Below are 72,089 nucleotides of genomic sequence, written 5' to 3' on the forward strand. Positions count from 1 at the left end.
ACTGTAAATACCGAGATGACCATTATATGCTTTTATCCAAGCAAATATAATTACAATAAAGCTTCAGTTATAAATTAGGTACAGTAAGACAATTATAACAGTAACTAATAAAAATAGAAAAATTGTAACAATATACTGTAAAAAAAAGTAATGTGAAATGGATGTGGAAATGCATACCTGTAATTCCAGGAAACAGATGCCTAGGCAGGAAAATAATCAAAGATATCTACAGTGAAACTTTAGCTCCTAAAGAACCAAAAAAACAAAATAAAGGTATTTTGTGAATGTGGTCTCTTTCAAATTATGAGATGTTTTTCCATTAATCTTTTCAGAGCACAGTTGAGCACAGGTAAATTTTTGGGTCTTTGTCCATCCCAGGAAACAAGAAAGACAGAGGGGTCTGATCAAAGTTAAGTGCGGTGCTTGCCCATTCTCCAGCCTCCCTCAGCCGAGGAGACAATCAGACACAGCGAGGAGCCAAGTCAAGTAGCAAGAAAACTCATTCATTAACAGAGAGCAGCCCTTTTTAAAGCCAAAAAAAGCGGGTGGCATGGCAGGGGAGGAAGAGGAACCAATCACTGTCAAGGTCACACCCTATCATGCACTTCAGCTTTCACTGGCTGGTTAAGCACTGAAAGTAAGGTAAATTGTGCTCTGCCAACACAACTCCCTCTCAGCATCATCTTTGCTACCAAGGTGCTCTGCAGTAACTAACTACAGAAGGGGAAATTACAGTGAAGGGGACTACTGTATAATTGTTTTGTGAAGAGGAAAACGTATCTTATTAAAAGGTTATTTTCTGAAAAGAAAAACCATGCACAATTCTTTTGCCTTTTTCTGAAATTCTAAGACATTTCTCCCCTCCCAACTAACCATCTTCCCTCCTGGGTGCTGGAAAGGACAAGCACTCCCAAACTATCTTAGCTGTACCATCAAGTCTTTCCATGGCAACAATGTTTGATAAGAAATGTATTCATTACCTTTCTCAGGTAATTGTAACCTCTCTGTATGGTATTTTCACAATTAAAAAGAAAAAGCAGAAGTACAAACATGATTTATTCCTGAACAATCAAGCTTCCTGTAGACTGTTTCACTCTTCCTATTTTGCTCCCAGATGCCCAGGAGACCTTGGTTTGAAGACATATTCTGTATTGTCAGGTGTGTGAGATAAATGACTTCCTTAGAAGAAAATGTGAATTTGAAGATTGAAATTGAGAAGGGAAATCAAACTCTTCTATCCGAAGACATATTCTGTATTGTCAGGTGTGTGAGATAAATGACTTCCTTAGAAGAAAATGTGAATTTGAAGATTGAAATTGAGAAGGGAAATCAAACTCTTCTATCTTTTTACAAAGGACCAGAAAACAATGATAATGTGCTCACTTGCTGAGTAAGCAACTTTTGCCACCTGTGGTAATGAATTTCATTTTGATGCTGTTGTGAAATGTATCTGACATGTGTCCTGAACCCTAATTCTTTATTTTCTGAAAGCACCACCTACTCAGAAATTCTGATTTGTGCTGTGAATATTTATTTCCAGTAAAATGTAGTTGCTTGGATATTTTGATTTTGAGAAATCTTGGTTAGTTTGATATTATTCTCTCATTTAAATTATAAGCAAGTAAAAATCAATTGAACCTGATTAAATGAAGTACTTTCTTCCCATTTACTCTGGTACAGATTTCTCTGATTTAGGAAATCTACATTTTAAGTCATTCTGGATGCCTAACTAGGTCTGTGTATGTGGATGAGTCAATAAGAATTGCAGACTTTGCCACATTGATTTTGGAGCAAAACCTTATAGCTGGTAACTGGGCAATGATTCAAAAGACAGCTGAGTCTGAAGCCATGAGGACTCCTGCCTGCGTTCAGCTCCAAATCTCTTCTACCACACCCCTCACTTCCCAAGCAGTGGTTTCTTTTGCTATCCAAAAAGGTTTCTGGAGCTTCATCTTAAGCTGGCCTCCTAGTATGCCAACATGAAGGAGGTCAAAGCAAGCAAGGCAGATGTGGCAGAGGCATTTTTTTTCATCAGTTGTGGGGCCTGAACTCTGGGACTGGGCACTTTCCCTCAGCTCTTCAGCTCAAGTCTAAAACCGCTGATCTAAACAGCTGCATATATCAACTAGATTTAACAGACATCTATTGAATATTTCACCCAGCAGCATCAGAACACACGTTTTTCTCTGCAGCACATAGAACATTTTCCAAAATAGACCACATTTATGTCACACAGCAATCTTGTGCAAATTCAGAAACATTGAAGTTATACCATGCATTCGCTCACACCACAAGGGAATAAAATTAGAACTCAACACCAAAAACCACCAAAGAAAGTCCTGTAACACATGGAGGCTGAACAAGACACTGTTGAATCACCAATGGGTCAGGGAAGAGATTAGAATGGAAATTCAAATGTTCATGATATTCAACAAAAATGAGCACACAAATTACCAGCCCTTCTAGGACAAAGCAAAGGCAGTAGTTAGAGGCGAGTTTATAGCTTTGAGTTACTAATTGGAGATATCTAAAACCAACAATTTAATGAGACATCTGAACCTCCTTGAAAAAGAGCAGCAAGATAAACCCTAATCCAGGAGATGGAAATAAATAATTAAAATTAAATCAGAATTAAACTAATTAGAATGGAAGAAAACCATAGAAAGAACCAACAAAAGAAAGAGTTGGTTCTTCAACAAAATTAACAAAATTGACAGACCCTTAGCAAATCTTATCAAGAAAAGAAGAAAACTCACCCAAATAAATAAACTCAGAGATGAAAATGGAAACATCACCAGAGAAACATCCAAGATTCAGAACATTAAAAGAGAATACTTATCAAAAATATGCTAATAAGATTGAGAAATTGGCTGAAATGGACTTTTTAATAGCAAATATTGACATGCCAAAACTAAACCAAGATGGGTTAAAACATTTTAACAGGACCATATCAAACATTGAGATAGAAACAGCAATAAGAGAAGTCCAATCTAAGAAAAGCCCAGGACCAGAAAGATTTGCAGCAGAATTCTACAAGGCCTTTAAAGCAGACCTCACACCAGTAGCTCTTCAATGAAATTGAAAGGGAAAGTTCACTACTGAACTCATTCTATGAAGACATCATAACCCTTAACCCAAAACCAGTCAGGGACTCATCAAAAAAAGAGAACTATAGACTCTTTTCTTTGATGAACATCGATACTAAATTTTGGCCAATCAACTTCAACAATTCATGCAAAAAAAAATCAATCACCACGATCAAACAGTATTCATTTCCGAGATGCAAAGCTGGGTCAATATATGCAAATCAATTAATAAAATTCATCACATCAGCAAGACCAAGGATAAGAACCACATGTTTATCTCAATAGATGCAGAAAAGGCATTTGGCAAGATTCAACACCCATTGATAATGAAAACTCTGGAAAAACTAGGAATCCAGGGAACATTCCTCAATACAAAAAGGCTGTATATGACAATCCTACAGCCAACATTATACTTAATGATGAAAAGCTAAAGCCATTTCCTCTTAAATCAGGAACGAGACAAGGATGACCATTCTCACCATTCCTCTTCAATCTAGTATTAGAATGCCTATGTACAGCAATAAGACAAGATGCAAACATAAAATTGATCCAAATAGGGAAAGATGATGAAAAACTCTCCCTCTTTGCAGATGGCATGATCTTGTATTTCAAGAATCCCACTGACTCCACTCCCAAATTATTCAAGCTTATTCAGACTTGGACAAAGTAACAGGGTATAAAGTTAACCCTCAAAAATCAATGGATTTTCGGTATGCCAACAATGAGAAAAGTGTGGCTGAAATCAGGAAAGCAACTCCATTCCTAAGAGCTCCACAAAATTAAACTACCTAGGAATTAACTTAACCAAAGAAGTGAAGGACCTCTATGATGAAAACTTTAAAAACCTGAAAAAGAAAATCAAAATAGAACACACAAAGTGGCAAAAACTCCCATGCTCCTGCATTGGAAAGATCAACATCATGAAAATGGCAATACTTCCCAAGGCTATCTACAAATTCAATGCAATACCTATCAATAGCCCAAATTCATTCTTCAAGGAATAGAAGAGACAATCCAAAAATTCATATGGAACAATAAAAGACCAAGGATAGCATAAAAGATCATTAACAGAAAGAAAAGTGCTGGAGGAATATCAATACCAAATTTCAAACTCTACTACAACACCATTGTAATCAAAACAACTTGGTAATGGCACAAGAACAGACCTCAGGACCAATGGAATAGAATTGAACCTACAGATATATATCTATCTAATCTTCGATAAGGAAGCTAAATAATTAGAATGGAAGAAGGACAGCCTCTTCAGTAAATGGTGCTGGCAAAATTGGTTAATCACTTGTAGAAAACTAAAGCTAGACTCTTATAAATCACCCTGCACAAGAATCAACTCCAAATGGATGAAAGACCCCGGAGTCAAAGCAGACACTCTGGAAACATTACAGGTCTCCTTGGCACAGGCCAAAATTTTCTTAAATAGAGACCCAGAAACACAACAAATCAAAGAATATTTGGACAAATGGGATTGCATGAAATTGCAGAACTTCTGCAAGGCAAAGAACATAGCTATGAAGATCTATAGAAAGCCCACGGATTGGGAGATGATCTTCAGTAGCCATACAATGGACAAAGGTCTCATATCTAAAATATACCTGGAACTCAAAAAATTAAATCCCCCACCAACAAATCCTCAGAGAAACAACTGCCAAATAAATAAGTGGCCTAAAGACTTAAAGAGAAACTTCTCTAAAGAAGAAAGAAGGATGGCCAATAGACACATGAAGAAATGCTCAACCTCCCTAGCCATAAAAGAAATGCAAATCCATACAACATTGAGATACCACCTCAGCCCAGTTAGAATAGCTATAATCAAGAACTCTAATAACAACAGATACTGGAGGAGATGGGGTCAGAAGGGAATCTTACTGCATAGTTGGTGGGAGGTTCCTCCAAAAGACTCCAGATAGAGCTCCCCTATTTCCCAGCAATCCCACTATTGGGCATTTACCCAAATGATCACAAACAAGATCATACTAAAGCTACCAGCACAACTATTTTTATTGCAATATTATTTACCATAGGTAAGTTATGGAACCAACCCAAATGCCCCTCATTATATGAATGGATGTAGAAAATGTGGTATATATACCCAATGCAATTCTATGCCTCTATCAGAAATAATGTAATTGCCCCATTTGTTAGGAAATGGAAAGACTTGGAAAAAATTAAGTGAAGTAAGCCAGGCCCCAAAATATAGGTCCTATGATTTCCCTTATTTGCAATAACTAGTGTATTTTTGAGACAAGCAGAAAAGGTAAGATAAGTTCATGTTAGGTGAAATGAACCCCAAGATAAGTATTGAAATGTTTTTTTTTTCTTTCTTGCAATTGTTTCTAACATATTTATAAGATTATTTCTTTGTTGCTTTGTATGTCCCTCCCCCATGGTATAACCCCTGCTTCCATTTTATTTGATATTGGAATAATTTGTGAAGGGAATGGGCAAAACCAACCTTTAAATAGGGATACGTCGGACCCATTGCAACAATGAGCTATACAAGTCATTATGTCCAATAACGAACTTTACAACTTTTGCCAGGGGCAGGGTGTTGGGGGCTTGGAGAGAGGAGATCGGAAAGGATGAGAAGTGGAAACAGGAGGAGGCAACAACGCTTGATAAGAAATTTACTCATTACCTTACCCATGTAATTGTAACCCCTCTGTATGGCATTTTGCGAAAAAAAAATTTAAAAAACGTTTGGCAGAATAATGTCAAAAAGGTTTTGACAGAATAATCATTAGTGTATCACCTAGAATCTGGATATGGTTAGTAACTCTAGAGGATTTTCTCATACTTTCAGAATTTTTGTAAACATACATAATAAGTCAAATGAGGTGTTTTATACCTATAATCCTAGCTACTCTGAAAATGGAAATGTCGACAGTTGCAGTTCAAGGTCAAGCTACAAGAGACCTCCAGCTCAATCAATAAAAGCTGGGTGTGACAATGTGTGGCTGTCATCCTACATATGTTGGACTAAAACTAGGAAGTTCACTATCCAGGTAGCCTAGGAATAAACAAATACAAGATTCTATCTCAAACACACACAAAGCAAAAATTGCTGGATATGGCATGGTTCAAGTGATCAGATGCCTGCCTGGCAAATCCAAGGCTCTGAATTTGAATCCAAGTACTTACCTCAAAATATTAAAAATAAATAATATGAATTAATTCTCTAAATCACTTCTCAGTGCAATTATCTTATGTATACTTCAAATAATCTTTTAGTGATGGCAGAGAATTGATTAAACCAGATCAATATGATAGGTGAAATGAACCCAAGAATAAGTATTGAAATGTTTTATTTTCTTGCTTACAATTGTTTCTAACATATTTATAAGATTATTTCTTTGTACTGGGAATGCCTAGTTTCTTCATGGCTCACAGGCTGGTGTGCTCATGTGGACCCATTCACCAATTATGCCTGCTATGCCCCGAGTTCAGATCCCAGCCCTGCCAAAAGATTCATCTTGATGTCAGAAGCAAATCGTTGCCCTGTCTTCCTTTCCTGTGCAACTGCTTGGTGTCAGTTAGGATGGAGAATGCATGGGCCACCCTGTGGTCATGGGAATAAGTTGTTATACATGTCAGCCGAGTTATACATGTCATCATACACTCAAGAAAATACACAATACATCCATGAATAGCATACAAAATAAAGACCACAACTACACTTAATATACGATGCAGTCCACACACGGATGTGAATATATATCCCATGTTTCAATGATGCATTGAGGACTATTTTGGCCTCCCTGGGGCTCAATTTCAGTTCCTGGGAACAGCCCAGCTCCTTACTAGCTCACAGTCTGGTGTGATCACTTGGACCCAATGGGCAGTTGGGCTTCCTAGGACTCGAGTTCAAATCCCAGCACTGCCCAAATTCACCCTGATGTGAGAAGCCAGTCATTGCACTTGTTTTCATGTGCTGTGCAAATTCTGGGTCTCAGCTAGGATAGAGAAGGTATAGGCAACTCTACATTCATGGGAATAGGTTGTCATCCAGTTCACCACAGTTATATCTGTCAACCTATACTTAAGAAAATATACAATACATCAATGTCTAAGACACAAAATAAAGAGAATGAGTACACCAAATGCAAGATGTCGCCCTCTCATGTTTGGAAATATAGATCCTTTGTTTAATTATGAATTTATGACTATATTGGCCCCCACCAGGACTACATCACAGGTCCCAGGAATGGCCTACCTCCTTAGTGGTTCACAGGCTGGTGTGCTCACCATGACCCATTCACCAGTTGGGCCTGCTAGGCCTTGAATTCAAATTCCAGCATTGCCAAAAGATTCATTCTAATGTGAAAAGCCTAAGGTTGCTCATGTTTTCCTGTTCTGTGAATGTCTTGACTCTCATTGAGGATGGAAAATGCTATATAAGCAAATCAGTAGCCATTGGAATAGGTTGTCATCCATGTAAACACAGTTATATCTGTCACCATATTCAATAAAATGCACAATACATCCATGAATAAGATAAATAAAAAATGAATAAAAAGTGTAACTACAGTGAATGCAAGATGCATACCACACCTGTAGGTAAAGAGAGATCCTATGTTTAAAAAAGGTGGGCTTGCTATTTTGTCCAGTGCTGGGGCTTCAAATCAGGCCCTAAACCAGGCCTGACATTCTAGTCTTCAAGGATGGTGATCTTCCCCTTCCCGCTCAGTGCAACAGAGCTATCCAAACCTGAATTCATATCCCAGCGCTCACAAATGATCCATCCTGATGTCAGAAGCCACTTGTTGCACACCTTTTCCTCTCCTGTGAAAGTCCTGAGTCTCAACCAAGAAGAGGAATTCATAAGCAACCCTATAACCATAGGAACAGGTTGTCATCCATGTCAGCAAAGTTATACCTGTCACCATATTTAGTAAAATACAGAATACCTCCATGAATAGAGATAAAATAAGAAGAAGTTCACCGAACACAAGATGCTGAACAAACATGTATGTCAATATAGATCGTATGTTTAAATTATGAATTCATGACTATAGTGGATCACCCTGGCAATCAATGTCAGATCCTGGGAATGGCCTAGCTCGTTAGTTGCTCACAGGTTAGTGTGTTCACCTTGACTTATTGGCCACTTGGTCCTACTAGGACCTGAGTTAAGATCTCAGCACTACCAACAAGTGGATCATGGAGTAAGAATCCAAGTGTGAAACTTATTTTCCTTTTCTCTGAATATCCTGGGTGATCCTGAGAATCCTGGCATGATGGACAACATTTCTATAAATCTAGATGCTCTGTGATAGGATGTCATCAATGTAATAAATTTAAGGTGTTTCATCTTAGTACAATCAATGGTAAATAAATGAATAAAATAAAAAATACAAGAACAACCACACCAAACATGTATGGACTGAACATCTATAGGTAAGTATAAATCCTATCTTTACAATGTATATAAATAGTATGTTTCCAGAGCTAGGGCTTGAATACAGGACTAGTGAACAGGCCTAACTTTCTTATCTTCAAATATGGTGATCTTCCCCTTCATGCACATTGCTCCAGATTTACCCAGATCCTGAGTTCAAATCCAAAGCCTGGAAGAATAAACAGCGTGAATTGCAAGCCAGGGAGCTAAATTTTTTTATTTTACTTTTCTCAATATGGCTGCTGATCTCAGGTCGTGGCAACTCTGCCTCAGCTTTGATCACCCTAGTCTGGGTTGCAGCCACTAGATCTACAGCTCCACCTGGGAACCTAGACCCTCAGGCCTTGCAAGGAAAGCAATGCACAGAAAAAATATGGCCATTTTATGTTTTCTTCCTTTGCATGGTGACCCTCATGGGTCTGAATGACACTGTTGCAAAGGGTACTTCATCTTGCATTGCTGAAGGCTGCCAGACTATCAGGGATGCCATAGGCCCACGTGGCAACATAGGCTCTGATTTCGAATCCCTGTCCTGACACCAACCAATGGCAGGAGCTACTAAGAAAATGGTTCCCATCCATAGGATTAACAATGGAATGTTGTCAATGTCACGGTTGAATGAATTGATCATGAATGATTCTCCTATAAAATTAGACAGCATCATTTCAGGAGGTTGATGCATTTTATTTAATATTTATGAAGCATTGAAAGAATATTATTACGTAAAGGAAGCAATAATTTCAGGACACTGATTTCATTAATAGTTTAAGGATGAAAACAATTAATTACATTACATTAATTACATGGAGGCATAATTAATACCCAGGGATTGGAAGGAATGTAGTCTATATAACTGAATACTGTATAGACTTCTCTGACACTCTATAAAGATATATATTTATTAGCGTACTGCCATCTGCATGTCAATCTTCTCTTATTTTGGTCACCCCTGGGGCATGATCTGAAGTCCTGGGAACAACCTGTCAGCTCAATTTGCCCCAGGATGGCATGCTAACACTCACACATTCATGAATTGGGCCTTGTAGGCTTGGAGGTCTTGAGTTCAGATGCCAGCACTCCCAAAAATGAATCATGTAGTAAGAAGATGATGTGACAAGTTTTCCTGTTCTGTGAAAGTCCTGGGTGTCAGGTATGAAATGGAATACATATGCAGACCTATATCCTGTGTAATCAATGTGATCAATGTTTTATGTTCCATAATAGTCAATAAAATAAATGGTCAATACATGAATTAAACAACAAAATAAAATAAATACACTGAATGCAATATGGAGTCAACATATGTATATAAATATAAATCATATATGTAAATTGTACATGAATAGATAGGATGTTTTCTAGTGTTGGAGATCTATTTTAGGCATAAGGAACAGACCTGAATTTCTTGACTTTAAGTAGGCCAGCTTCCCATTCCCACACAGTGCAACAGAGTTACCAAGACATTGAGTTTCAATCCCAGTCCTGGCAGAAAAATGGTACCTTTGCAGTATGTGAGGCCCAATTCTTAAGCATTTCATTATGCCTCCATTTTATGAATGTGATTGTTTAACTGCTTAATAAAGAATTAACAAAAATCGATCAATATCCTATAATATAATTGCGTATAATTTTATCCTAGAATCATTCAAGAACTGCCCAACATGACATATATCACATTCCATTGGTATTCCTATGGATAGAAATGAGTTCCTTAGGATCTCCAGCCATTTGGAGGTGGCAGGACCAGGATTCCAACTGTGAGCTCCAGCTCCCACCACTTCAACCTGGGGATAGGGTACTCACCGGGCTGTCCAAGAATATCAGCAAGACCAATGATTAGACAGGCACCAGTGGCTCTCAGCAGTCCTCCTTGATACTTACAAGGCTGTGATGGGAGGATCATGGTCAAAGTCATCCTAGTCAGGAAAGTCCTTGAGACCTCTGTCCAACTTCAGTGCCAACAAAGCCAGAAGCCCAGGGCTCCAGTGTGGAGGGCGAGCCTTGAGCAAAACAGTGTACAGACTGTGCCCAGATCCTGAGTTCAAGGTCCGGGTCTGGCAACAAACAGACATACAGAACAATCTGTGCAGCCATCCAGCTAAAGCAGGTCACCATCTCATCTCCAACTGAATTAGACATTGTTCCTTGGGAAAAGATCTGGGGGAGCTGCTATCTTCTTGACTCCGCCCATGCTGCTCGCATCACAGAATTCTGGCCACACCCCCATTCTTTCATGGTTATTTCTGACCAATGGGATACAAGAATGGTGATCACGCCCACATTCCATGCTGCCTAGTAGCACCTGGGATTCCCTCTGTTAGTTTACAACACTACCAGCAGTTGAGGAAAGTAGAGGTGGCTGAGTGGTGAGGAAGAGACTCAAGCAACTTTGGACTATAGTAGGAAATTGAGATGCCTGCCCGCACCCTCGCTCCCTCCTCAACTTTCCAAGTTGCAGGATTTCAAACCTCAGGCAATGGTGCACTGCCAGCCTGCCTAAAGCCCTTACCTGGTCCCTGGTCTTGGTTCTCTGCTCTTGGCCCATGTGTTTGCAATGCCGCTGCCATTGCTGCTTGCCCCACCTGGAGCAGCCCCCAGCAGCTTTTCTCAGCAGCACAGGTGAGTGGCTGCCCCCAAATCACCACTACCTGGGCTCAGACACCCCTCTGGGGGCACCATGATCCCATGCTTGTTTCCTCATCCTGGCTCTGCGGAGCCACCTTTCTGTCTTGGGCATTTCTGAAATAGAAACTCAATATATGCTTTATTTGGACTGGATCGAGGTCCTCCTATCTGGGACAGGTATGCTCCACCAGGCCTGGTCCTCTGTAGTTGGGATAGTAAACATGTAGCCCCATACTCAGTCATCGATTTAGATGGATTATCCCAAACTTTTAGTCCACAGCAGCCGATTCTTGACCACAGGTGAAGCTCTGGGTAGGGCCACAACCATCAGACCTCATTTTCCTCACAGGACAGTTTTGAGGAAAAAAGGGATTTATAGAGAGGGAATCTCTGGAGCATGGCTTGGCATGGTGGGAGTGGCATTCAGAGAAGGTTCTCTGCAATTCTGTGAGCAAATGACAGGAAGATACCCACAAAGAGCACAGGTGGGGCCAGTTATTAATCATGCAACAGCTGAGGATTTTGAAAAAAAAACATGGCTCTTTTAAATCATTACCCTATACCCATGAGGAAGGGGATCCTTCACTGTGTTGAACTTTGCATCTGGGGAAACCGAAGCACAGAGAAGTCAGGTGACCTCCTTATGATTTCAACTTCACAGGACGCTCGGCCTGACTTCACTACCATGCTCCCTAGGACAATGGGTGCTATTCAATACCACTTCTTGTAGTAGGAAGTCTACTTCTTGTCAGTTGTGGGGTTTGAACCCTAGGCATGGGCACTGATCTTGAGCTCCTCAGCAAAAGGCTAGTGCTCTATCACTTGAGCCCACAGCACCACTTCTGGTTTTCTGGTGGTTCTTTGGAAATAAAAGTCTCAAAGACGTTCCTGCGGGGGCTGGCTATGAACCATGATCCTCATATGTCAACATCCAGTGTAGTTAGGATTAGAGTTCTGAGCCACCGACACAACTTAATTTTAATTCTGACTTCTCTCTCTCTCTCTTTTACAAAAACTGGTTGAATAGGTGCTGGAGGAGGCGGTCCAGCATCCCCATGTGGCTGGAATCCAAGGTGACCCTCTCATTATGGAGGTGAGCTGTGGGTCAGGAGCTGTCCCGCTCAGCCTGTTGAAACAGCTCCCTGAGGTAAGCCCCACTATTCCCTAGCTAGACCATGAAATTCATTGTCCATCCAGCCTTACTGGACTTATTGAATTGTATTGTTTTCTACATCATTTTCTATCACCTGACCAAACTTATGATACAGAGTTACGGAGTGAAAATGTAATGCCTTCTTAAGAAAGTCATTTAGGGCTCTGGGAATGTGGCTTCATGGTATGGTGATTGCCTAGCATGCATGAAACCCTGGGTTCAATTCCACAGTAACACAGAAAAAAGAAAAACACTAGAAGGAATGCTGTGCCTCAAGTGGAAGAGTGCTAGCCTTGAGAAAAAAAAAGCTCAGGAATAATTCCCTACCCCTGAGTTTAAGCCCCAGGACCGGCAAAACAATAAGTAAATGGAAAATAAAGAACCCATACTTGAAATATATAATTGTTACTTCCATACTGACACCTGATAATAGCCTCTAATTCATGTATTTTACTTAGGATACTGTGTTGAAAAAAGTTTTGTTCATTAAGTCACAGCAATTAATGCCAGGAATGTGCTTAGATGTCAGCTGAAGATTAATTCTGGAAATTCAAGGATACAAGGATTTTGGATCATCACTGCTAATCACAAAGTGAAAAGTAGTCTAAGTGTGATTTTGAAATCTTTTTGATCAGTTTTGGCATCAAAAATGCAGAAGGTAATTAATAGTTGTGACAGAAAATAAGGAGTAACTCCAGATGTAAGGAAAAAATGATAGTAAATAAGGTATACCAGAAACTGGTCTAGAGAACCATTTTTGGTTATTGACGAACTAGTTGTCAACTAGGCTTTTGCTCATTGCCTTTATCATTCTAAATCTCTTAGGCTAGTTCTTATTCTCTGCGTGATAAATGTTTCTCCTTTTTTTTTTTACTTCTGTGCCTTTTTTCCTCTTTTTTCTTTTTTAATTTTTTTTATTTTTTTTAATTTTAATTTTAATTTTTTGTGAACATACTGTACAGAAGGGTTACAATTACTGGACAAGATAATGAGTACATTTATCAATCATTGCAGCCTCCTCCATTGTTGACCTTTCACATCCCTTCCCATCCTCTCCCCAACCCTGAACCCGAACTCCTCCACTCTGCACCAAAGTTGTAAAGTTCGTTTTTGTCATGAAAACTTGTACTTCTCATAGTTGCATCGGGTCCAGCTGTATCCTTAAATGACTTGTTTTTCCACATCTCCTCCACAAATTATAACGACATCAAATATAATGAAAGCAGTGGTTGTACTGTGGGGGAGGGACATACAAAGCAGCAAAGATAAACTTATAAGTGAGTTAGAAACAAATGCATGAAAAAAACATTTAAATACATATCAAGGGTTCATTTTCCTAAGATCACATTATCTGACCTTTACTGCTTGACTCATACATATATTAGATATTGCAAATAAGGGAAATCATGGGACCTATGTTTCTTTGGGCTTGGCTTACTTCACTTAATACAATTTTTTCCAAGCCTTTCCATTTCCTAACAAATGGGACAATGTCATTCTTTCTGATGGAGGAATAGAATTCCATTGTGTATATATACCACATTTTCTTGATCCATTCATCTACTGAGGGGCATCTGGGTTGGTTCCATATCTTAGCTATAGTAAATAATGCTACAATAAACATAGTTGTACTGTTAGCTTTAGTGTGGACTTGTTTGTGAACATTTGGGTAAATGCCCAAAAGTGGGATTGCTGGGTCATAGCAGAGCTCTATGTGAAGTCTTCAGGAACCTCCATACTGCTTTACAAAGAGGTTGAACAAGTTTACACTCCCACCAACAATGAAGTAAGGTTCCCTTCTGTCCACATCCCCTCCAGCATCTGTTGTTGTTGGAGTTCTTGATTATAGCCATTCTAACTGGTGTGAGGTGGTATCTCAATGTTGTTTTGATTTGCATTTCTTTTATGGCTAGGGAGGTTGAGCATTTCCTCATGTGCCTATTGGCCATCCTTCTTTCTTCTTCAGAGAAATTTCTTTTTAAATCTTTAGGCCACTTATTTATTGGGCAGTTGTTTCTTTGAGGATATGTTGTTGGGGGATTTAACTTTTTGAGTTCCAAGTATATTTGAGATATGAGACCCTTGTCCATTGTATGGCTAGTGAAGATCTTCTCACAATCCATGGGCTTTATATTGATCTTGCTAGCTAGGTCCTTTGCGAGGCAGAAGCTCTGCAACTTCCTGCAATCACATTTGTCCAACCTTTCTTTGATTTGTTGTGTTTCCTGGTCTCTATTAAGAAAATTTCGGCCTGAGCCAAGGAGGCCTAGGATTTCTCCTATTCCATCCTGTAATGTTTTCAGAGTGTCTGCATTGACTCGGAGTTCTTTGATCCATTTGGAGTTTATTCTGGTGTAGGGTGTTATATAAGGATCTAGTTTTAATTTTCTACAAGTAGTTAACCAATTTTGCCAGCACCATTTACGGAAGAGACTGTCTTTCTTCAATCCTATTATTTTAGCACCCTTATCGAAGATTAATTGGGTATAGGTCTATAGGTTCATTTCTGGGTTTTCAATTCTATTCCATTGGTCCTGAGGTCTGTTCTTATGCCAGTAACAAGCTCTTTTGGTTACTATGGCTTTATAGTAAAGTTTGAAATTTGGTATTGTTATTCCACCAGCAGTGTTCTTTCCGTTGAGGAGTGTTTTTGCTATTTGTGGTCTTTTATTGTTCCATATGAATTTTTGGATTGCCTCTTTTATTTCCTTGAAGAATGAGGTTGGAATTTTGATCGGTATCGCATTGAATTTGTAGATACCCTTGGGAAGTATTGCCATTTTCATGATGTTAATCTTTCCAATCCAGGATCATGGGAGGTTTTGCCATTTTCTAAGTTCTGTTTTGATTTCCTTCTTCAAGATTTTAAAGTTTTCATCATAGAGTTCCTTAACTTCTTTGGTTAAGTTAATTCCTAGGTATTTTATTTTTTGAGGTGCTATTACAAATGGAGTTACTTTCCTAATTTCATCCACACTTTTCTCATTGTTGGCATACAGAAAAGACATTGATTTTTGGGGGTTAAATTTATGCCCTACTATCTTGCCAAAGTTTTGAATCAGCTTGAGTAATTTGGGAGTGGAGTCCATGGGATTCTTTAAATACAAGATCATGTCATCTGCAAAGAGCGAGAGTTTTATTTCTTCTTTCACTATTTGGATCCCCTTTATGTTTTTGATCTTGTCTTATTGCTGTAGCTAGGCATTCTAATACTAGATTGAAGAGAATTGGAGAGAGTGGACATCCTTGTCTTGTTCCTGAGTTAAGAGGAAATGGGTTTAGTTTTTGACCATTAAGTGTAATGCTGGCTGTAGGTTTGTCATACAGAGCCTTTATTATATTGAGTAATGTTCCATGGATTCCTAATTTTTCCAAAACCTTCATCATAATCGGGTGTTGGGGCGCGCGCGCGGGGCCGCGCCAGCTTCCCTCCCCCCCACTTCCTCCCATGTCTCCCTTCCCCCTCTCCCACTTCCCATGGGTCAGGCTGCTGGCTCCACAATGGGAGCCGCCGCCGCCCCCACTGCTGCCGCTGCCGCTTGATAGTTTTTCGCGCTCCTCCTTTTTCTCCTCCTCCTCCGCCTATTCCTCTTTCTCCTCCTCTTTTAGGGCTCCAGTCAGGCCGAGCTGGCTCCGCTCACGAAAATTCAGACATGGCAGAACTTTTTATGGAATGTGAAGAAGAGCTAGAGCCATGGCAGAAGAAAATAAAAGAAGTTGAGGAGGATGACAATGATGAACCAATCTTTGTTGGAGAGATAGCAAGTTCAAAACCAGCAATTTCAAATATTTTGAACAGAGTTAAACCAGCTCATATTCAAGGGGAATAAAGAATGGTGTGCTCAGTCGAGGTATTTCTGCTGCATTCAAGTCTACAAGTCAACACAATACGAACCCATCAAATCCAGTTGCTGCCTCGCCAGTAAATTTTCATCCTGAATCTAGATCTTCAGATAGTTCTGTTATTGTACAGCCTTTTTCTAAACCTGGCTATTTAACAAAGTCATCCCGAGTTGTATCTAGTAATTCTTCTGAGTTACTGTTTGACTTGACCCAGAATACAGAATTACCACAGTACCAAGGGATACCAACAATTTCTGGAGCAGGTCTGAATGAAAATTTGTTTTTATCAAAACGTCCTTCTGCTTCTGAACAGTGTAAATCCAAAAAATCCCAAGCCTGGTGAAAGTGTTTCTGTAACAGATTTCTCAGCTGTATTCCCTGTAGTTAAAACTCCTTCACTGATTTCTCCCCAAGCTATGCCATCAAAAGGTGAAAATACTTCATCAAATTAATCTAAAGATGGAACGCCTTTTCCACGAGCTTGTCCAAAGTGCAATATTGATTTCAATCTTCTGGATCCTATGAAAAATCACATGCAGTATTGTTGTCCAGACATGATAAATGACTTTTTGGGACCAGATAAAACAGAAAACTCAAATACAGCAAATAAAGCTATGACTGCTGATTCAGAGAAAGGAAAATTGATCATGTTAGTTCATGACTTTTATTATGGAAAACATGAAGGAGATATCCAGGAAGAACAGAAGACTCATACAACCTTTAAATGCTTCAGTTGCTTGAAAGTTCTCAAAAATAATATTAGGTTTATGAACCACATGAAACACCACTTGGAACTTGAGAAGCAGAGCAGTGAGAGCTGGGAAAACCACACCACCTGCAAGCACTGCTACCGGCAATTTCCCACACCCTTCCAGCTGCAGTGCCACATCGAGAGTACACACACTCCTCACGACTTTTCTACCATTTGTAAAATCTGTGAATTATCATTTGAAACAGAACATGTTCTTTTACAACATATGAAGGACAATCATAAACCGGGTGAGATGCCATATATCTGCCAGGTTTGCAATTATAGATCATCATCATTTTCTGATGTAGAAACTCATTTTCGAACATCTCATGAAAACACTAAGAATTTACTTTGTCCATTTTGCCTCAAAGTTATCAAAATTGCAACACCCTATAAGCATCATTATATGAAGCATCAGAAAAAAGGAACACATCGTTGTAAAAAATGCAGACTGCAATTTTTGACCTGCAAGGAGAAAACACTTCCTACTTGATGCTATTACATTTTTTAAATAAATAAGCATTCTCTACGTGATCACTTGAGGGGTTAACTCTTTCTATAAATGTGTTTAATCACTCGAGTACTGTATTAAACATCCATAATCATTATCAGGAACTTGTGATTGAGATGAGAAAGAAATATCTAGATTTCTCGCTTCTCTTTTCCTCTTCTCCTTTTTCTAGTGAGAATTCTCAGCCTTTCTCCAAATTCTCCTATTAATAAAGAAAGAATGACACATTGTGGATATCAAGCAAAAGGCTCCAAAGCCTGAGTTTTATTGTTTCAGAAATAGATGAAATAAATCAGAGTGGCCCAAGGAAGAAGAAAAGCAAGATGTTTCCCTTTCTGGCTTCAACAATAGAGACTGAACACGACTCTAAACATCTAATAAACAATTTTCCTTAGCTAATTTTTAAAAAATATTGTTTTTTAATAAATAATAATTTTAATAATTAAAAAATTTAAAATATGTAGTAATTTGCTGTTTGCTTTTAGTAGGCATGAAATAAGACTGCATTAACATTGTGTGAGTTGAGAGGCTAAATTTTATCAGAATCCAAACAAAATGAAAAATATATGATTTTAAGAAAATAGCTTTTAGGTAAATTTTCAACATGACATACACACAGGGACATCTTTTTTCTTCTTTTCCTCTCCACACTTGAATAAGCAGTTCATGTAATTCAAATAGCTGTGTTTCTTTCAGAAATAGATTACACATAAACAAGTTAAAAGATGAGAACCAGTATTGGTGGTGCATTCTTTAAAAATAGCAGTCAAATAACTATTAACCATAATTCCAAAATAATAATCAAATGCTCTTGAAAAGAGAAGATTGTAAGCAGAATATACAAAAAGTGATAGTGCCAGCACTGCTTCAGGAGCTGCTGTCTGATATTTAAGATTTCTAGTAAATGACAATTTTAATCAAGATTAAATGCTTTCAGGAACCAAATTTTTTCTAGTTATATTTTATTGAAGGAATATGTTATTCAAAATTAATGAAAGGGTAACAGGTTATAACCTGTAGAAAGAATGCTTACACACTCATTGTGGTAGGCATTAAATACCTTCCCAAAATATCTATAGTCCTGAAATATCTAATCAATCAAATGTAGATTTACATTTTATATATAAGTTTGTAAAATAATCACCTTTCATTGCCCAAGGAACACAAATTTGAATAATTATCAGATGGGCAAAGTATACTCAAAAGTCCCAGTTGTAGTTCGAAAGGGACATCATTAGGTAAGAAACATCAGAAAGATGTAAAGATGCTACATTAGAAGATTAAGAAAAAGACAAGAACAAACATACTGAAGTTTCTGGGAAGCGGAACAGGAAGTATATGCCTTTTCCACTAGATTCACCTGAAAAATATTTTAGCTCTGTAGGAGGCTCTATTTTAATCTAGTGAGACTTATTTTAGATTTCTGTCCTTTAGAAATGTAAATGATAAATACGGATTATTCAAGACAATTATCTTGTAAAAATATTTTACAGCAGATTTGGTGTAGTAAGCTAAATCAACTACAGCCTTTTCCTGATGCAACTACAAGGATACCACGAATCCTAGTTTCTGAGAATAAGAAAAAGTTGCCACCAGCTTTATACACATGTAAGATGTACATACTACTAAGGGCCTTGCATTAATGAAGTCTTGAATTCCTAAATAATATTTAAACAAGAAGCTCCCTATCTTCATTTTCATATTTGGGGATCACTAAGTACCAAAGTTATGTGGAAGGCTAGGGTAAGAATATAGAAATGAAATATGTCTCCTGTTATTATAAAGATAAATTATGTTATTTTGATTTACAGTTTCTAAGATAATAAAAAATAAGGTAAAACCGAAATGGTAACTCAATCTTTTCTCCTTCCTAACTTTCCAACAGAAATTAGAGAATCCAGTAAAGATAAGCAATCCCAGGATAGTATAGGATGTTATAGGATCACCGGATGGTGAAAAAGAAGTTAACAAAAATGGGTTCCATGGAACAATGGGAAAAAATATCTACACCTACAGATTGTGATATAGCTAGAAAATAGTTTGCCCTATGCTAAGTCTTTGACATTTTAGCTACTTTCATCCCTTAGGAAATGACTTTATTAGTACTCAAGGGTTTGCAGCTTATAACCCAGCAACAAATAATGCTTCTAAATGTAAACAAGCATGATACTAAGAGTAACCAAGGCTACTTGCATTGCTATAGCTGATAAAGTAGAATGATCTTGGGGAATAGTCAAGCAATCTTGAACTTTTTTATACCTTTCTTCTTCTCCAACACAAGAAGTCCTAGTCTAGATATGTAAAATTTCAATAAAAGATTTTTATGCTTTTTATCGTTCACATTAAAGCAAATACACTTTTCCTTTTTGCAAGCCTGACTTTGAACCAGTCAGACCCTCACCATATTTTATAGACAAACGTTTACTGCTTTGGCTTAGGCGTTTTCTTTCCTTTGGTTGTTGCTCTCTATTATTTTCACAACTACATAGAAAAAAAGATAAATCCATTTTACTTATGTTGGATTGTTCAAAGTCTAGCTGTCTTCAGTTTTCTGTTCCCTTCTTCACTGTTAATTGAAGTTTAATTATTGCTCTTTAAATGATAACAAAAACGTGATACTTTAACGTATATTCTCATTGAAACCAGTGAATACAGGAGTGTAGGCGATTGTTTTATAATTGTTTCAAATATTTTCCTTGGCTATTTTCATTATTCCCTTTGTTCCTGTCTTCTAATCAGGAACACAAGGTTACACAAAAGAGCTTCCTAAGGAATAGGATGTTAGGCAGAAAAAAACAGATATATAATTAAAGGTTTTCATCTCTTAAGAGACTGAAAAGCTCAGAAGACATTGTGTTATTACTTGTACAGTTAAGATGACTTGAATGTTTTGGTTCTTAAAATAATTCAAATGCATGTAAAATGTTACAGTTGTTCCAAAAAATGATTATGGTTTATATTTTTCTGCTTTAATGAGATGAAACCTCTTACAAGGTTGGAGGGCATATTTATTTTAGGGTAGAAGGGGTAATCTTAGAAAGCCAAGGGAGTTTCCTAAAACAACACTGCCTATCACATATCAGTTAATTATATTTATGACATATAAGTATATAAACATACAAATATGAATTGAGTGAGAAATGTGTGATTTACACAATTGATTCAATGACATTTAAAACCAGAGTTCACTTCTCTACGTTTATATAAACTAGTATATCTAGTGAGGATTTAAAGTTTTTATAATACATATTTTAACATTTATACCAAAATATTAGTTTATTTGTAACTGTTTACTTTTAATTTTTGTCGGTCATGGAGCTTGAAATCTTGACCTGGACGATGTCGGTCAGGTCTTCAGTTCAAGACTAGTTATCTACCACTTGAGCCACAGCCAGTTTTCTGGTGGGTCATTGGAGATAAGGGTCTCATGGTCTTTCCTGCCTAGGCTGGCTTTGAGCCATGATTCTCAGCTCTCAGCATCCTTAGTAAATAGCGTTACAAGTATGAGCCATTGGAGCCTAGCAACATAATTATTTTTTACACATTTATGAAATATGAAGTGATATTCCCATTCATTTATATGTTGTTTAATGATCAAGCCACATCATATCCATTAATTTCTGCATGTAACATTTCTTTATGGGGAGAATGCTCAAAAAGTTATCTTCTGACTGTGATGAAATATCTATTCTTAAGTATAATCACTTTGCTTCTTGTAGTATAAAATTAATATATTTACTTTTAATCATGGAAGTTTGCTAATTAAAGTTATATAAAACATGAATTGTAAAGTGAAAGAAATTCATAGTTACTTTGCTTGTTTAAAGAAAATAATTATGCATTTTTTCAATTATATTTCTTTGGGAATATGTAGCATTCATTGATTTAACTGTTAAAATTGATAACAGTTACATTATATCAAGTAGATTCAAATTGTATTTGAAAATTACACACTTAACACAAATATACTTCATTTTCTTCTAAGACATAATTAAAATAGTAGTATAGCAAAGCTTGGTGTTAGTTGTTCATGTGTAGAATCATAGAAACTCAGGAAGCTAACACCTGAATATTTTAGCTCAATATCAGTCCAAACAGAAAAAAATGTGAAAATTTAACTCCAATTAGCCAGCAGGAGGCAGAAGGTGAGGATGTGGCTCAAGGAATAGCGTGTCATCAGCCCTGAGCAAAAAATACAATGGAGACCATTAAACATTGTGTTCAAGCACTAAAAATGGAATATACACAAAAGACAACAACAAAAAAATAGTATGAGCATCAGTAATGAAGACAAAATAGTAGAAAAGATCATGAGAAATATTGTGAAAACATCTGGAAGACAGAAATTATTAGATAGAATTTTGATTCATGAGAGGTAAAAGTAACAGTATAATTTGGACAATCTCATTGTAGTCATATGTGTTGAAACATGGCTATTAGGTAACATGTGAAAGAGCAGACTGGATTACCTGACATATCAGACTTCGTCTGTAACTATGCATTATCTCACTCTGCAAAAATCTAAAATCGTGCTTGTTAATTTAAAAAAAACCTCATGTTAGAGACTGTTTGGTCCACAAAGAATGGGGTCCTTATTTTGAGGCTTCAGACCAGTGCTTTTTTTTTTTATAACCACACCTGTTTTACCCCTCTTCCCTGGTGCAGCTATACCTTACTAAGCTGGCACCAAGCCAAGGCTTTGAACTAGACCTCCCTGCCTTTTTACATTTAGAAGCATTATTTGTTGCTGGGTTATAAGCTACAAACCCTTGAGTATTAATAAAATCATTTCCTAAGAGATGACAGTAGCTGTGTAAACAAACCTAAACTGTCAAAGACTTAGGATAGTGAAAACTAATTTCTAGCTATATCACAATCTGTAGGTGTAGATTTTGTTTCCCATTGTTCCATGGGACGCATTTTTGTTAACAAATCGTATTCTGCTGTCTTTTCATAAGAAATCATAGAGGTGATTTTTTTGCCTCTTATTCAATTATATCTAATATTTTAAAGTAGATTTGTCCTAATATAATATTAATTTAATCGATTATTTCATTAGGGTGATGGTGGTCTGATTTTTTTCCAGTACATCTTATCGCTTACAATAAATGAGAACATGTTGTATCAGTATCCTATTAATATAACAAAATACATTATAAAATTAACTTAAAAGGAGGAAAGATAAATCTTGACTTCTGATTTTATACATTTCATTGTATGTTTCTTATCCTCATTGCTTTGGATTGCTGGTGGCACAGTACCCCATGTCAGGAACATGTGATGGATTATTTGTATTCATGGAAGCGAGGAAGTAAAGAAGAGGTGGAATAGGAGTGGGGGAAGGGAGAAAGAGGAGCAGGGGAAGAGGGAGAGGGAGAAGGAAAAAGAGAAGGAGAAAGAGAATTAAAAGAAGGAAGAGGAAGAAAGGACTTTGATGTTAACATCCTCTTTGATCACAAGTTCTCAGTGACCAAATCTTTATGACTATGCCCACTTGAAAGGGTTCACCTTTTTACGGCAACATAGTGAAAGCTAATTATTAATCCCAATCCTTTTTGTTTTCAGATTTCATTTATTGCGCGGTGGATAGATACATCTATACAATTGTGATAACTTCTGTTCCTAAATATTTACATGACTTAATCAGAGAAGCTATTTGGCATAAAGGTGGTTGGGTTATACAATTGCTGGAGAAATGAATGAAATATTTAGAGGACAAATGCTTTTAATTTGACAGATAAGGAAGTTTCAAGAGATTTCATTTTTTTAAATTTAATTTTATTTTATTGTGAACATACTGTACAGAGGAATTACAATTACATGGGCAGGATAATGCGTACATTTCTTACCAAGCATTGCAGCCTCCTCCTTTGTTTACTCTTCACACCCCTTCCCAGCCTTCCCCCTCCCCCCATCCCAAACCTTCACCTTCCCCCCCTCCCCCATCCCCCTCCCGCACCAACGTTGTAAAGCTCGTTTTGGACATGACAACTTGTACTTCTCATTGTTGCAACAGGTTCACCTGTATCCTTAAACAACTGGTTTTTCCCCATCTCCTCCAGTTATACTGACATCAAATATAGTGAAAGCAGGGGTTATACTGTGGGGGAGGGACATACAAAGCAACAAAGAGATAATCTTATAAATGCTTTAGAAACACATGCATAAAAGAAAAAAACATTAAAATACGCATCTAAGGGTTCATTTTCCTGACATCACATTATCTGACCTTTTCCGCTTGACTCATACATATACTAGATATTACAAATAAGGGAAACCATGGGACCTATGTTTCTTTGGGACTGGCTTAATTCACTTAATATAATTTTTTACAAATTTTTCCATTTCCTAACAAATTGGGCAATGTCATTCTTTCTGATTGAGGCATAGAATTTCATTGTGTATATATACCACATTTTCTTGATCCATTCATCTACTGAGGGGCATCTGGGTTGGTCCCATATCTTAGCTATGGTAATACTGCTGCAATAAACATAGTTGTTCTGGTAGCTTTAGTGTGGTCTTGTTTGTAAACATTTGGGTAAATGCCCAAAAGTGGGATTGCTGGGTCATAGGGGAGTTCTATGTGAAGTCTTTTAAGGAACCTCCATACTGCTTTCCAAAGTGGTTGAACAAGTTTACATTCCCACCAACAATGAAGTAAGGTTCCTTTCTGTCCACATCCCCTCCAGAATCTGTTTTTGTTAGAGTTCTTGATTTTTGCCGTTCTAACTGGAGTGAGGTGATATCTCAATGTTGTTTTGATTTGCATTTCTTTTATGGCTAGGGATGTTGAACATTTCTTCATGTGTCTATTGGCCATCCTTCTTTCTTCTTCAGAGAAGTTTCTCTTTAAATCTTTAGCCCACTTACTTATTGTGCAGTTGTTTCTTTGAGGATTTGTTGTTGGGGGATTTAATTTTTTTGAGTTCCAAGTATATTTTAGATATGAGACCCTTGGCCGTTGTATGGCTAGTAAAGATCTTCTCCCAATCCTTGGGCTTTCTATTGATCTTGCTAGCTATGTCATTTGCCCTGCAAAAGCTCTGCATCTTTATGCAATCCCATTTGTCCAACCTATCTTTGATTTGTTGTGTTTCCGGGTCTCTATTCAGAAAATTTCGGCCTGAGCCAAGGAGACCTAGGGTTTCTCCTATTCCATCCTTTAATGTTTTCAGAGTGTCTGCTTTGAGTTCAAGGTCTTTGATCCATTTTTAGTTGATTCGGGTGCAGGTTGATATATAAGGATCTAGCTTAAGTTTTCTACATGTAGTTAACCAATTTTGCCAGCACCATTTAATGAAGAGGTTATCTTTCTTCCATTCTATTGTTTTAGCTCCCTTATTGAATATTAGATGGCTATAGGTCTATAGGTTCATTTCTGGGTTTTCAATTCTATTCCATTGGTCCTCAGGTTTGTTCTTATGCCAATACCAAGATGTTTTGATAACTATGGCTTTATAGTAGAGTTTGAAGTTTGTTATTGTTATTCCTCCAGCAATGTTCTTTCCGTGGAGGAGCGTTTTTGCTATTTGGGGTCTTTTATTGTTCCATATGAATTTGTGGTTTGCCTCTTCTATTTCCTTGAAGAATGAGGTTGGAATTTTGATAGGTATTGCGTTGAATTTGTACATAGCCTTGGGAATAATTGCCATTTTCACAATGTTAATCTTTCCAATCCAGGATCATGGGAGGTTTTGCCATTTTTTAAGTTCGGTGTTGATTTCCTTTTTTAAGATTTTAAAGTTTTCATCATAGAGGTCCTTCACTCCTTCGGTTAAGTTAATTCCTAGGTATTTTATTTTTTGTGGGGCTATTACAAACGGAGTTGCTTTCCTAATTTCAGCCACACTTTTCTCATTGTTGGCATACAGAAAAGCCATTGATTTTTTGGGGGTTAATTTTATAACCTGCTACTTTGCCAAAGTTTTGAATCAGCTTGAGTAATTTGTGAGTGGAGTATATGGGATTCTTTAAATACAAGATCATATCATCTGCAAAGAGGGAGAGTTTTATTTCTTCTTTCCCTATTTGGATCCCCTTTATGTCTCCATCTTGTCTTATTGCTGTAGCTAGGCATTCTAATACTAGATTGAAGAGAAGTGAAGAGAGTGGACATCCTTGTCTTGTTCCTGAGTTAAGAGGAAATGGCTTTAGTTTTTAACCATTGAGTATAATGCTGACTGTAGGTTTGTCATATACAGCCTTTATTGTATTGAGGAATGTTTTGAGGAAGGTTTTAAAACCTTCATCATAAAGGGGTGTTGGATCTTGTTGAATGCTTTTTCTGCATCTATTGAGATAACCATGTGGTTCTTATTCTTGCTCCTGTTGATGTGATGAATAATATTAATTGATTTGCGTATATTGAACCAGCTTTGCATCCCTGAAATGAATCCTGTTTGATCATGGGGTATGATTTTTTGGATGAATTGTTGAAGTCGATTGGCCAAAATTTTGTTGAGAAATTTTGCATCAATGTTCATCAAATAAATGGGTCTATAGTACTCTTTCTTTGATGAGTCCCTGCCTGGTTTTGGGATGAGGGTTATGATGGCTTCATAGAATGTATTCGGTAGTGAGATTTCTCTTTCAATTTCATTGAAGAATCGGATGAGTATTGGTGTGAGCTCTGCTTTGAAGGCCTTGTAGAATTCCGCTGTAAAACCATCTGGTCCTGGACTTTTCTTAGCTGGGAGGTCTCTTATTGCTGTTTCGATTACAATGCTTGATATGGGCCTGTTGAGCTGGTTCAACTCATCTTGGTTTAGTTTTGGCATGGCAATATTTGCTAGGAAAAGGTCCATTTCTGTCAAGTTTTCAAACTTATTAGCCTAAAGTTTTGATAAGTATTCCCTTATAGTATTCTGAATCTTGGTTTTTTCCGTGGTGATGTTTCCATTTTCATGTCTGAGTTTATTAATTTGGGTGTGTACGCTCCTTTTTCTGATAAGATTTGCTAAGGGTCTGTCAATTTTGTTAAGTTTTTTGAAGAACCAACACTTTGTTTTGTTGATCCTTTCTGTAGTTTTTTTTGGATTCTAATTCATTTAATTCTGATTTAATTTTGATTATTTCTTTCTGTCTAATGGATTGGGTTTTATCTTGCTGCTCTTTTTCAAGGAGGTTTAGATGTGTCATTAAATTGCTAGTTTCAGATCTCTCCAATTTGTTGATGTAGGAGCTCAGAGCTATAAACTTGCCTCTGAGTACTGCCTTTGCTGTGTCCCAGAGGAGCTGGTAATTTGTGTGTTCATTTTTGTGGAATAGCATGAACATTTGAATTTCCTTTCTGATCTCTTCCATGACCCACTCTTGATTCAGCAGTGTGTTTTTCAGCCTCCATGTGATATCAGACTTTATTTGGTGGCTTTTGGTGTTGAGTTCTAATTTTATTCCCTTGTGGTCAGAGAGAATGCAAGGTATAACTTCAATGTTTCTGAATTTAGACAAGCTTGCTTTGTGGCCTAAAATGTGGTCTATTTTAGAAAACATTCCATGTGCTACTGAGAAAAACGTGTATTCTGATGCTGCTGGGTGAATTGTTCGGTAGATGTCTGTTAAGTCTAGTTGATCTATGCAGCTGTTTAGATCTGCGGTTTCTCTGTTGAGTTTTTGCCGAGTTGATCTATCTAGTGGGGAGAGTGGTGTGTTAAAATCCCCAACAATTAATGTCTTTGGATCTATATGGGATTTGAGGGAAAGTAATGTTTCTTTGATAAATTTGGGTGCTCCATTGTTTGGCGAAGAGATATTTAGAATTGTAATATACTCCTGAAGGAGAGATCCTTTAAGTAGTATGTAGCGACCTTCTTTATCTTTTCTCACGAATTTTAATTTGAAGTCTATTTTATCTGATATTATGATTGAAACTCCCGCCTGTTTATGGGGGCCATTTCTTGGTAGATTTTGTTCCAGCCTTTAACATTGAAAACGTGTTTGTTTTTACGGGCAAGATGTGACTTCTGCAGGCAGCAGATAGAAGGGTCTTGTTTTTTAATCCAACTAGACAGTCTATGTTGCTTAATTGGAGAGTTCAGGCCGTTAACGTTAAGAGATAGGACTGAGAGGTATTTGGGAGTTCCTGCCATGTTATCCACCTTATTGGGGGCTCCGAAATGTGGGTTCAGACTATGGTTCTTGGATTCTCAGTTTGGGTGCAGTTTCTTGGCCTTTGTTGTGGTCTTGTTGGTTTTCTATGTGTAGGACATCTTTAAGAAACTTTTGTAGGGCTGGTTTGGTGGAGATGTATTGTTTCAATTTTTCTTTGCTATGGAAGGTTTTTATTTGACCTTCAGTTATGAAGGAGAGTTTAGCTGGGTTCAGTATTCTTGGTTGATAGTTGTTTGATTTTAGGGCATGGCATATGTCATTCCAGGCTCTTCTTGCTTTGATTGTCTCTGCTGAGAAATCTGAGGTGATTCTAATTGGTTTCCCTTTGTAGGTGATTAACCTTTTCTTCTTGACAACTTTAAGGGTCTTTTCCTTGGTTTGAGTTGATCCTGTGTGGATTATAATGTGATGGTGGGATGTCCTATTCTGGTCTGGTCTATTTGGGGTTCTAAAAGCTTCTTGTATCTGAATAGGCCTAACTTTTTGCATGTTTGGGAAGTTCTCTGCTAGGATCCTGTTAAACAAATTTCCTAGACCATTAACTTCTGTTTCTAGGTGCTGCTCTACACCAATTATCCTTAGATTAGGCCTTCTGATGTTGTCTTCCAGGTGTTGGATAGATCTATCATATTTCTTGGACTTGTCTTGGATGGTTGTATGTTCTTTCTCTGTAATATCTAGGCTGTCTTCAATCCCTGAGATTCGATCTTCTGCATGGTCTAACCTGCTGTCAAGACTCTCTACTTTGTTTCTTATCACTTTTCCTTCTAATTGGTCAGCTTGGATGGCTTCAAGTTTTTTGTTGAAGCTCTGTTTTAGGTCTTGTATGAATTTCTTTACTTCCTAAATTTGGTGTTCAGTGTTTGTTCTCAAATCACTTAGTTGATTGGTTATGGTTTCTTTGGACTCCCATTCCTTCTGTTGGCTTCCATTCAGCATTCCCTTTGTGGTCTCCCTGACTTCCTTCAGCTCTTTGTTAATGGATTCCATGAATGCCTTAATGATCTTTGTGTATTATCTACCTGCTCTCTCAATTCCTGAATTACTCTTTGATTAGATTCCTCCCGTTTGTGGGATTCCTGCAGTTCTCTTTCTTCACGTTCGTGGGATTCCTGCAGTTCCCTTTGAGTGTTAGCCTGCTCACGCCATTCCTCCTTTCTCTTTGAGTATTCTCAAGTTGTTCACGCAAATCCTGTATCAGTTTTTGAGCAGCTTCCTTACGCTTATGATATTCCTGTATAAACTTTTGGGATGCCTCCTCTCTCTCCCTATCACGGTCATACAGAGTCCTTTGTAAGTTGTCAAACTTCTCATTTGTCATGTTTGCCACCAGTGTTTGAAGAGCTATTTGGGAACTCTCCTCTGGGTTGTTCATTATCTGATCTGACCCCTGATTATCAAGATTGGGAATTGAAATACCCGTATTTGCCTTTTTTTGTGTGTTTTTCTGGCTTACTCTTCCCATTTGAGATGAAAATAACACCAGTTTGTGCTAGAACACTATCTTAAGGCAACCATCAACCAACATTTGCATTTATACAGTCAATAGTCTACAGATACAATCTAATTCAATAGATACATCTATTCAACATCAAACAACTATACATTAATGGGCTTCGAACCGCAGAGAAGAATTTGGAAAAACAGAAATTTTTAGGGTTAGGGAGAGATGTGGGTAAAAAATAGGAATAGATTGGTGTGGGGAGGCATAGGGAGAGTTAATAATGTCCTAATCTCAATGCCGGAAATAGGTTGGGTAGGATGCAAGTAGAGAGAGAGAGAAAAAGAAGAAAGGGAAAGGGAAATGAAAAGAGACCAGAAAAAAATAGAAACATAAAAATTAATATTATTATGGAGATTAAAAGACCATCTATTTAGAGAGGAATGTGAGTATATTAATAGAAGGGTAGGGACATAGAGGAGAAGTGTAAAACTTAAGAAAATTCTTAAAATATTATATAGGTATAAAGAGGTAGTGCTGCTATTAAGGAATTTAAATCTCAGAGGTTTTGAATTGAGAAATAAATTTGTGGATTAAGTGTGTACACAATGTTGGATAGGGTCTACTAGTTAACTACGGTTTTATCTGAGGATGTGCAGGACAAGAGTTAAGTCACATAAAGAAGATCAAATGAGAGGAAAAGGTGAAAAGGATTAGAAAGGGGGAAAAAACATGAGAAATTCAGTAGAGCTAGACAAAAAAACAAAAAGATAGTTAAGAAAGAAAGAAAAAGAGAAAGAAGACAAGAAAAGAAAGGAAAACGCACATTCATGTATTCCTAAAATAAAAATTATAAGAGGAAAAAAAAGTTACTGGAAAACAATTATTTTTTCAAAAAAGGCAAAAATTAAAGATTAATAAAATTTTTCGAAAAGGAAAAAAAATTATATATATATATATATATATAAGATACCAAAAAAAAAAAAAAAGAAGAAAAAAACAAAAGAAAAGAAGAGGCAGAAAGAAAAAAAAGTTCCTTGATTTTTTAAAAAAATTTTTTGGGAGGTATGGGAAAAATCCTGTATCTCCCTTTTGTCTGTAAACAGCCTCTTGTTGGAGTCTCTGTTCAGCTTGAGGTCCTGTGGCTTGATTGGTTTCTTAAGTCAGTTTGTTCGAACAGGCAGAAAAATGCTCTGCTTTACCCAAGATTTTGAGATCCCCTCCCAGATTAGTTTACTGGGAGGGTGATCTGCTTTGAGAATCACAAAAAAGGGGGATGCAGTGGTGAGGCTAGATTCTGGGTAGAGTTGAGGCCTTTCAACAATCAGTAGCTTTTTCCTGGGGCTTTTTCTGAAAAAAACTCACAGAGCCCAGCCTGGAGTCACTCTCAGGGTTTCTGTTTTTCAATTGATTGTTGAGGCTGCTAGCGGGAGGGGCAGCCTCTGGCTCTGGTTACCCAGTGGGGAAAGCCACTCCAATGGCTGGTGCCTGAGCTGGGTGACTTTTCCCTGGATGGAGCCGAGTCTGGCAGGTCACTTTGCCGCCGTTAAGTTCTTGTGACCTGCTAAATGACTCATTTTATTCCAAGGCCTGTGTTGGAGCTGGCAGCTCCTTCGAGCTTTGTTGGTATCCAAGATGGAGATCACCGGTGCTGGGGGAGGAGGGGTGGCCTTACCTCCTCTGCTCCCTGAGAAGGAGTGAGGACGTCGGGCTTCTACTCACATCGAGTCTTGGATCCTGGGTCGTCTCTGGTCTGCACACTGCAGGATGAAGATGTTCGCTCCTTGTCTGTTCTTGCTGGTGTTGAGTAGAATCCGCTCGCCAGCTGCATCTGGCTCCTTCGTCCTGGACTCTCTGTGTGAGCGCTCAGTTATGGCCCCGGCTGCGTTCTCCGCCGCGACCCTTCCGCCGCCACGGTGGTGGCTGCTGGCAGGCGCTAAAATATGTCTTTTTGCCTTGGCTTCCCCTCTCTTGTCTAACTCTCTGTCCTGTGATGGCACACTTGGTGTGATTCTCTGGCTTAGGACTGTTCACTGGAACTCTAAAACTGCTTTCTATGTGAGAGCTTTTTCAGATTCCAGCTTCTCCTCTGCCATCTTCTCACTTCTTCAAGAGATTTCATTTTGACCTTCAAAAATGACTATTTCATCTAACTAATAATGACTTGAATTTTTCATAATTTTATGGCATTTCCATTCAAGTATGTGTCATCTATAGTGAGGTTCTTTGTTTCTAGTTGAAGTAACAATAAATATTATCATGATCATTTATTTTTTAGTTATTCTATAGAGAGTAGCTATTCAAAAATAAGTTCTATTAAAGTCTGTTGGAATAATTGGATAACTGATGGAATATAGTTCTTTAGTTATCTCATTGAGATTGATTCATTTCTAAAATCACTATTGACATAAAATACATGAAATTCAGTGTTTCTCTGAAATGACTTGTTATTCAAACCTGAGAAATACATGACAAATAACTGAGATTTTTATATACCCCAAAAATATTGAATCTACTTTTTTCTGTCAAATATAGCTTATGTTTAAAGGAAGAGAAAATTATGTGACCAAAGTATACAATATTTAATGTAATGTAAAATTGCTTCATTCAGCCTGACAGAGCGTGTTACTTTTAGTGTACATGAGAAATTTGATTAATGATTCTTTTTCACTTTTGAATAATAGAATATTTCAATTTGTCCAAAGATTCTGTCATCTAAACCTTTGAGTGTATATTTTTTTCATAAAAATGAAAACTAGTTTTCACAGTGCACGTTCAAGTTTAATAACTAAATAAATATCTAAACCGTAATTTGTTAAATTGAGCCTCTAAAATTCATATAATATGGAATTTAATTTATTCTTGCAGATATTAAATCTGTGCTAAGTGTAGGTGTCTCAAGTTTGTAATCCTTGCTACTCAGGAAGCTGCGGTTCAAAGCCCAAACACATCACAACTCACACAAATATCACACGCAAATCATAACACACACACACACACACACACACACACACACACACACACACACACACACACGCACACACACACACAAAGCCAAAAACGGAATTCTGGCTCAAATGACAGAGAAATATCTTTGAGGGAAAAAAGAACATAAGTTACAGGTCTTGAGTTAAAATCACAAGAACAACACACACATACACAATATTATGTCTAAATTCTTATTTTTGTTTGAAGAAATAAACAATATCATGAAATGTAATGTTTGTTGCATATCTTGCAACGGTTGTGAAATTGTTTTCAGTATAATTTGTCAAAATATAACAGGATATTTAAATTAATATTAATCTAGTTATATTTATAATTACTCATAATAGCTTGGAGTACAACAGTTGGTATATTTTCTATAGCCATAAGAAATATTTTCAGTAAAAGAAAGAAAGGAAGATAGAAAGAAAGAAAGAAAGAAAGAAAGAAAGAAAGAAAGAAAGAAAGAAAGAAAGAAAGAAAGAAAAAAGAAAGAAAGGAAGAAAGGAAGGAAGAAAGAAAGAAAGAAAGAAAGATAGAAAGAAAGATAGAAAGGAAGGAAGGAAGGAAGGAAAGAAACAAGGAAGGAATGAAGGTAGGAAGGAAGGAAGGAAAGAAAAAGAGAGAGTAGGGATGGAAGGAAGGAGGGAGAAAGGAAAGAAGTAAAGAAGGAAGGAAGAAAAAAGGAAGGAAGGAAGAAATGAAGGAACAAAGGAAGGAAAGGAGGGTGAAAGCAAGAGGCAAAACTAATTTCTAAAATCTGCTATTAGTCCAACAGAAACTCCATGTAATTAACCCTTTAGTAAATTCAAGTTTGCAATTTTCACTTCTTTGCATGTTCTCCATGCATGAATGAAACTAACGAATAGAGGATCATGAATAACCAAGTGAATCTGTTTGCATCTGTAGTAATATACATGCAAATCGTTCTCTCATTGTCTATACATTACAAACAATTTACACTTATAAATATTCTAAAAATTATAAATAATCTAAAAATTGATGTAACCAACGAATGTCAATGTATTATATAATGTGAATATTAGTATTTTAGTGCTATTAACGTTACACTCTTCATGTTATATTAATTACAAAAAATTTATTATGTATTTTATCAGAGAAATTAATATCCTCTGATTTTGGTGTCTGTGAAAATCCTAATAGCAGAAAGTAATTAAAATCAAACGATATCTGTATTTGTTGGCTCAATCGAATATTTCTGAAAGCAATTAACTCATCAGAGATTCTTCAAATACATTAGAAGGGCCTTAGAAAGGCTGTACAATGTTTACATAGTTACCTATGATGTGATCCAAGAGCCATTAAACTATCATACTTCACTTTGCCATCACTATAATTATTCCCATTTTAAGAAGAATCATCCACATAAGTCAAATGTTATAAGCTTGTCCTTAAGTTATTATCTTCTATGAAATAATATCCACATGATATACTACCCTAAGTTAAAGCAAAAGTTGCAAAGTGTATTGGACGATGTAACTCCTTTCAGATACACATGTTGAAATTCTATTCCCCTGTCTGGTGACATTAGAATCAACCTTTTAGAGATGACCCTGCAATAATGATCCTGATTAAGGAAGCCCAATATAATTACACTGCCTTATGAATGTCCAGCAAATAATTATAATGAACCAGAAAGTGAACCCCCATGAGAAAAGGAATTGCTTGGAACAACCATTTTTATAATCAATGTTCAAGCTTCTAGAGTATGGGTAATATACTGCTTTTTATTTTATGCCACTTACTTTGAAGAATTCTCTTATAAAAGCCCAATGGCTAACAAAAAGCAAAGTAGTTTGTAGTTAAATATCACAAATTTTGATAAAAATATTTATAATATTTTATTATTTGAATTTTATTCTCCAAGTCTCCAGGTTAGAAATATTTTTAAATTGGAATTGAATTGAGGTTCAACTCTATTCAACTATCATAACTAAGTTTCAAAAAGTTTTTATCTTTAAGTAGTTGTACAAAGGAGTTGCCATTCACTGAAACAGTATATGGGATACAGTGTATCTTGATCAATATCACCCCTTTCATCATTCTCTTCCACCCCTCCCAATCAAGCCCAATTCTTACGTATGTCAATATTTTGTTATGGAATTACTTCCCATTAAACAAAGCAGTTTATATGTACAAGGCACCTGGAGTTGTGTTACGACTTCAACATCTCCACCCCCATTTCACATTACTCTTTCCTTTGTATATTTCAATTCTGGGAATTATACAATGGATTGTTGTCTGTATTCTATCCTTTTCCCCTTCAATTTCCTACCCCTCTCACATTGCCCCCCCACTGTCCTCTCTTGCAGTACACATTTACTCCTATTTATTTTGCTGGGCTTTGACAGTCTTTTAAGAGAATTATAGTATTTTCACTCTCCATGGACTATGACATTTCAGATAATTCATTTGTACCTCCTTGCAGCCCGTAAGTGGAATTGCTGGATAATAGGTAGCTCTCTATTCAGTTTTGTGAGCAACTTCCATAGTTTTTTCCAAAGTGATTGAACAAGATTACAGTCTCACCAACAGTGAAATAGAGTTTCCTTTGGGCCACAGCCATATCAGTATCTGTGATTGTTCATTTTTTCATAATGAAATTGTAACAGGGTTGAGATGAGTCTCAGTGTTGTTTGTTTTTGCATTTCTTTTATGGAGAGAGATGTGTCTATTTGCTATTCTTACTTCTTCTTAGAAGTTATCTTTAAGTAATTAACCATATATTAATTGGGTTCTTCTTTATTTGAGGGTTTATTGTTGTTGGGTTTAATTTTTCATTTCTAAATATGGGTTAGTTATGAAAACCCTTGTGTGATGATTAGCTAGTAAAATTCTTCTTCCATTCTGTTCTCTTTCTATATATCCTGCTAACTTTTCCTTTGCCATGAAGAAACTCTTCAGTTTGATGCAATTCTATTGATTCAGATAGAATAATATTACGCCATTCATAAGGAAATGGAAAGACTTAGAACAACATATTAAGTAAAGAAAGACACACTCAAAGAAATATAGGTTGCCTGATTTCCCTCACTTTTTTTATTACAATGTGCCTCTAATTCTACAAGTAAACACATTTGGATGGTAAAAGAGAAAACATTACACTTGGACATGATAAATTATATGGGATTTTAAACACAAAAGCTCAATAGTTATATGAATATTATCATATAAAATAATGTTCATCAAAATGCTCTCCAATAAATGATAATGAAAGATTTTTTATTGGTTAGCTTTTTCCTTCTTTCTTCTGATGATGATTTTTCTTTCTGCACCTTTGGTCTTATATGTAAGTTTTCAAAGGGCAAGGGGGAGCAGAAATGGTGGGACAAAGGGAGAACAAATGCAGCAGTGCTACTCAATAGACACTATATTAAAAATGAACTATACAACTTATAGGGGAAGGAGGTTGAAAGGGAAAAGCTGGGAGAACATTAAGGAAGAGGTGACACTTCAAAAAGAAATGTGCTCATTATCTGACTTATGTAATTCTAACCCTTCGGTACATCATCTTTAAAAATTAAAAATGGACCTCATAAACAGGCCAGAGTAGCTATACTAATAATAGATAAAATAGGCTTTAAATTAAAAGTGGTATGAAGGTATAAAATAGGCTTTAAATTAAAAGTGGTATGAAGGTAAAAAGAGACAAAGAAAGACATTACATATTGGTAAAGAAAACTATCCATTAGGAGGATATAACAATTCTAAATATCAATGTCATGAATCCTAGAGCTCCCAAATTTATCAGACAAATACTACTTACCCTAAAAACATGTATACCTCCAAACACATTGTTGGTTGCTTGAACACATCATTCTTACCTCTGGACAGGCCTGCCAGGTAAAAACTTAGCAAAAAGACTTCAGTGCTAAATAACTGTATTGGCAAACCATACCTAACAGATATCTACAGAATATTTCATCTAGCAGTGTCACAATATATATTCCTTTCAGCAGCCCACAGAACGTTCTCCAAAATAGATCATATCTTAGATCACAAGGAAAATCTGTGAAAATTCAAAAAAAATGAAATTACTCCTTGTACTCTGTCAGCCCATGATGGGACCAAATGAGATCTCGACATCAAAAGGCATCACAGAAAATTCTGAAACACAGAGACTGAATAACACATTGCTAAATCATCAGTGAATTACTGATGAGATATGGAGGGAAGTTCCAACGTTTATAAAATTCAGTGGAAGCGAAACAGACAAAATGCTACCTCCTCTGGGATACAACAGCACAGGCAATACTCAAGGAAAATTTATATCTTTGAGTGTGTACATCAACAAATCAGAACAATGTTGAATCAGCAATAGGAACTTGAAAAACAGGAACAAGCCAAACCAAAAACCAGTAGACAGAAATAATACAAATTAGAATAAAGAAATAAATGAGTCAGAGTCTCAAAAACCATACAGACAATCATAATTGACTTATCTTCTAGTAGCTGACAACTTCTCCCAATGAGCTCACAACTTCTCCCAATGAATGTCAATGTATCTATTTTCAGAGATAGACTCAAACAGCCCAAACCAGTGAACAAAGCAAACTATTAGGATTCTAAGAAACGACATTTTGTTGGCCTTTAAATAAATTTAGTCTGGTATTATTAAGGTGATTTATAGAGGGATTACAATTACATGAGTCAGGTAATGAGTACATTTCCTTTTATAAAATGTCTTCATTTCCCTCACTTGTTCCCAGTCCTACCCTCCTGTCCCTACCCGTGTTTTAAATAGTTCACTTTTATCAATGTTCAATGAACTCCATTGCTGCAATTTATCCCTAAAGCTCTGTGCCCACCCCTACCTTCCTGAAGACATACAATGAATATACCAGGCATGAGGTAAAGCCTATAGAATCATCACAAACTATAAACAACAACAATGAACACAAAAACAAAAAGGAGTTTTTTGTTTCCATATCACATACTTTGTTTCAGTATATATATTATATAAATATAATTATTTTTATTATAAAATCAATTCAGAAATTGAGGAGTGATAACAAAATTTTGCTTTCTATTTAATAATGCTTTTTATTCTAACATTAAAGATGTAAGTAACAAAATTGAACTCCTATGAAATTTGAAAGTTTTGATTTAAAGTTATATTTTCAAAAATTCTAATAGTTCCATTTCGGCAACCAAAATGAAAAACATGAATGTTTTATCCTCAAGAATGTCATTATTTCATGTGCAAAAAACTACAATAAGTGTAATATTAATGTAGTGGAAATAAGAAATCAAATAATTATGCAATGCATCAATTCCATAGATTATGAGATGTATTGATAAAATTAAACTTGTTTTAAGTAGATTACTTAAGACATGAAGCAAGTGATAATTTTCTTTTCTAGGTGGAATTGATATAGAAATCAAAGCCCAAAGATTGGAGAGTCCTGTGTGCTTGATGCATGGCAATTTACACATATGCTTGTCTCATCTCAAAGTTATTTTAAAATAACTGTGAACAGGAGTAGAATGAAAAGAATCACTCAAATGTTCACTTTTATTTTGTGACTAAATATGGCTTTTTATATGTATTTTATTTCAAAAATCTGGTAAATTTATTTAAGTCATACCAACAATAATGAGAAATAAACAGCCCCATGCTCCTTAAAAGACAATCAATAAAAAAAAGGAAATAACAAAGAAAAAAATGAACCTCATTTTGCATGTCGTCTTTTATATTGTGGTGCTTTGTAATTGTGGATTATATGACTATCTCATGAGTCTGGTCTTGAATCACTAGGGAGGGCTAGTGGAAGAAAATTTCAAAATCTAGAGCAGCTAACAGCTGTGCAGTTGTTTGTGGGTTTCACTACAGAAGCAGCAGGGCATATGATGTACAAAGGAAATGATTCCAGTGTTTTACAGGCCAGAATGTGATGAAAAGCATACTTTTATCTTCTTAGATGAAATAAGAAGACCACACTTTAAAAGATTACTAAACGATCAGCCCTTTAAATAGCATTGCCATCTTTTAGGCACTCCGGATAAGTCAAGTCCTTCATCTCCCCACAAACATTGCTGCCATTCACAATCATTGCTAAGGTGAATATCCAGTTCTTTTTGACATTTCAAATGGTTTAGGAGCAATATAAACAATAATACAAGTTGTTGAGTAAAGTTAATTTAGAATCAGTAAATAAATCATATTCAACTCTATAGCATAACCTTTAGGAAAAATGAATTAAGGAATATGGCATATCCTCTGTAATTTAATATTAGACATTAGGGCAAAATGCCAGAACCAGACTCAGCAGAAGGAAAGAGAAGTCTTTGATATGATATATTAAAGATTAACTAGGGAAAAGTAATTTTACCTACAGTTTCTATTATATGATAACATATTTTTGTCTACTAATCGGAGAGACTCAAAAAGATTTTTAATTATGATATGAAAAATGCATCGTCATGAATGAATGAAATCATGGAGTAGATGGCTCATTATTCTCATTATTTTGAAGGATCTGGTGTTTTTGTTTGTGTGGAAGTATGAATGTATTTTATGTCTGGGGAGGAAAGTTTGATTATTAGATAATTGTGTGATATCCAATGTCAGGAACCTAACATGAGTCAAAGTGGTAAATATTAGTGTATGTGTGTGTGTGTGTGTGTGTGTGTGTGTGTGTGTGTGTGTGTGTGTGTGTGTGTGTGTCGGTCGTGGGGCTTGAACTCTGGGCCTAGGCGCTGTCCCTCAGCTCCACAGCTCAAGTCTAGTGCTCTACCACTTGAGCCACGGTACCACTTCCAGAAGCTATTATTCTTATCACGAAAGGACTTCACATTGACAGGTATAATTACAAGAAGTAAAACGACAAATATTCACAGTGGCACAAAAATCCCTTAGGTGCCTAGCAAAACAGCACGTTTTTCCAGACACTGCATGTGGTATGAGCGTTTTGCAAACAAAGCTACCGTAGAAGATGTTGGACCCTAAACAATTGCATAAACCCAGTCCTTTATGACAGATTTAGCAAGGCCTATCTTGGAGATTCTTGTTAGGGACTTGATGAAAACTTTATAGTTTAGTTGTTATTACAGAATTCTTTTACACCTGTCCCTCAGCCATTAACTATATTTAACAAAGTTTCTTTTGCTCTAACATATTTTTTTGGCTCAGGAAACTCTTTTTTGTTTGTGAAAACTTGGTTGTTCACAACATAGACATGAGTCTTTTAAACCTTTTGAAACTGCTGTTTGCATAGAATTCTATGAGATGAGCTACTCTTTGTCAATTCTTAGGAATAAACTTACTTTGATTCAAAACTGGACAGCAGCTAGCTTGTTCTCCCTCCTAGAAATCCATCTGTGTAGACTTCTTTACATGTAAACAGACCCTCATTTACTTACAAAAGTCTGTCAGTGAGTCAAACCTAATTCACCCAATGAGGTGAATTCCTTTCCCATGCTTCCTTTACATTAAAAATACAAACAATTTTTACATTTTGTTGAACATTAAAAATGTTCAACAATGTGCATACTTTTTAATGTGAAGTGTGATTCCTATTTTCCATAATGTGAATCAAACAGAGAAATCAGTTTAAGATGTGAAAGAGCCTTTCAAACAGTCTTTGTCCTTGAAAATTTTCCTGGGTATGAATTTTTGGAGAAATATCCCTTTTCAAAGATAAAGGACTCATTTTTTTATATTGTGCTGGTACTCGGGTTTTAACTCCCGGCCTTGCGCACTACCTGTGTAAGGTCTGCTCGTGGATGGAGAGCAGACTCTATCCTACTTGCAGTAAAGTCTCTGCCCAATAACTTTGTTACTTAGGCAACTGGCACACCTGGAAGATGTCACATCTGCATCTGCTGAGGTCACATCTGAATTTGATGTGGCCACACCTATCTTCACCCATTCATAGACAAGGCCTAGCCCATGCCCAGACGTGCTCTTTCCCAGGTCTTTCCTAAGTCTTTCCCAGGCCTTTCCCAGCCGCGTGGAGGACCAACATGGCCTGGTGCCAGTGGGATTGATGAATAAACCTACTCTTTACCTTAATACCACATGTGTGGTGTGGTTCTTACTCAGCAACCTCTTTTTAAAAACATAACATAAATGGTGCCATTTGAACCCGGGAAAGGCTTAAAGTCAGGATAGGAAGTGGGATTCCCCTCCTTTTTTTTTCTTTCTTTTGCTTGTTTTTCCCTTTTTTGCTCTGAGGAATACTATAGTTCTGAAGGGCTTTTGGAAACCGGTCTGTCTAATGTGGACAAAGTGAATCAATTCCTTGCTGGCCTCTGCATCCACCTCCATGCTTGTACATTTTGGTGAGTGAACTACTCTCTAAGGGTTCTCTGTCGCTCAGTCTTCCTCCAAATGTGGTTCCACGCCGAAGAACCTGCTAGGCCTTTAACTGAAAGCCCAGTCACGTCTGGAGCTGAGGGCACTTGACTCTGGATGCTTCGCCACTCCCCCCTAGAGGGCTCAGTGGTAAGTTGTGGGGCTACTTCCATCCGATAAGCCCACCTTCACTCACTGATTACTTTTCTCACCTACACCCTTAATGGGGAGATGTGTAACTCCAGTGCCTTGAAACCCCTCTGAAATGTCTCCTGCACTCCCTGGATAGCCAGAGCACCTAATTTTTTAGTCTCTTCTCAGATTTAGACAATTTTTGCCTCTGCAATGGTAAATGGTCAGAAGTCTTTTCACTTTCAGGATCTCTTTGCTCTCTGCTAATCATGTCCAACTTCGTGTATCTCTCCCTTTCTTTTCTACAACTTTTTGGATTGTGCCCTGAAGTGTGGAATGAGAGTTTCATCCCGGGTACCTCCTCTAGCTTCCCTATCAAAGACTAGCCAATCTAGGCTTCATCTATCTGTTCAGGCTTTCTTTGCATTTTTTCAGAAATTCACCATCGTGAGTTTGCCATCTTGGCCACAGGGTGGGTTCTTGGCCACATGGTGGGTTCAGGGTTTGTTCCTATCTGACCCATACCTTTCCACCAAGTTTACTACTCCTCCATCCATCTATTCTATTGTATCTTGCTAACTAGTTGCTCTTTTCTCAGACCCTGGTAACTGAGGCCCAAATATCTGATGTGCTTTGTTAGCAAAGATGTCTAAATATTAATGTAAAAAATTTTAGATTTTGAGTTTTGCCTTTTTGGTTTTGTGTTATGTATTCTAGTACTGACTACATGATTCTAAAATATTGGGTATATCTGTGCTAAGATTCTCACATCTAACGAGTTTTGTCATTGCAGGATATTACTTGGTCAATTCTTGGTAAGGACCAGGTAAACTCTATTTATTCTATTTGATCTCCATTTTATTTAATTGGAAATAATAAAGAGTTTTCATGACAAAGATTGCAATTCAAAGCCAACCGGGGCTAAAAAAATCCCTAAGACTCCATCTCCCAACTAACCTGCAAAGAGTTATGCTGGAAGTATGGCTGAAGATTCTTAACTATAACCAGCCAAACAGTGGAAGTGGTACTGTAACTCAAAATAGTAGAGCACTAGCCTTGAGCAGAAGTGCTCAGGCACAGTACCCAGGCCTTGAGTTCAAATCTCCATGAATACTCACTGAGACAAGTCATCCCAGAAACGAGCACCTAGACTCAGCCAGTCTGGGGAACAAGGGACCATGGAGAGGAGTAAGAGGAGATGATGTCATATCAGCCATTTTGTGCCTGCCCTTTCAAAATTAACCAGAGCCAGGAGGAATATAAGTAAGAAGCCTACCATTTAATGTTAATACCTGTTTACCTTTTAACTGGATGGGAATTCACATTCTTGCCTTTGTTACCTGAATTCTCCTCTACCTAATCACCAGATAGGGACATTTCTACCAACATTTTTCAGCCCCAAATCCTTCCACTTTCCATTTATTTGCTCTCTAAATAATTTTTTTCAGCCCCTCAATGCCTCATGAGATTTTCTCTAGACTTCATCCAAGAGACTTGCCTCCGACAGACATTAACAAAGGACTCACACTCACCAAGGGACAGCTGCAGCTCATTGCCTTCTCTGGGATGGGACCAAATTCCAGCCTTTTACCCCTAATTTCGACACACCTCGTCAGCAGGAATTAGCCAGAGAGGATCCATACCCTATTTCATGATTATTAAAAGGCTGGAATATAAGGTCTGCTTCTTGATAGCGAGCAGATTCCACTCTCCTCCAAGCAAAGTCTCCTCCCAATACCTGTGTCACCTAGGCAACTGGCACTCCTGGAAGATATCACATCTGCATCTGCTGAGGTCATATCTGAAAGTGATGTGGCCACTCCTTTCTCCACCCATACCCTAGATAAGGCCTAGCCCAGCCCTAGATGCTCTCTTTCTCAGGTCTTTTCCAGGTCTTTCGCAGGACTTTCCCAGCCACATGGAGGGCCAACATGGCCTGGTGCCAGCGGGAATGATGAATAAACTTACCCCTTTCCTGAATACCTTGTGTTTGTGTGGTTCTTACTCAACCACTCTTTAAAAACCTAACAATCTGGGCTTTAATAATCAATGCTTACTCTCTACCTCCTGAAACACAGTTTCACTTCTTCCTTTTACCACAAGTGGATAAAAGAATCTCTTAGGTTTATCTACTTTGAATCTAGCTTTGAATTACAATTGCCAAATTTGAACCCACCTAGTATGGAGCTGTAAGCCACTAGTGCTCTGCTAGAACTCACTTCTTAATAATAAATATTCACAAAAAGAGGAGAAAACATATTTGTTCAATTACATATGTCTTGCCAGATAAACGAAATCACTTGCTACTGGAAGAAAAAAAACAGAGAAGATAGAAATGAATATGGAGGAGAGAGACATAAAGAAAGAAGAAGGGAAGGGAGGGAAGTGCTGGCATGGGAGGGAAAGGAAGGATAAAAGAGGAGGGGGAGCTGAGTATAATTGTCTATTCCTCACCAAGGAATTTTTGAACAATCAGTGCCTTTGCATTTATGTAAACAAAGCTTTCTATATTTGGTAGTAGTAAGCTGAGATATAAAATACAAATTTACATGTAAAACCTGTTAGTGTGCTTACTCCTGCAGGAAGGAAGCCACAGTTAGGTTACTGTTAGAGACAAGGCAAGAGTAAGCAGTTTAAGTGATTCTGAGAAACAATCATTGATATGCCAGAAATGCTCCCTTGCCCAAGTATTACTCTTATTTCCTGCTCCAGTCTTCCTTTCTATAAGGATAGCAGAAACAGGGATGCTGGGAAGGAATGGGAAGGGGAAACAAAGAAGGAGGCTACAATGCTTGATAAGAAATGTACTCATTATCTTGCCCATGTAATTGTAACCCCTCTGTACAGTATTTTCACAATAAAAAATAAATAAAAATTTAAAAAATAATAGCAGAAACAGAAGAGGAAGGGGATATCTGAGCAATGATCATCTTTCTTTTTCCCCTCATCTGTTTATCCTCATCCCCTCAAACAATAAAGCCAAAGGATACTGAACCTGAACTAGTAGGGGAAATGGGGGGGGGGGGATTTCATTCTAACTTAATGTGAAAGTTTTAAAATAATTGGGACAGCATTTCAAATATTGAAATAAAACTTTTTCAATTATTAATAAAAAGTAACTCGAAATTTATTGAAAATTTAGAAGACTACAGCACTCACTACATAGTGGATTCTGCATAATTAAAACTGACTCCTGTTTCTATCATCAGAAATTGAAAATCGTCCCTAAACTTCCAATACTAGGTAAATTGTCCTCGATATTCACTTAAAATGTGTGAATATAATGCAGAATGTAACTTTAAATTTAGACTGTTGAAGTGATAAGTGATGGACATTCATGATGGATAGCATAATATTGAGAACATGGAAATTATTTTCCTTCCATCCTCAGTGTGTAGAAAGTGAAAAAGCTCTATTTGATGGCCCTGAAGGTCCAATTCTAAATTTAGGACAGAAGGTGAGTAGTAAAGGAGACCTATCTCAGCCATTCACAGATTGAAAATGTGGAGAAATAGCCTCATTTATGTAGGTCAAATATGGAAGTGAGGATGTGGCAAGCCCAAAGTCAAATGCCAAAGGAAGAGATATTTTACAAAATACCATGAAGTTGAAATGAGTCTTAAATAAGAAGCTGGGCTTAAAGGGAGTAGGACAGAAGAATGGAGGGGGAAATGTTGGACTAATACAGTCAGATCACTCAACATACATATGTGAGAATATAAGTAGGAAACTTGAAGGGATAGGTGGGGATGGGAAAAGGGAAGGAAAAAAAGTGGAAAGATTTACAATGATCCAGATGTGTTGTACAATGAAATGTACATACACTCTATTCCACACTGACATGATGGAGTGAAACCCCTTTGCACAACTAGCTAAAGATTTTAAAAAAATTGGTTTTAATATTAAGAGACCAGAAGCATAAACATTTAGAGATAAATAACAAGATAGCATTGACATATTTTTGACACTTATGCTCTTTTCAATATACAAAATTTAATAAGTGTCAAGTCTGCTGCAAATGTAAATTTTACTGTGCCAATTCTTTTTGCAAATTGCTTAAACTATAGAGAACCAAAATCCAATATCACATCACTTCAAATAAAAAAATCTTATAAACCTTTAGTTGTTTCTAAATATCTTAAGGTAATGCATTGGAACTAATTTCATTTTAAATTCAAATTTAAATTTTAAAACACTAAAGTCTTTTAAAATCCTCTCCCTCGGGCACAGGTATGGATAGATAACTGATATGGGCAGAATCAGAATTATTCAGATGGTTGTAAATGGATGCTTACCTAGTTTTCTCTCTGCTGGATCATAGAATACTGTCTATCCTAATTGGAAAAATTTAGCCTTCGAGATTTTCTGAATATATACACTCCATCAACATTTTTTTTTAATTTTGATTTTTTGTGAACATACTGTACAGAGGGGTTACAATTACATGGGCAAGATAATGAGTACATTTCTTATCAAGAATTTCAGCCTCCTCCTTTGTTTACCCTTCACATCCCTTCCCAGCCTCACCTCACCCCCCACTCAATCCCACCCCCCCAAAGTTGTAAAGTTCATTTTTGACATGACGACTTGTACTTCTCATAGTTGCATCGGATCCACCTGTATCCTTAAACGACTTGCTTTTCCCCATCTCCTCCACAAAATATACAGACATCAAATATAGTGAAATCAGGGGTTGTACTGTGGGGGAGTGACATACAAAGCTTCAAAGAAATAATCTTCTATATATTTTAGAAACAGTCACAGGAAAGAAAAAAAAACATTTTAATGCATATTTTAGGGTTCATTTCCCTAATATCACCTGATCTGACCTGTTCTGCTTGACTCAGACATATACTATATACTGCACATAAGGGAAAACATGGGACCTATGTTTCTTTGGAACTGGCTTATTCCATTTAATGTAATTTTTTCCAAGCCTTTCCATTTCCTAACAAATGGGGCAATGTCATTCTTTCTGATGGAGGCATAGAATTCCATTGTGTATATATATCACATTCTCTTGATCCATTCATCTACTGAGGGGCATCTGGGTTGGTTCCATATCTTAGCTATGGTAACTATTGCTACAATAAACATAGTTGTGCTAGTAGCATTAGTGTGGTCTTGTTTGTAAACATTTGGGTAAATGCCCAAACGTGGGATTGCTGGGTCATAGGGGAGCTCTATGTGAAGTCTTTTAAGGAACCTCCATACTGCTTTCCAAAGTGGTTGAACAAGTTTACACTCCCACCAAAAATGAAGTAAGGTTCCATTCTGTCCACATCCCCTCCATCATCTGTTGCTGTTAGAGTTCTTATTTATAGACATTCTAGCTGGGGTGAGGTGGTATCACAATGTTGTTTTGATTTGCATTTCTTTTGTGGCTAGGGAGGTTGAGCATTTCTTCATGTGTCTGTTGGCCATCCTTCTTCTTCAGAGAAGTTTCTCTTCAAGTCTTTAGCCCACTTATTTATTGGGCAGTTGTTTCTTTGACGATTTGTTGTTGGGGGATTTAATTTTTTGTGCTCTAAGTATATTTTAGATATGAGACCATTGTCCGCTGTATGGCTAGTGAAGATCTTTTCCCAATCTGTGGGCTTTCTTTTGATCTTTCTAGCTATGTCCCTTGCCATACAGAAGCTCTGCAACTTCATGCAATCCCATTTGTCCTACCTTTCTTTGATTTGTTGTGTTTCTGGGTCTCTATTAAGAAAATTTCGGCCTGAGCCAAGGAGGCCTAGGGTTTCTCCTATTGCATCCTGTAATGTTTTCAGAGTGTCTGCTTTGACTCCGAGGTCTTTGATCCATTTGGAGTTGATTGTGGTGCAGGGTGATATATAAGGATCTACTTTTTGTGTTCTGCATGTAGTTAACCAATTTTGCCAGCACCATTTAATGAAGAGCCTGTCTTTCTTCCATTCTATTATATTTTGGCTCCCTTATCGAAGATGAGCTGGCTATAGGTCTTTAGGTTCATTTATGGGTTTTCAATTCTATTCCATTGGTCCTGAGGTCTGTTCTTATGCCTGTACCAAGCTTTTTTGGTTACTATGGCTTTATAGTAGGTTTTGAAATTTGGTATTGATATTCCAGCAGCACTGTTATTTCCATTGAGGAGCGTTTTCGCTATTCTGGGTCTTTTATTGTTCCATATGAATTTTTGGGTTGCCTTTTCTATTTCCTTGAAGAATGAAGTTGGAATTTTGATAGGTATTGCATTGAATTTGTAGATATCCTTTGGAACTATTGCAATTTTCATGATGTTAATCTTTCCAATTCAGGAGCATGGGAGGTTTTGCCATTTTCTAAGTTCTGTTTGGATTTCCTATTTCAAGATTTTAAAGTTTTCATCATAGAGGTCCTTCACTTCTTTGGTTTAGTTAATTAATAGTTATTTTATTTTTTGAGGGGCTATTAAAAATGGAGTGACTTTCCTAATTTCAGCCACACTTTTCTCATTGTTGGCATACAGAAAAGCCATTGATTTTGGGGGGTTAATTTTATACCCTGTTACTTTGCCAAAGTTTTGAATCAGCTTGAGTAATTTGTGAGTGGAGTCTGTGGGATTCTTTAAATACAATATCATGTTATCTGCAAAGAGGGAGAGTTTTATTTCTTCTGTCCCTATTTGGATCTGTTTATGTTTTTGATCTTGTCTCATTGCTGTAGCTAGGCATTCTAATACTAGATTAAAGAGAAATAGACAGAGTGGACATCCTTGTCTTGTTCCTGAGTTAAGAGGAAATGGCTTTAGTTTTTGACCATCATGTATAATGCTGGCTGTAGGTTTGTCATATACAGCCTTTATTGTATTGAGAAATGTTCCATGGATTCCTAATTTTTCCAAAACCTTCATCATAAGGGGATGTTGGATCTTGTTGAATGCTTTTTCTGCATCTATTGAGATATCCATGTGGTTCTTCTCCTTGCTACTGTTGATGTGATGAATAATATTAATTGATTTGCGTATATTGAACCAGCTTTTCATCCCTGAAATGAATCCTGTTTGATCATGGTGTATGATTTTTTGGATGAATTGTTGAAGTCAATTGTCCAAAAATTTTTTAAGAAGTTTTCCATCAATGTTCATCAAAGAAATGGGTCTATAGTTCTCTTACTTTGAGGAGTCCCTGCCTGGTATTGGGATGAGCGTTATGATGGCTTCATAGAATGTGTTTGGTATTGAACTTTCTCTTTCAATTTCATTGAAGAGTTGAGGTGTATTGGTGTGAGCTCTGCTTTGAAGGCCTTGTAGAATTCTGTAAAACTATCTGGTCCTGGACTTTTCTTAGCTGGGAGGTCTCTTATTGCTCTTTCTATTTCAATGCTTGATGTGGGTCTGTTAAGATGGTTTAACTCATCTTGGTGTAGTTTTGGCATGTCAATATTTGCTAGGAAAAGGTCCATTTCTGTCAAGTTCTCAAACTTATTAGCATAAAGTTTTGAGAAATATTGCCTTATAATGTTCTGAATCATGGTTTTTTTCTGCGGTTATGTTTCCATTCTCATCTCTGAGTTTATTAATTTGGGTGTGTTCTCTCTTTTTCTGATAAGATTTGCTAAGGGTCTTTCAATTTTGTTAATTATTTCGAAGAACCAACTCTTTGTTTTGTTGATTGTTTCCATAGTTATTTTGGATTCTAATTCATTTAATTCTGATTTAGTTTTAATTATTTCTTTCTGTCTACAGGATTGGGGTTTATCTTGCTGCTCTTTTTCAAGGAGGATCAGATGTCTCATTAAATTGTTGGTTTCAGATCTCTCCAATTTGTTGATGTAGGAAATCAGAGCTATAAACTTGCCTCTGAGTACTGCCATTGCTGTGTCCCAGAGGAGCTGGTAATTTGTGTGTTCATTTTTGTTGAATAGCATGAACATTTGAATTTCCTTTCTAATCTCTTCCATGACCCACTCGTGATTCCGCAGTGTGTTGTTCAGCCTCTATGTGTTACTGGACTATCTTTTTGTATGTTTGGGATAGTTCTCTGCTAGGATTCTGTTAAACAAATTTCCTAGACCATTTACTTCTGTTTCTAGGTGCTCCTCTACACCCATTATCCTTAGATTAGGCCTTCTGATGGTGTCTTCCAAGTGTTGGATAGATCTATCATATTTCTTTGACTTGTCTTGGATGGTTGTATGTTCTTTCTCTATAATATCTAGGTTATGTTTCATCCCCAAGATTCAATCTTCTGCATGGTCTAACCTGCTGTCAAGACATTCTACTTCGTTTTTTATTTCTTTTCTTTCTAATTGGTCAGCTTTGATGGCTTCAAATTCTTTGTTGAAGCTTTGTATTATATCTTGTATGGATTCTTTACTTCTTTAATTTGGTGTTCAATGTTTATTCTCAAATCACTTAGTTGATTGGTTATGGTTTCCTTGGACTCCCATTCCTTCTGTTGGTTTCCATTCAGGATTCCCTTTGTGGTTTCTCTGACTTACTTCAGCTCTTTGTTAATGGATTCCATGAATGCCTTTAGTGATCTTTGTGTATTCTCATCTTGCTCTCTCAATTCCTGTATTACTCTTTGCTTAGCTTCCTCCCGTTCATGCCATTCTTGTAGTTCTCTTTGAGTGTTCTCATGCTCTTCAGGCCATTCCTGCCTTTCTCTTTGAGTATTCTCAAGCTGCTCATGCAAATCCTGTATCAGTTTTTGAGTAGCTTCCTCACGCTCATGATATTCCTGTATAAAGCTTTGGATTGTCTCCTCTCTCTCCCTATCACGCTCATACAAAATTCATTGTATATTTTCAATCTTTTCATTTATCATGTTTGCCAGAAGTGTTTGTAGAGCTATTTGGGAACTCTCCTCTGGATTATTCATTATCTGTTCTGTCCCCTGATTATCATGAATGGGAGTGGAGTTACCCTGACTTACCATTTTTCTTGTGGTTTTCCAGCTTACTCTGCCCATTTGGGATGAAAGTAACACCAGTTTTGTGCTAGAACACTAACTTAAGGCAAGCATCAACCAAAGTCTGAATTTGCACAATCAATAGTCTGCAGATAAAATCTAGTTCAACAGATACCTCTATTCAACATAAAACAACTATATATTAATGGTCTACGAACCACAAAGAATAATTTGGTAAACCAGAAATTATTAGGTTAGGGGGAGATGTGGGTAAAAAATAGGAATAGAGTGATGTGTGAAGGTACAGGGAGAGTTAACTTAACTAAGTCCTAGTCTCAAAGCAGGAAATAGGTTAGATAGGATGAAAGTAGAGAGAGAGAAAACAAGAAGAACGGAAAGGGGAAAAAGGACCCCAGAAAAAATAGAAAAATAAAAGTTAATAATATGCAGATTCAAGAACAATCTATTCAAAGAACGTGAATATATTGAGAGAAGGGGAGGGATATATACGTGATGTGAAAAACTTAAAAATAAAAATACTTAAAGTATTATATAGGTAAAAAGAGGTAGTACTGCTATTAAGGAATTTAAGTCTCAGAAGTTTTGTATTGAGTAATAAATTTGTGGATTAAGTGTGTACACAATGGGGGATAGGGTCTAATAGTCAAATATGGGTTTATCTGAGGATGTGCAGAACAACAATTAAGTCCCATAAAGAAGAACAAAAAAGATGAAAAGGTGAGAAGGATAAGGAAGAAAGAAAAAAAAAGATCAGAAGTTCAGTCTAGCTAAGCAAAAACAAAAAGAATATTTTTTTAAAAGAAGGAAAAAAAAAACAAAGAAAAATGCACACACATATGTATCCCTAAAATAAAGATTATAAGGGGAAAAAAGTTACTAGAAAACAATTTTTTTCAAAAAGGTCAAAATTTAAAATTAAAAAAATTTTAGAAAAGAAAAAAATTTTTTTGTAAAAGTTATATAAAAAAAAAGAAGAGGAAAAAAAAAGTTCTTTGATTTGTTGGAGGAGGGTTCGGAAAAATCCTGTATCTCCCTTGTGCCTGTAATCAGCCTCTGATTGGAGTCTCTGGTCTGCTTGTGGTCCTGGGGCTTGGTTGGTTTCTTAAGTCAGTTTGTTTGGACAGGCAGAAAAATGCTCTGCTTTACCCAGGATTTTTCGATCCTCCTCCCAAGTTAGTTCAAGGGGAGGTGGGTGGGCTTTGAGTATCACAAAAGAGGGAGATGGCTTTTTCCTCAAGTTTGGAGATGCTGTCATGAGGCTATGTTCTGGGTAGGGTTGAGACCTTTCAGCAAACAGTAGCTTTTTCCGGGGCCTAGTTTGTGAGAAACTCACAGATCCCGGCCTAGAGCCACTCTCAGGGTTTCTGTTTAGTGAATTTCAGTTGATTGTTGAGGCTGCTAAATGGAGGGGCAGCCTCTGGCTCTGATTACCCAATGAAGAAAGCCACTCCTAGGGCTGGCGCCCGAACTGGGTGCCTTTTCCTTGAGTAGAGCTGAGTCTGGCAGGTCACGCAGCCATTAAGTTATTGTGACCTATTACATGACCCTAGTTTTCTTCTAAGGCCTGAGTTGGAGCTAGCAGCTCTGCTGAGCTTTGTCGGTATCCAAGATGAAGATCTCCGGTACTGGGGGGGTGGGGTGGCCTTCCCTCCTCTGCTCCCTGAGAAGGAGTGAGGAAGCCAGGCTTCTACTCACGCTGAGTCTTGGTTCCTGGGTCGTCTCTGGTCTGTGAACTGCAGGATGAAGATGTCTGCTCCTTGTCGGTTCTTGCTGGTGTTGAGTAGAATCCGCTTGCCCTCCACGTCTGGCTCTTTCGTCCCTGTTATGCCTCCAGCTTCGCCTCCGCCATCTTCCTTGATCCCCGTCCACGACTTGTTTTTCCCCATCGCCTCCACAAATTATACCGACATCAAGTATAGTGAAAGAAGTGGTTATACTGTGGGGGAGGGACATACAAAGCTACAAAGAAATAATCTTATAAATGAAAGAAAAACAATTAAATACTTATCTAAGGATTCTTTTTCCTAACATCACATTATCTGACTTTTCCTGCTTGACTCATACATATACTAGATATTGCAAATAAGGGGAACCATGGGACCTTTGTGTATTTGGGCTTGGCTTACTTCACTTAATATAATTTTTTCCAAGCGTTTCCATTTCCTAACAAATGGGGAAATGTCATTCTTTCTGATGGAGGTATAGAATTCCATTGTCTATATAGACATGACAGAAAGGTGCGGGAAAACCTTTTACTCTTCAGTGAGGTTGTGGCTTGTGTTTCACAAAGTGTTATGAAAGCTCTCCATGAGAAATCTAGCAGCTCTATTTCTAAAAAGTACTTGCATGCTTACACTTTCTGATAATGTCTCAATTCAAGTACTTCTCCTTGGAGTTCAGTACTATTCAATGATGCTGTGTCTGCTTTTTGTTATATTTTGCAGACCAGTCTTGCTGATGAAATTTGTGCTTCCAATTCCATCCACAAAATGCAGACAAAAATTATCTGAAAAAATTTGTATCTGTTGACAGTGCATATACTTTTATTTTTTATTACAAACATAGAATGTAGTACAAATTTTCATAGCAATTACACTGCACTAGGTTGTGGGCAGATTCTAATGTAAACAATATACTGTGTTCATGTAGAGTAGTTGAGTATCTGATGTTTTAATATGCCTGTGGTCCTAAAACCAGTACCTTACTGATATTGAGTGACAAATACAACTTCCTATAAGTACAAAAGTTTTCCTTGCATCTTTATAATATATATACATATATAGATAGATAGATAGATATTTATATTGTAAAGATACTGTACAGAGTGGTTACAATTACATAAGTAAGGTAATGAGTACAAATTTTTTTTACTATTGGTAATGGGCTTGAACTCTAGGCCTGAGCACGGTCCCTCAACTCTTCAGCTCAAGGCTCTCGCTCTACCACTTGAGTTACAGTGCCAATTCCGGTTCTCTGGTGGTTTATAGGAGATAAGAGTTTACGGACTTTCCTTCCCTGGCTGGCTTTGAACCACAATCCTCACACCTCCGCCTCCTGAGTAGTTAGGATTACAGGCATGAGCCACCGGCACCTGGCATGAGTCCATTTCTTATTGAGCATTTTTATCTCATCCTTTTTTTCCCCTACCATCCCTTCTCTTCACACCTCCTCAACTCATCCCTCCACCCACTCTCTGATAAAGTGTCTTATTACTACATTATTATTCTCATTATTACAATGGGTCAACCTGAATCCTATCTTTGTATATTAAATGAAGAAATGCTGGCTTGATTTATGCTGATTCTACTTGTGTAGACACAAGTAAAATCAGTCACCAAGTCCAAGACCATATAAATGAAATGGACACCTTTTTTGTCAGTTGGTTTAGTTGTGTTCTACACATTTATTGACAGGTTACAAATTATTCTCAAACTTTAATATATTAAAAATAATCTCTTCGTTTCTTATTTTCTTGGCCAGAAAATCAGCAAGACCTCAGTCAGCATTTCTCTCATAGGAATTTTCACATGAATTGGTTACCTGTTGACCTGAGGTCCAGTTTTATCTGGACTCACTAATCTGCTTAGGAATTGATGCTGGCTGTTGGAAAAGAGCTCAAAGAAGGATGCCAGTTAAAGGCTTATAATTTTATTCTTTACCATGATATTCTCCTGCTACTTTGGTTGTTGAGAGTGTGTATAAGAGCAAGCATTCCTTGGGGATCAGGGAGACACCATATGATCTTTACATACTGATATTTCCGAGTAACTTGCTATCACATATACTGCATTTTGCAAGTCCAATCTGTCAAAACCTACCAGTTTTAAGAGATAAGAGGAGTGGTAAAAGAACTCTTAGAGACAAATACATCTTGAACATATTTTGTTCCAAGCATTCCACCTAAGGCATTTTCAGCAACTAATGAAACTTGCGTTGGCTGTAATTATGTTTCTTTCTCCATGTGTGCATGTATACATGTGCATAAGTATATGTGAATTTGTGTGTATAGTAACATATATGTGTACAATATAAGGGCATATACACATATATGCATATATAAATAAATATACATATACAAATATATATGCATATATATCTTTGTTCAGTGACTTAATCTATAGTTCCCAGAACATTGTCATTCTCACAAAGTGTTCATTATAAACTGCTCTGAGGACCTGCGCTCTATTGTACTCACTTCCACCATTACCTTCTTTTTCATCCCTGTGAACAACTTCGGTCTATTTTCCATAGGAGAGCTTTATTTTCATTACATGTAGTTACAAACAGAAAATCAAAGACAAAGGTTGTTTGTGAAAGAAAAAGAACTTTTAGTTCACAGGTTAAAATACCTTTTTGGGGGGGAGGGGTCCAGTCTTGGTGCCTGAAGTCTGGGCCTGGGAACTGTCCCTCAGCTCTTCATCTCAAGGCTAGTGCACTACCACTTGAGCCACAGCGCCACTTCTGGATTTTTTTCTTTTTGCTTATGTGCTGCTGAGGAATCGAACCCAGGGCCTCATGCATGCAAGGCAAGCGCTCTACCACTGAGCCACTTTCCCAGCCCAAGTTAAAATATCATATCCATCCAAATGATTCTTATAAGATGAAATTTGTAATAGTAGTAAACGTGAAAAGGAATTCCTAGACCTGTTGTTTTGCCATGTAAAATGTCAAAGAATAATATCACGTCACTCATAATTCTTAAAGAATGCAAGGGAAAATGTTAGTCCCCATCATGTTCCCACAAACCAGTGGATCCTCAAAGATAATAGTAGACCAGCAGAAATTCTATGTAGCAGACATAGAGCATGAAAGAGAAAGAGAGGAAATGAGAGAGTGTGAAAGAGGGAGAAATATCATGATACTGAAAGTGTATAACAGATAAAAAAGAGCTGTACGAGAATATTCATACTGTTATCTTTAGACTCTACATGTACATTTGAAGGTATTTGATGTATGATAATCCCTGAACCCAAAATATAAAATGATTTTAATAAAAATTAAAAATGACTCAGAAGTAATTAAAAATGCTAACACAATTTCACATTAGCAAACTCTCAGAGATATTTCATGACTTTGAAAAGAATAAAGTGGCTGGGGTTAGTATAAATTTAGAAGTATAACAATACACAAAAATATGAAAAGATATTCATATATTTCATTATATAACCCAAAGCAGAAAGAAAATGTTGTTTAGATGAATCTTTAAAACCCAGTCTATCAGGAGCTGGGATGGTGGCTGTTGTAGAGTGCCTGCCTTGCATGCATGAGGCCCTAGGTTTGATTCCTCAGCATCACATAAGTAGAAAAAGACGGAAGTGTTTCTGTGGCTCAAGTGGTGGCACTAGCCTTGAGCTGAGGTACAGCAACCAGGCCCCATAGTTCAACCCCATGGCCAACAAAATCAAAGTAAAAAACAAAACAAAACCCTGTCTCTCACTTTTGTGACCTCAACTCTGTAATATCACTGCTTCAGCCTAGGGCTAAGATTTTAAGTGTGGACATTTATCATCCCTCCTGATTCTGACTGTACTTGATAATTTTTAATCAATATTTTGTTCTTAATTTTGCTTTTTGTAAATTCACATGCAACTATAAAAAATGGTTTGGCCATCCCAGTAACCTTCTCAAAGTACCTCCTGATGATGAATAACAAAAGTTTTTACTATATTACAAGGGAAACAATACTACAAATAAAGAAACACAATAACTAAATATTAATGATTAATAAAATAAAATACCAAAGAATTACCAGTGTTTTCAGTATTTGAAGTGTACTTACATATTTGATTTTACTATTCTCACATTCCTGTACATTTAACACTGAATAAGATTATGATGTTCAGCAAGAGTTTTATAGGCTATGTGTAGTTTTTAAAGTTACCCACTAAGATTGCTTTTTATGACTCATCTCATCATTTGTATATGTATATGTATATGGTTTATATCATCATTTGTTCCTCACTAATATATAAAGTAAGGAAGCCCTAAAGTTTTAAGAGAAACTGTGCAGTTAACAAAGTCTTAACTCTTCACACTGCTTCTTTACACTAAGACTTTGCAACATCTCATTAGTAATGTTTTTATAAACTCTGAAATGTACTTTTTAGTAGCATATGTCTGCTACCATAAATCTTAAATATTTATAGAAAAGTTGTATGACCTGAAAAACAGTCCTAATTTTGGCCTATATAAGCAAATTCCCAAAATTAAATATATTTAAAACATTAAAACTTTTAAAAAACCTTAACACTTGCCGCAGTGTTCATTATGACAGGTGCCTTATACAGAATAATTGAATTCGTCCTCCTACACATCTCTTTTTTATTTTTATTTTTTGTGAACATACTGTACAGAGGGGTTACATTTACATGGGCAAGATAATGAGTAAGTACATTTCTTATGAAGCATTGCAGCCTCCTCCTTTGTTTACCCTTCACATCCCTTCCCAGCCTTCTTCCACCCCCCCAACCAATTCCACCCCCTCCCCCGATCCTACACATCTCTTGAACAACAATATCTGGGATTATTTTGTTTTTGACATGACAATCTTGGCTATTCTTAAATGTGTGCTTATGTAAGAAGTACATGGTTTTAAAATTTCACGAGAATTCTTCAAAACTTACTTTTCTTTGAATTGTCTAGTTCAAGAAAATCAATTACACTTTATATATAAAAAATGCTCTGTGCTCAATTCAGCAGCACATACACTAACATTGGAGCAGTACAGAGTAGATTAACATGGCCCCTGTGCGAGGTTGATATGCAAATTCTTGAATCATTCCATATTTTTACAACTAAAGATGCTGGAAAGGATGTGGCCACAAGGGAACCTTACTAGATTCTTGGTGGGAGTGTTAACTTGTTCAACCACTTTGGAAAGCAGTATGGAGGCTCATCAAAAGACTCCATATAAAGCTCCCCTATGACCCAGCAATCACACTTTTGGGGATTTACCCAAATGATCACAAAGAAGACCATACTAAAACTCCCAGAACAACTATGTTTACTGCAGCATTATTTACAATAGCTAAGATATGGAGCCCACCCTGATGGCCCACAGAAGATGAATGGATCATGAAAATGTGGTATATATACACAATGAAATTCTATGCCTCCATGAGAAAGAATGACATCGCCCAATTTGTTAAGAATTGGAAAGACTTGGAAAAAAAATTATTAAGTGAAGTAAGCCAAATCCAAAGAAACGTAGGTCCAATGGTTTCACTTATTTTCAACAGCTAATATATGTCTGGGATAAGCGGAATAGATCAGAAGCTATGTGCATATCAGATAAGATGATATTACAGGAAATGAACCAGACAAGTGGTTTTTTTGTTTCTTGCTATTGTTTCTAAGATACTTATAATGTGTGATGTGATTTCTTTTGTTCCTTTATATGTTCCTTCCCTACGCTCTAACCCCTGTTTTCACTGTACTTGAAGTTGGTGCACCTACATCCTGTGTATATGTTTCTCTAATTTGGGGAGGGAAAAGGGAAATACAAAATTCTTAAATATGGATACAGGTTGAGATGCACAAAACACTATGTTGAAAAATGAACTTTACACTTTAGGCAGGGGAAGGGGGAGGGGAGTGTATTTCTGGAGGTGGGAGGGAAAGGATGGTGGAAGAAAAAGAAAGGTAGAGGTAACAATGCTTGTTAGGAAATGTACTCATTATTTGCTCATATAAATATGACACCTCTGTACAGTTATTTTTACAGGTGGACCCATTGGCAACAATGAGAAGTACAAGTCGTTATGTTGAAAACGAACTTCACAACTTTGGTGGGGGGAGCGGGGAGGATTGGGTGGGAGGGCTACGAGGATGGGAAGGGATGGGAAGGGGAAACAAAGGAGGAGGCTACAATGCTTGATAAGAAATGTACTCATTATCTTGCCCATGTAATTGTAACCCGTCTGTACAGTATTTTCACAGTAAAAAAAAATTATAAAAATGTTCTGATATAGAAGTGTTTATTTCCTCTATTTTACCCAGATAATATCGTTAACAAAGAAATTAATGCAGAACACTGATATGCTGATTTGAAGGTATTTTGAATAAATGTGTGGGTGTGGGTGTGTGTACACACACGCATGCACACATGCACACATGCACATGCTTGTGCATTGGCATGCTCTGAGTTTGAAATCAGGGCTTCAAGGTCTTGCTAGGCCTTTCCTCTCTAGATTGATGAGCTAATATATGAGCTACATCTCCATTCCTGGCTCTTTGCTAGTTCATTATAATTTCTGAAAAATAATCTCATGAATTTATTCTGCCCTGAGTGGCTTCCAACAGTTTTCCATAGATCTCAGGCTCCTGAGTAGATATCCCGAGTAGATAGGATTAAAGGTGTTACCAGCCAGGACAAGGCTTTCAGAATAATTTTAAAAGTAGAAGAAAGTTTACTTGATGGGGGCCTGTTTTATCATCTCCTACTTTTAAATCATTTTGGAGTGATTATATGTGAATTCACTTCGTTTTTGGATTCTTAAAAGATAGTAAGTTTTGGTATTTAAAATTTTTAGTACTTTTTAAAAAAGGATACTGGAGCTATGGGACAAAAGAAATTTGACTATCTTTGGACCTCAATTTATAAGCTCAGCTCTGTGCATGATAACCCAATGTCACCAACACAGTCTGTGTTGGAGACAAAATGTAACAGAAGACAATCAACATGGGCAATATTTGGTATGTTATTATTTATAGGACAATATGAATATTGAAATGAGAGTGTAAGAGAATGGAGAGATTTTTACCTACATTTTTTGTATTGCTAAAAGGCTTTTGGAGACCGTGACTCATTTCCTTCCTCACTATGTGTCTTTGGGCCATGCACTTCGTCCCTTAAATTACAATTTTTCCCAACGCTAAAATGGTAATAACATTAGCATTATAGCAATTGTTATCTTAAGAATTGAGAGAAATAAAACATGCAAAATACTTAACATAAAATTCTGTGAATGAGCTTTGAGTTTAGCCAAAAATTTTTAATACTAAATAGTATGCAATAATATTACAGAAAACATTACAGGTAGTGAGCAACCAGAAGGAATGTGATCTATTGACCATGCTCTGCTTCCAAGGAAGCCATGTGTACAACGTCTCATGCTTTAAATCATACTGGTTATCTTATGTCTTGGTAGTGTAAAAGTATCAAGGACAGAATAATGAAGTAATGTTGTAGACTGAGGTAATGTCCTTATGATAATGTGCAAAACTGATAAAACGTAAAAGTACCTGAGCAGTATATTGTGTTTTATATCATTTAAGTTCCATTCAAAGATAGGGAATACTTAGAAAAATGAATTCTCTTTTTGATATCCTATCATAGGTCCTTAGCAGGATGAACTCTTTCTTCATTCTTGTTGAGGCATTATCAGATGAGAAGAACTGTATTTTTTGTTTGCTTCCTTCAATTTATTCTTCAATTTGAAATCTGAACTACTTGACACTGAAAGAAACCAAGGGAAATTAGACACGCAGGCTTTGGAAAAAACAATTAACATGAAATAAATAAAATACATATAGCTTTATGAAAGGTCTAACTAAATTGAATTATATCTAAAGATTAAACAGAAAATGATATAAGCAATATCATGTTATTGAAAATTGGAAAATGTAAAGAGTTGCTTAAATTTTCCTTTCTCCTCCCTTGAATTAATTATTGATTTTGTATAAAGAGATTAAAGATGAGATTAACAAGAAATAATTAAAATTCAAAAGAGTTCAGGGAAGATGGTAGGGGAGAAGGTGGAGTCTAAACAGGCTCTCTCATAGAAAGCAGTTTAAGTATTCCAGTGAACAGTCCTAAGTAAAAGAATCACACCAAGGGTGCCATCACCAGAGAGTTTGGCCAGAGAGGGAAAATCCAGGCAAGGGGACAGGTCCGTGCACTTGCCAGCAGGCTCCGCTGTGGTTGTGGCGGTGGCTGTGGCAGCTGTAGGCCATCAAAAATGAAACACAGAGAGTCTGGGACCAAAGCCCCAGATCAGCTGGCTAGGGGATTCTACACAACACCAGCAAGAACTGACAAGGAACAGACATCTTCATCCTGCAAATCGCAGATCAGCGATGACCCAGGAACCAAGACTCTGGCATGAGTAGAAGCCTGACATCCTCACTCCTTCTAAGGGAGCAGAGGAGGAAAGGCAACACTTCCCCTCCCCACTACTGGAGATCTCCATCTTTTATAGTGATAAAGGCCTGGCTGAGCAGCTAGCTCCAACTCAGGCCTTGGAAGAAAACAAGAGTCATTTAGCAGATCACAGGAACCCGACCTCACCTGCAAGGCTCAGCTCCACCCAGGGAAAAGTCATCCCGCCCAAGCAGAGAAAGTTCTGTCCTCCTCAAGTGTTGATTTCTTCACAGGCTAAACAGAGCCAGAGGCTGCCCCTCCCTACAACAGTCTTGACAATCAACTGAAATTCAGTAAACATAAACCCTGAGTATATCTCCAGGATAGGCTCTGTAAGTGTCTCAGAAGCTAGCCCCTCAGGGAAACTCTACTGCTTGCTGAAAGGCCTCCACTCTACCCAGAACCAAGCCTCAACAAAGCATCTCCAAACTAGAGGAAAAATCCATCTCCCTCTTTTGTGAGACTCAAAGCAGATCTCCCTCCCATTGAACTAGCCTGGGAGGAGGATCACAAAATTCTGGGTAAAGCAGAACATTTTTCTGCCTGCTCAAACAAACTAACTTAAGAAACCAATCAAGCCACAAGAAAATCAAACACCACAAGCAGACCAGAGACTCCAACAAGAGACTGGTTACAGACACAAGGGAGATACAGGATCTTCACACACCCTCCAAAAAATCAAAGAACTCATTTTTTGTACCTTTTAAAATTTGTTTAAATTTTTTGTTTTCATTTTTAATTTTAAAAAATTGTTTGCTGTTAACCTTTTTTTCTTCCTGTTATAATTTTTATTTTGGGGGAATATCTGTGCGCGCGTGTGTGTTTGTGTGTGTGTGTGTGTGTGTGTGTGTGTGTGTGTGTGTGTGTGTGTTTTAGCTCTACTTAACTTTTTCTTTTCACTTTTTTTCTTCTTTCGTTCTTTTTTGCCTGACTTAATTGCTTTTCTGCTCATCCTCAGATATACCAATAGTTGATTATTAGACCTTATCCCCCATTGTGTACACAATCCAGAAATTTATTACTCAATTCAAATCATCTTTGACAAGTTTCTTAATAGCAGTACTGCCTCTTTATACCTGTATAATATTTTCAACTCTTTTTTACTTTTTCGCATCTCCTTTCTATCCCTCGCCTTCTCTCATCCTATCCCTGTTCTTCTGTGAATATTACGTTCTTAAATTTGCATAAATTTTAAGTGTTTCAATTAATAGTTTTTAATATTTATTTTTCTATTCTTTCTTGTCTCTTTTTTCTTTTTCTTATTTTTTCTTCTTTTTTTCTTTCTCTACTATCATTCTAACCAAACTATTTCCTTTATTGAGATTAGGACTTAGATAATTTAACTCTCCTTTTACCTTTCCACATCCCTCTATATCTATTTTTACCCACATTTCTCACTAAACCTTATAATTTCTGGTATGTCAAATTATTCTTTGCTGTTCATAGCCCATTAGTACATAGATGTTTGATATTGAATAAAAAGATCTGTTGAACTAGATTGTATCTGCAGATTTTTGATTGTGCAACTACAGACTTTGGATGACGCTTGTCTTAAGATAGTGTTCTAGCACAAAACTGGTGTTACTTTCATTCCAATTGGCAGAACAAGCAGAAAAACACAAGAAAAATGGCAAGTCCGGGTATCTCAACTCCCACTCATAATAATCAGGGGACAGAACAGATAATAATAATCCAGGGGAGAGCTCCCCAAAAGCTATACAAACACTAATGGTAAACATGGTAAATGAAAAAATTGAAAACCTGCAAAGGACTCAGTGTGAGCATGATAGGGAGAGAGAGGAGCAAACCAAAGGTCAATACAGGAATATCATGAGCTTGAGACAATTACTCAAAGATTGACACAGGAATTGTTTGAGCATATTGAAAACACTCAAAGAGAAATACAGGGATGGCAAGAGCAGGCTGAGTCCAGTCAAAGAGATAGACATGAATTGCGTGAGCTGTCTGAGAATAGACAAAGAGAAAGTCAGGAAATGCATAAACGTGAGGAAGCTAATCAAAGAGTAATACAGTAATTGAGAGAGCGGGATGAGATAAACAAAGATCTTTAGAGGCATTTATGGAATCCATAAAGAGAGAGCTGAAAGAAATCAGGAAGACCACAAAGGGAATGCTGAATGGAACCCAACAGAAGGAATGGGAGTCCAAGGAAACCATAACCAATCAACTAAGTGATTTGAGAATAAACACTGAACACCAAATTAAGGAAGCAAAGAAGTTCATAGAAGATCTGTAACAAAGCTCCAACAAAGAGTTTGAAGCAATCAAACCGACCAATTAGAAAGAAAAGAAATATTAACAAAGTAGAAAGTCTTGACAGTAGGTTAGACCATGCAGAAGATCAAATCTTGGGGATTGAAGACAGCTTAGATATTATAGAGAAAGAACGTACAAACATCAAGACAAATCCAAGAAATATGACAGATCTATTCAACATTTAGAAGACACCATCAGAAGGACTAATCTGAGGATAATGAGTGTAATGGGGCACTTAGAGAGAGAAGTCAATGGTCTAGGAAATGTGTTTAACAGGATCCTAGCAGAGAACTTCCCAAACATGCAAAAAGATAGGCCTATTCAGATACAAGAAGCTTTTGGAACTCCAACTATACCAGAATAGAACAGGACTTCCCTCCTTCACATTATAATCCACACAGGATCAATTTAGACAAAGAAAAAGATCCTTAAAGCTCTCAAGGAGAAAAGATCAATAACTATTAAGGGAAACCAATTAGAATCACATCAGATTTCTCAGCAGAGACAACCAAAGCAAGAAGAGCCCGGGATAAGGTATGCCATGCCCTAAAGACAAACAATTATAAACCAAGAATACTATACACAGCTAAACTTTCCTTCATAACTGAAGGTCAAATAAAAACCTACCATAGCAAAGAAAATTTGAAACAATATATCTCTGCCAAACCAGGCCTACAAAAGATTCTTAAACATATCCTACACATAGAAAACCAACAAGACCACAATAAAGGCCAAGAAACTGCACCCAAATTGAGAATCCAAGAACATAGGAAGAACCCAGTTGGTACAGCTCGCAAGAAGGTGGATAAAATGGCAGGAACTCCCAAATACCTTTCAGTCCTATCTCTCAACCTTAACGGAATGAACTCTCCAATTAAGCAACATAGACTACCTAGTTGGATTAAAAAGCAAGATCCTTCTATCTGCTGCCTTCAGGAGTCACATCTTGCCCATAAAAACAAACACATTTTGAATGTGAAATGCTGGAACAAAATCTACCAAGCAAATGGCCCCCATAAACAGGCAGGTGTTGCAAGCCTCAGATCAGATAAAATAGACTTCAAATTAAAATCAATGAGAAGAGATAAGGAAGCTCGCTATATATTATTTAAGGGATCCTTCCTTCAGGAGGATATTACAATTCTAAATATCTATTTTCCAAACAACGGAGTACCCAAATGTATCCAAGAAAAACTACTTTCCCTCAAGTGCCACATAGATACAATGACATTGATTGTTGGGAACTTGACACAATACTCTCCCCACTAGATAGATGAACTCGGCAAAAATTAAACTGAGAAACTGCAGATCTAAACAACTGCATACATCAACAAGATTTCACAGACATCTACCGAATATTTCACTCAGCAGCATCAGAATACACGTTCTTCTCATCAGCACATGGAACATTTTCCAAAATAGACCACTTTTTAGGTGACAAAGCAAACTTGCCCAAATTCAGAAACATTGCAGTAATACCTTGCATTCTCTCAGACCACAAGGGAATAAAATTAGAACTAAAAACCAAAAGCTACCAAAGAAAGTCCTGTAACTAATGGAGGCTAAACAACACACTGCTGACTCATGAGTGGGAGTTGGAAGAAATTAGAAAGGAAATTCAAATGTTCATGTTATTCAACAAAAAAGAACACACATATTAGCAGGTCCTCTGGGAAACAGCAAAGGCAGTACTCCGAGGCAAGTTTATAGCTCTGAGATGCTATATCAACAAATTGGAGAGATCTGAAACCAACAATTTAATGAGACATCTGAGCCTCCTTGAAAAAGAGCAGCAAGATAAACCCCAATCCAGTAGATGGAAAGAAATGACAAAATTAAATCAGAAATAAATGAAGTGGAATCCAAAAATACATGGAAAGAATCAATAAAACAAAGAGTGGGTTATTCGAAAAAATTAAAAAAATTGATAGCCCCTTAGCAAATCTTATTAGAAAAAAGAAGAGAATACATACAAATAAATAAACTCAGAGATGAGAATTTTAACATCACCACAGGAACAACCAAGATTCAGAACATTATCAGGGAATAATCCTCAAAACTTTATGCTAATAAGTTTGAGAACTTGGCAGAGACAGAACTTTTCCTGCCAAATATTGACATGTTGTACATAAACCAAGATGAGTTAAACCATCTGAAGAGGCCCATTTCAAGCATTGAAATAGAAAGAGCAATAAGAGACCTCCCATCCAAGAGAAGTCCAAGACCAGGTGGTTTTACAGTGGAATTCTACAAGGCTTTCAAAGCAGAGCTCACACCAATAATCCTTTAGCTCTTCAATGAAATTTGAAGAGAAAGTTCACTACCAAGCTCATTCTATGAAGGCATCATAACCCTCATCCCAAAACCAGGCAGGGACTTATCAAAGAAAGAGTACTATAGACCCTTTTGTTTGATGAACATTGATGCAAAACTTTTCAACAAAATTTTGGCCAATCGATTTCAACAATTTATCCAAAAAATCATGCATCATGATCAAACAGGAATCATTTCAGGACTGCAAAGCTAGCTCAATATATACAAATAAATTAATATAATTCATAACATCAACTGAAGCAAGGATAAGAACTGCATGGTTATCTCAATAGATGCGGAAAAAGCATATGACAAGATCCAAAACCCCTTTATAATGAAGGTTCTGAAAAAATTAGGAATCCAGGGAACATTCCTCAATACAATAAAGGCTGTATATGACAAACCTACAGCCAGCATTATACTTAATTGTGAAAAACTGAAGCCATTCCCTCTTAACTCAGGAATGAGACAAGAATGTTCACTCTCTCCACTTCTCTTCAATCTAGTATTAGAATGCCTAGCTACAGCCATAAGATATAAACATAAAGGGGATCCAAATAGGGAATGAAAAAGTAAAACTCTCCCTCTTTGCAGATGATATGTTATTGTTCTTAAAGAATCTCACAGATTCCACTCCCAAATTTCTCAAGTTGATTCAAAACTTTGGCAAAGTAGCACGGTATAAAATTAACCCTCAAAAATCAATGGCTTTTCTGTTTACCAACAATGAGAAAAGTGTGGCTGAAATTAGGAAAGCAACTCCATTCATAATAAGCCTCCAAAAAAATGACTAGGAATTTAATTTACCAAAAAGTGAAGGACCTGTAGGATGAAAAATTTAAAAACCTGAAAAAGGAAATCAAAACAGAACTTAGAAAGTGGTAAAAACTCCCATGGTCTTGGATTGGAAAGATCATCATCGTGAAAATGGCAATACGTCCCAAGACTATCTACAAATTCAATGCGATATTTATCAATATTCCAACCTCCTTCTTCAAGAAAATATAAGCGGCAATCGAAAATTTCATATGAAACAATAAAAGATGCCAAATAGCGAAAATGATCCCTAACAGAAATCGCAGGGCTAAAGGAATGTCAATACCAAATTTCAAACTCTACTACAAAGCCATAATAATCAAAACAGCTTGGAACTGGCACAAGAACAGACCTCAGGACCAATGGAATAGAATTGAAAACCCAGAAATGAACCTACAGACCTCTAGCCATCTAATTTTTGATAAGGGAGCTAAAATATAGAATGGACAAAAGACAACCTTTTCTGTAAATGGAGCTGGCAAAATTGGTTAACTACTTGAAGAGAACTAAGGGTAGATCGTTAGATATCACTCTGCACCAGAATCAACTCCAAATGGATGAAAGACCATTGAGTCAAAGCAGATATTCTGAAAACATTACAGAATGGAATAGGAGAAACCCTAGGTATCCTTGGCAGAGGCCTAAATTTCCTTAATAGAGACCCAGAAACACAACAAATCAAAGAAAGATTGGATAAATGGGATTGCATGAAATTGTAGGGCTTGGGCATGGCAAAGGACATAGCTAGCAACATCAATCGAAAGCCCACTGATTGGGAGAAGATCTTCACTAGCCATACAACAGACAAGGGTCTCATATCTAAAATATACCTGCAACTCAAAAATATTAATTCCCCCAAGAACAAATCTTCAAAGAAACAACAGCCCAATAAGAAAGTGGGCTAAAGAAAAGGAGAAAATTCTCTGAAGAGGAAAGAAGCATGGCCAATAGACACATGAATGAAGAAATGCTCAACCTCCCTAGCCATAAAAGAAATGTAAATCAAAACAACATTGAGATACCACCTCATCCCAGTTAGAATGGCAATAATCAAGAACTCTAATAGCAACAGATGCTGGAGGGGATGTGGACAGAAGGGAGGCTTGCTGCATCGTTGGTGGGAGTGTAAATTTGTTCAACCACTTTCAAAAGCAGTATGGAGATTCCTCCAAAGGCTCCACATAGAGCTCCCCTATGACCCAGCAATCCTACTTTGGGGCATTTACTCAAATGACTCCAAACAAGACTACACTAGGGCTACCAGCACGACTATGTTTATTGAAGCATTATTTACCTTGGCAAAGATATGGAACCAACCCAGATGCCCCTCAAGTTATGAATGGATCAAGAAAATATGGTATCTATACAAAATGGAATTTTATGCCTCCATCAGAAAGAATGACATTGCCCCATTTGTTAGGAATTGGAAAGACTTGAAAAAAAATTATTTTAAGTGAAGTAAGCCAGGCCCAAAGAAACATAGGTCCCATGGTTTCCCTTATAAGCAATAACTAGTATATGTCTGAGTCAAGCAGAAAAGGTCAGATCAGGTGATGGTAGGGAAATGAACCCTAAGATATGTATTCAAATGTTTTTTTTTTTTTGTTTCATGCAATTGTATCTAAAGTATTTATAAGATTTTTTTGTTGCTTTCTATGTCCCTCCTCCACGGTATAACCCCTGCTTTCATTGCATTTGATGTTGGTATAATTTGTCGAGGGGAAGGAAGAAACAAATCGTTTAAATAGGAAATCAGGTGGACCCATTGAAACAATGAGAGGTACAAGTTATTATGCTGAAAAACTAACTTTAAACTTTTATGAAGGGAGAAGAGGGGGAGGAAGATTGGCTGGGTGGCACGGGGAGAATGGGAAGGGATTGGAATGGGAAACAAAGGAGGAGGTTACAATGCTTGATAAGGAATTTACTTACCTTTCGCATGTAATTGTAACCCCTCTCTACAGTATTTTCACATTAAAAAACAGAAATCATTAAAATTGGACAAAAGTTCAGAATAGACCTGTTTTCCAAATAGCCATGAAAGTTGCCAGTGGGTTTACAATGTCGTGTTTAATACAACTTCTATGTTGGCTTAATGCTTTTGGAACAGAAGTCATTAGAGAAATGCAATTCAAAATTACTATGATACTACTTCATAACTATTATAACACGTATCCAAAAAATCAAAGGAACCTGGTGTGGTGGTAAAGGTTTGTAATTCCAAGCATTTAGCAGGTTGGAGTAATAGGATTTTATTCTAAGGCCAGTGTGGTTTACTGCACATAGTACAAACCTGCCCTTAAAAAAAAAGGTAATAATGTTGGTGAGAATGTGGATAAAAGAAATTTTCTAGGGCTGGGAATGTGGCTCAGTGGTAGAGCGCTTGCCTTGCATGCCTGAGGCCCTGGGTTTGATTCCTAAGCACCACATAAGTAAAAAGAAGAAATTTTCCACACTCTTAGTCAAAATACAGGTTAATATTCTCGTTGTAGAAAGTAGTATGCAGTTTTCTAGAGAAATGTAAAGTTGAAATGTCATCTGACCCACCGATTATGTGTTTATTTCTCTTTGGGAAACTGATAAATATATCTATAGTTCATTGTTATTCACATTATTCACAATAACGGCCAAGATATAAATTCAAGTTAAGGGTTGAACTACAGACTAATAAAGCACTGTGTTGTATGCACAATATATTTTTGTTTCATTTTAATATAGCAAGAGTCTTCTCCCAGTAGCCACAATTTACAATAACCTGAAAGATGTATTCTAAATGAAGAAAAATGTCTTCTGATCTTTGTAAAACCACACACACACACACACACACACACACACACACACACACACACACACACACACACACACACACACACACACCCCAACCTGAACGATTTAGAGGGAAATGATTTTTTTTGTTCCCAAGAATTTTTTATATTGTGAAAGTACTGTACAGAGGGGTTACAATTACATGGACAACATAATGAGTACATTTATTGTAGTGCCCACGTTGCTGCACCCCCACCAAGAAGACCAACAAGAGTCAGACGTTCTGAAATGCAAAAGCAAGGTTTTTTTTTAGACGGGCTGCAGCTTGGGCCTTGTCCTACACTCCCACACAGTGGAGCCTAGGTGGAGAGCCCTGAGATAAATAAAGATTGGCAGGGCTTATAAAGGCAAACAACCAGGTGTTTGGATTACCACCATGTGTTGCTCTGCTAGCTGAGATAAACAAGCAACAAATGATCACTGCCTCAAAAATGGAGTTACTTTAACCGTTCCTCCCCCCTTGACTTATGGTCCTGAGACACAATATTGTGGCTCCGGCCCCAAACTTCACTTCAACAGCTCTCGATCTTGACTATTCCCTCTATGACCATAGCCATGTTGTCTTTTGCTATTCTTAAATGGTCAATGTGAAAACAACACTCTTCTCCTAGGACAGCACAAAGTTCCCCTTGTTGTACTGAGTGCCTCCCAGGAGTTCTGGAAATGATAATTGAAACAATACCCATAACAATCAGTCCATTTTTCTTTTCTTGAGTTATATATGGAGTGGTTGGGTAGGATGCTTAGTGACTTCCCATGTTTCCCCATGGTCATCCAGGGCAATGGGGTCAGCCAGTCTTTCATGGGTGCAGTGGATCTAAGCAGCAATGCTGTCCACCTTAAGGGCAGTGGGTGTAGCCAAAGGTACCATGTAAGGTCCCTTCAACTGTGGTTCCAAAAATCTCAAGTTGTACCTTCGAACAAACACACAGTCCCCTGGTTTAAACAAATGGGGGGGGGTAGGAATAGAAGCAGAATCATATAATGCTCTAAGCTGGGGCCACCCACTTTTGTGGACAAGCTATAGATAGTCAAGTTTACATAGAAATTCAGTGTCACTCAAATGAGCAAGCAATCCAGTCTGAAGGCTAGGGATAATAGGTGGAGGATGTCCATATATTATTTCAAAAGGAGTACACCCAAGATGATAGGGTGAATTTCTTATTCTAAACAGAAGGAGTGATAGGAATGATACCCAGTCTGTGCCAGTCTCCAAAGCCAATTTAGTTAAGGTCTCTTTTAGAGTCTGATTCATTCTTTCTACCTGCCCTGAACTCTGGAGTCTATAAGCACGGTGCAATTTCCAATCTGTCCCCAGTGCCACAGTTATCCCCTGACTTACTTTTGAGACCAAGGCCGGTCCATTTTCCGAACTGATGGTGGATGGGAAGCCATAGATGGGTAGGATTTCTTCCAGGATCTTCTTAGCCGCGAAGTTCGCGATCTCATGCTTTGTTGGGTAGGCTTCAACTCATCCTGAAAAGGTGTCTACAAAAACTAGCAAATATTTATTTCCAACTTTTCCACTTTAAATTTCTGTGAAGTCTAATTCCCAATACACATCTGGCCTATGTCCACGGAGGCGAGCTCCTTTTGTAACCGGTTGATTGGGGGCATTGGTGAGCTGACAGGCTTTACAATTTTTAACAATGTTCTCAATGAGTTAATTTCCTTGCTTAATTTTTTCTTCTGAGTGTTGGAGCAAGTCCTGCATTCTTCGGGTTCCCATGTGAGAGGCCTGATGGATTCTCTTAAGAATTCCCTTGCCCAATCTTTGTGACAAGATAAGTTTCCCCTCACCAGTTTTCCACCAGTCTTTATTTTCTTCTCTGCCTGGGGATTTATAGGCCATGGGAATTTTCTTTATCCACTCCAAGCCTTCTTGGGAGTACTGAGGCTCAGGAGGCAAAGCTCGAGGCCCTGCGTCTACTAGAGTAAGTACTCCCCCTCTGGGATGGAGGGCCGCCTCCTTAGCTGCCTGATTGTACAAGTTATTTCCTTTGGTTGTTGAATCAGTTCCCTTTTGATGGCCAAGGCAGTGCATAATGGTAATATTTGCTGGTTCCCCTAGGCCTGGACAAGGCTTAAAATTTCTTGTTTGTTTTTAATAGCCTTTCCTTCAGCTGTCAGCAGCCCCCTCTCTTGGTAAATGGCTCCCTGGACATGCATGGTAACAAAAGCATACTGATTGTCGATGTAAATGTTTAATCCCTTCCCTTTCCCCATCCATAGGGCTTTTGTTAGTGCCACTAGTTCTGCTCTTTGTGCAGATGTTCGCTGGGGGAGTGCTTCAGCCTGCACTATCTCAGTGTCCATGGTTACTGCTGCGCCCACATACATTTTTCCATCTCGAATGAAACAGCTGCCATCTGTGAACCAGGTATGCACGGCGTGTGACAGTGACAAGTCCAACAAGTCTGGACTCTTTTCCTTGGCCTGGTCTCTCTTTTCATGCTCAATTTCACATTCTTTACTCTTCCTTTACTTTCTTTGCTCCTCTGTCTCTCTCTTACTGTAAACCTTTTCCACCACGGCTATTAGATCCCTAATAGACTTTTCACCAAGTCTTTCTAGAGCCTGCAACTTTTGCTTTATGTCTGATGCAGATTGATTTATATAGGAAAACATAATCATCTGAGCTGACTCCAGGGTCTCAAGATCAGATGGGGTATATTGACTAAAAGCTTACATGAGCTGCTCAAGATACCCTCCCCGACTTTCAATTCCTCCCTATCTAACATCATAGACTCTGGCCATATTAGTAGGTCGGTGAGCCACCACCTTGAGACCTACAAACAGAGCCTGGTGATAGATGAGGAGTCGCTCCCTACCTTCAACCATATTGCAGTCCCCTGTTGGTCAGATCTCAGGAAAATAGGCAGCACTCATGGCAGAATCTGTGATGGGCGCTCCTGTGCGGCCAGGGATTTGTTTCCAGGCCGCCTCTCAGATACGGTCTCTCTCTTCGGTGGTAAAAAGGACCTGTAAAGGCTGACTGCAATCATCTCAAGTGGGTGATGAGTAATGAGAATGGTTTCAAGCAAACGAATTAAATCCTGGGGTTTCTCAGAAAAGGAGGCATTTTGGGTGCTTCAATTGTATAGATCACTGGTAGAAAATGGCCAATATTAGAATTGCTGTTGATCATTTGCATCCACAGGACCTACTGTGCTTAAGGAAAAAACAGCTTCATTAGAAGGGGGAGAGGGGCTGATCCCATGGCTTCCTCTAGTGACTGGCCCCTCAGAAACTTTAAGGGCAGGTGCCGAGGGTTCGGCTGCTGGTTCTATAGCTACCTCCTCCTCTTGGTGATTCTCAGGCTCTGCAAAAGGAACCTGGGAAGCTGAGTATGGGGTAGGAAATATTTTTTCCACGTTATCTCCCTGAAAAACCGGGAGTACAATATGTTTTCCCCTTTCTTAGTTTTTAATTTTTGTTAGTCTAGGGGGGTTGATGGAATGTTGCCCATAATTTCCAGTCCCATTAGTCGTACAGTCCAAAAAACAATAAACAGTACAAACAAAACATACACAGCCCTAAGAGTTAAAAAAAGAAGGTTACGAAGTGGAGATCTCCTGAATTGGTACACTGACCCCTGTAATAGGGAAGCAGAAGGAGCAGACTCCAGTGAGTGAGTTGGGCCTCAGTTAGGAGGCCCTCTTGGTCAGTTCTGGCCCAACGCCAAACTAACCTATGCACCACAATTTTCATGGCAGGGATCCAAGGACCATCCCCCTCACAAGAGGATCTGGGATGTCTCCCAGTTCCTCCAGGGTTGTCATGCAAGCGCGTCCGCTATGACAACCCTTAACACAATACGAATTGGAGTGGCCGTCCTCACAAACAAAAATGAAAATAAAACAGATAAAGAGAGGAACGACAGGACAAGACAATTTGACAGCACTGTTTTACATTCGGAGTCTGAGGTCTCGTGGGTCTCTTGAGGTATCCTGGATGAGCCCTCACTAACATGTAGTAACCATTTTGCAGGACCCCCACAAAGAAGACCAACTAGAGTTAGATGTTCCGAAATGCAAAAGCAAGGTTTTATTTAGACGGGCTGCAGCTCGGGCCTCATCCTACACTCTCACACAGTGGAGCCTAGGATAAGAGCCCTGAGCTAAAGATTTGCAGAGCTTATGAAGGCAAACAACCAGGTGTTTGGATTACCACCACGTGTTGCTCTGCTAGCTGAGATAAACAAGAAACAAATGGTCACTGCCTCAAAAATGGAGTTAGTTTAACCCTTTCATTCTTATCAAGCATTGTAGCCTCCATCTTTGTTTCCCATTCCCATTCCTTCCCATCCTCCCCCTCACCCAATCCTCCTCCTCCCCCAAAGTTGTAAAGTTCATTTTCAAAATAACGACTGTTACATCTCACTGTTGCAATGGGTCCACTTGTAACCATATTTAAATGATTTGTTTTTTCCCTTACCACCCACAAATTATACCAACATCAAATACC

The 72,089-nt window shown here is 37.4% G+C and overlaps 1 non-coding gene and 1 pseudogene across 1 annotated transcript; both read left to right on the top strand.

Moving 5' to 3' along the window:
- Window positions 1-15,924: 15,924 nt before the first annotated feature.
- On the top strand, window positions 15,925-17,443 carry LOC138816103 (zinc finger protein 280D pseudogene; annotated as a pseudogene).
- A 38,489-nt stretch (window positions 17,444-55,932) lies between these two features.
- LOC138816105 (U6 spliceosomal RNA) lies at window positions 55,933-56,039 on the top strand. The gene has a single exon (XR_011368559.1). It is a non-coding gene; the product is annotated as a U6 spliceosomal RNA (small nuclear RNA).
- The last annotated feature ends 16,050 nt before the right edge of the window (window positions 56,040-72,089 follow it).

The sequence above is a fragment of the Dipodomys merriami genome, unplaced genomic scaffold (assembly GCF_024711535.1).
Source record: "Dipodomys merriami isolate MVZ:Mamm:240054 unplaced genomic scaffold, mDipMer1.0.p SCAF_684, whole genome shotgun sequence".
Lineage (NCBI taxonomy): Eukaryota > Metazoa > Chordata > Mammalia > Rodentia > Heteromyidae > Dipodomys > Dipodomys merriami.